The 72,089-nt window shown below is 36.5% G+C and overlaps 4 protein-coding genes across 4 annotated transcripts; all 4 read right to left on the reverse strand.

Moving 5' to 3' along the window:
* Positions 1–11,002: 11,002 nt before the first annotated feature.
* LOC130042459 (olfactory receptor 5D13-like) lies at positions 11,003–27,043 on the reverse strand. The gene is made up of 3 exons (XM_056134641.1): positions 26,977–27,043; positions 15,398–15,488; positions 11,003–11,978 (listed from the first exon to the last, which is right to left on the reverse strand). Exons 1-3 carry the CDS (start codon positions 27,041–27,043, stop codon positions 11,003–11,005), a joined length of 1,134 nt encoding a protein of 377 aa, XP_055990616.1.
* Positions 27,044–27,563: 520 nt separating this feature from the next.
* LOC130042477 (olfactory receptor 5D13-like) lies at positions 27,564–28,635 on the reverse strand. Its single transcript, XM_056134664.1, has 2 exons — positions 28,622–28,635; positions 27,564–28,506 (listed from the first exon to the last, which is right to left on the reverse strand). Exons 1-2 carry the CDS (start codon positions 28,633–28,635, stop codon positions 27,564–27,566), a joined length of 957 nt encoding a protein of 318 aa, XP_055990639.1.
* A 13,311-nt stretch (positions 28,636–41,946) lies between these two features.
* Positions 41,947–43,352, reverse strand: LOC130042478 (olfactory receptor 5D13-like). The gene is made up of 2 exons (XM_056134677.1): positions 43,348–43,352; positions 41,947–42,889 (listed from the first exon to the last, which is right to left on the reverse strand). The coding sequence occupies exons 1-2, from the start codon at positions 43,350–43,352 to the stop codon at positions 41,947–41,949; spliced, it is 948 nt and encodes a 315-aa protein (XP_055990652.1).
* A 19,026-nt stretch (positions 43,353–62,378) lies between these two features.
* Positions 62,379–63,844, reverse strand: LOC130042494 (olfactory receptor 5D18-like). Its single transcript, XM_056134678.1, has 2 exons — positions 63,821–63,844; positions 62,379–63,305 (listed from the first exon to the last, which is right to left on the reverse strand). The coding sequence occupies exons 1-2, from the start codon at positions 63,842–63,844 to the stop codon at positions 62,379–62,381; spliced, it is 951 nt and encodes a 316-aa protein (XP_055990653.1).
* Positions 63,845–72,089: the final 8,245 nt, after the last annotated feature.

Below are 72,089 nucleotides of genomic sequence, written 5' to 3' on the forward strand. Positions count from 1 at the left end.
CCTCAAAGGAATAAATTTAAATGAACTATATTGAATTTAATTAATTGGAGGGTGCCAAGGGCCAGAGTTATAGCACAAGAGGTAGGGTATTAGCCTTGCACATGGTCGACCTGTAGTAGTTCAACAGCATCCTACATGGTCCCCTGAGTCCAAAAGGAGTGAACTCTGAGCAAAGAGGCAGCGATAAGTCCTGAGTACTGCTGTAAGTGGCCCAAAATCTAAAAGAAAAAAAGGGATAGAAAAGAAAATTGCCAAATATCACATTCAAGCAAACAATGAAGAAATGGATACATTAATAAAATTTGGGCACTTTACCTTACCAGCATAGTGAGAAAACCATCACAGTGAGAGTAGTGGATGTTGCGGCAGGGGGAGGTAATTATGAAAATACAGGAAACTACTTTCAAGGACAGATGTATGTGATGTATGTACCAGAATAGTCTTTGGAACTATTAAATTCAGAAGCTGTGACCCTATCATGTGAATGGAAAAATTGTTTTCCATACAGGAAATTTTCTACTCATCTAGAATGGAAGAGTTAACGGACCTAAATTGTTGGCTCTCTGTGAAGCTCTGTATTTGGGAATTCATAGTCACAACGCCAGTTTTCCAAGCATTAAAAGAGTTTCTATAAAGAACAGAGCAAACTTGCAAAGTTGCAACACAGAATAAGGCATCGATGAATAATATATTTGGCAGTCCTTTACTAGATTAAGAAAAGCATGTCTGCTCCTAGTTTGCTAAAGGATTTAATACATTTCCTAATAATGAATTACTGTCACATTTATACTGTGTTCTCTGTCTGACCCTTATTTTACACCAATAGAATTGTATTGCAGTCTCTTGCTTATTAGACCCTTAAACAATATGTATAACATAATATTTTTATGTCAAACCGATATTCCCTTTCTTACATTAAAGCACTTTGTACTTTTATAGGTCTATTTGTATTTTCCATTTAATATCTCTTATTTATTTACTCTTGATACATTCCATATTTGTAGGTTTTGCCTATTTCATAGAAATTTTAAAACAGCAAAGAAAATTTTAGCAAGTGGGTAGGGCATTTGCCTTGCAAGTAGCCAACCCGGCCGACCCAGTTTCGATTCCTCTGCCCATCTCAGAGAGCCCGGAAAGCTACCAAGAGTATCTCACCTGCATGGCAAAGCCTGGCAACCTACCCATGATGTGTTTGATATGCCAAACACAGCAACAAGTGTCACAATGGAGATATTAGTGGACCTGCTAAAGCAAATCGATGAACAACGAATAGGAGGACACTGACAGTGACAGTGAACACAATTACAACAATAAGATCCAAGTCAAAAATAAAAATTAATACAATATATTTTAGATGGCAGAGTTGAACATTTATGCAAATGAGGTAATCAGTGTAGTATTAAAATTGGTGAATTTTTTTACATAGTTTAATTTATAAAGCAGTCATCACAAACTAAATTTATTAATTTGTTTACTAAAATTTACATTTGTCATTCATTTGAATTTTGTTGGAGCAAATAATATGAAGTAAATGTATTAAATGCTCCCAAGAAGCTGAGGGGTTTTGAGGGAACCTGGAGTTATTAGTGAGGGAACTTGGGGTTATTAGTGTACCTTAACTAGATGTGCCTATTGTGTCATTGAACACTAATAGGTGGTTTTATTTCCCAACAGTTTTTCATGTGTAAGGTGCAAAGTCAATAATATGAATAGAAGGCTAGGGTGACTGATATATATTTACAAATAATTTCTTGTACTAGAACACACTTGGTTAATTTCTTTGTGGAACTGTCCACTTGGAGACTCCCATGTCCAACATGTAGATTCGGTCTTCTGGAACTGTGAGTCACCATAGATGGTCTTGGTCGACATGATGAACTCAGATAGTCTCTCACCCTGTTCCTTCCATTCTAAGCCATGGGTCCTTATGTGGAGTTCTTCAGCTGATTTTCTCAGTACTATCTTGGCATTAAAATCACCAATGAAAATCACCAAGATCAAGACAATGATCTTGTAGAAGGTGTGGTCTTCTTTATAGAACTTCTCCAGCTCCATGTAGACTCTCTCAATTTCTTCTTCATTGTAATTGGATGTTGGTGTGTAGACAACAAAGATAGAAACTGCCACCAGTGAGCCACATCTATTCAAGTGTCGATTTGGGTTGTTAGGCATTCGAATAAATCAATGCTCATGGCCCAGTTCTTGTTGATAAGGACACTGACAACACTGATGCCTCTTTTGCTGCATGTTCCGAGGAACAGTTCTTCTCCGGTGTCGAAAATGGCGTGATGTGATCAATTCCTTCTCATCTCAGTCAGACCAATGATTCTTCTGCTCTTGCACCATCATGTCCTCAATGGATGTTTATGATGCCAGCATACATGCATTGAAAGTACAAGACAGTCATTTGTTGAAATTGACCACATCATATTCAATTGACGGTTTTGGCTGACTGATGTCACTGTTGTTCCAAAATTCCAAACGGAATCGGACCATTGTCTCCTTCTTGCAAAATTCTAAGTCATGGAGTAGGGAGAAAGGGCTGCAAAGTTGAAGAAGAGAATTCCCAAAACGACCACCAACTGGGAGCTCTTTAGCACTATTGAGGCAACATGGAGATGCCGTCATTGACGACACTGGCGAAGAATACGATCAACTGGTTCAGCACGTCCATGATTGTGCGAGGAACACTGAGAAAGAAAAAGCCATGAAAAGATTCCTGTCTTCAGAAACTCTCAAGCTCATTCACCAACATGGCTTGATGCAAGCCTCAGGCAACCATAAGCGAATGTCGGAACTCACAAAGCAGTACAGAGAAGCAATAAAGGAAGACCTCAAAGAGAAAAGAGCAACAGTGCTGGCCGATGTGGCAGAATCCAGGAAAAGCATTCACAATGCCTGCCTGTCCTTCACCAACTACAAGACTAAGATGACTGCCCTCTGACATGTTGATTGATCTATCACATCTTCCAGAAGGGCAATGGAGAAGATTATCCATGACTTCTACTCTGATCTCTTCAATAGCTAAACCCATCTGCCCACATATGAAATTCCACAGGATGGATATGTCTTTCCCAACATTTTCCCTTTTGAAATATGACACACCTTTTCATCAGTAAAGAAGCAAACAGCACTTGGTCCGGACAAGGTCAGACCCGAACACCTGAGAATCTGTTGTCAGTTCTCAACAATATTCTGGCTCTACTCTTCACAATCTGCCTGTCTGAATGCAAGGTTCTGTTCCAATGGAAAGCCAGCAGGACTGTTCTACTGTACAAGAAATGAGACATCCAGAACATTGGCAACTATCACACAATCTGCCTGTTGACTGTCATCTACAAGCTGTTCACTCGAGTCATCCTGAATAGGATTGGCAGAAACTAGATAAAGAACAACCATGAGAGCATGTCGGGTTCCACAAAGGATTCAGCACAATCGACCATATCCACATGGTAGCCAAGCTCATTGAGGTTACTTGGGAGTTCAAGATGCCACTCTGTCTACTGTTCATTGATTTAAAGAAGGCCTTTGATTCTGTTGAGACTGAAGTGGTCATCGAAATCCTAGCCAAATAGGATGTTCAAACTCATTACATCAGTATCCTCCATGAGCTGTATTACAGATTCACTACAAGGATCTCACTATTGTACAAGGAAGTGATCATCCATGTTAAGAGAGGGGTTCAGCAGGGACATACTATTTCACTGAAACTCTTCAGTGCCACCCTCGAGAATTTCATGCAACAACTGAAATGGAAAGTAATGAGAGTGAAGACTATACCACCTCCACTTTGATGATGACATCATTCTAATAACACTAAACATTAGCCAAGCGGCACAAATGCTGGCTGACTTTGACTGTGAGTGTGGAAAGGTCAGACTGCAGCTGAATCTCACCAAGACAATGTTCATGAGAAACAGACTCATTCTTGACATTCCATTTGCTCTCAATGGAACAAACATCTCGAATGCAACAGTTACCCATCCCTAGGTCAAGAACTCAACATGACGAATGGCCTGGCACCTGAGTTGTGCAGGAGGAAGAGATCTGTGTATTCGCCTTCAAGAGTGTCAAAGAAATAGCTAAGAGGACAAAGAACCTCTGGCCCTAGGCAATTCTCTTTGACTCCACTGTTATTCCTACATTAACATACGCCTCATAGACTTGGGCCCTATGGAAACAGGATGAGGATGCTATTCAGGTCACCCAAAGTGGAATTAAAAGAGCTATGCTTGCTATTCAGGTCTCCCAAAGAGGAATTGAAAGAGCTATGCTTGGAGTATCACGTTTCACTCAAATGAGAGAAAGAATCCGGAGTTTTGACCTCTGTCGATGATCAAGAATCCTGGATGCTGTCTCATTTGCCAAGGTGTCAAAAATCAGATGGGCTGGTCACGTAATGAGATTTAGAGATGACTGTTGGACTAGAGCCATTACTGACTGGATTCCACAGGATGTCAAAAGACCGCGTGGCCGCCCACCTACCAGATGGTCAGACTTCTTCATCAAGATCAGGAAAGGTCAATTTGAGGCTCTTCGTGTTCCTAGAATGAACAGACACCATTGGGCTACACTAGCACATGACAGGGACAAATGGAGACGTTACTTGTGCCCACTCCAGCAAATCAACCATTAATGAGAAGTTAAGTGATCAAATGATGCTTGCTATGAGACATATCACACTTCACTCAAGTGAGAGAAGGAATCCAGATTTCCAACATCCATCGACGACCAAGAATCAGGGACACTGTCTCGTTTGCCAAGGCATCAAAAATGAGATGGGCTGGGCATGTAATGCAATTTGGAGACAATCACTGTTCTAGGGCCATTACCAACTGGATTTCACAGAATGTGAAAAAACTCATGGCCCCACACCTACAGGATGGTCAGACTTCTTTCTCAAGACTCTGAGCAAATGGTTTGAGGCTCTTCATGTTCCTGCAATGAGCAGACACCATTGAGCTACACTAGCACGTGACAGGGACTAATGGAGACGTTATTGGCGCCTATCAAGCAAATCAATGAGTAATAGGATGTCAAGTGATAAAGTTATCACTAGTACACGGATAAAACATTTAAGTTTAGTTATGCAATCATTTTTAGTTTAACAGATAATGAAAATATAGAAAATTTTTTTTTTATTTTTGTTCACAGGAGAATCTTCCAACAGTAGTTTATGAGTTAAACATAAAGTTTTTATGTTTATAAATTTAGGTAATGGAAGTTGCATGTATTATATTTATCTCAGTTTCAACCATCATAAAAATTCAAATTTCAAAAGACTTTAATTCAATTGAAATAAGACTAGGAATCATAGGTCAAATTCACTAACAAAAATCCTTCATATTCTAATTTCTGAATTATAGTACTTCAGTCATATAAGCTTTATCCTTAACAAAAGTTAAATGTTAAGGAAATTTTTACTACCATTTGAATGAAAAATATTTGTATATTAGTAAAAGAATATATTACTCATGTATGGGTATTCAGTAGCACTGAATAAAACCTACAAATTGAACTAATATCTGTATTTTACCACAGTATAATTTAACATGGAATAATTTCCTACAGTTTCTTTCACATCTTTGTTCCTAAGACTGCACATCAATGGATTGAGTATGGGACTGAACGCTGTAAAACACAGAAGTAAACTTGACTATGAGTTCTTGGTGATGAGAATATAATAGAGGATCTATAGAGATATATCAATCTATAACTGGATATAAACTTCCATAATTAGCCCTTATACCTATGTTGTTTCTCATGTTCTGTCTAATTTAGTACTGTGTGGTGACGTTAATTTTCTTTTTTTCTTTTTTTTAATCTAAAAAAAAGCATGTAGAAGCACTGTGATTTACAAAGTTATTCAGTGTTGCAGCATTCAGTGTTCTAGTGCCAAACCAGCCTCAACTTCTCTTCACCAGTGGCTGTCCCCAGGTACCTTTCCCATCTCCCCATCTGTCTCCTTGGCAGGAATATTTTTAATTTGGTTGTACTAGTTTGAATCCCTTGTCCCAGTGTTACTGGTTTTATGGTTCAGATATATAGCTATACCACTTCTCAACACCATCAATGTAAACAAGAACCCTGAATTCTGCCCCCTTGTTACTTCAGTCTACTTGTTTCCCCGTCAATTTTTCATTTTTCTGTTCTCCTCCCTATATACTCTAGGGTCATGAATGATCTAGGCATTCCCCATGTTATAAATTCCATTCTTTTATTCAGTTTTTCCTATATATAGGTGAAGTGACATCATAGTGTTTTTCCTTTTTGTGGCTGCCTTCACTTCACATGCTATTTTACAGTTTCATTCACAGAAAATGAAACACAGAAATGAAATGTATAATTTCATTATTCCTTAAATCTGTATAATATGTATGTGTATATATTATGTATTCATAAGTTATTCATCTACCATTGGACGTGGTATGTTCATTCCATATTTTAGCTATTCTACTAAGTTCTGCAATGAATAATGATGTGCATATGTGCTTTTGAATGGATATTTTTGCTTCCTGGGGAAGATGCCTAAAAGTGAAATTTCTTGGCAATATGTATGGCAGCTCAATTCTTAGTTCAGTGAGAAATCTCCACACTGTTTTTCATAGGAATCGAAACAGGCAGCATTCCCAGCAACAGAAAGTAAGTGTTCATTTTTACCACATCCCGTCAACCTGTATTTTCACACTATTTTTGAGATGTGCCATTTTCAATGCTGCGAGATGATATCTCATTGTTTTGAGTGGATTTTGCTAATAATAAGTGATGATGAGCACTTTTCATATGCCTGTAGGTAATCCATCAGTCTTACTCGCAGACATATCTGTTCACTTTGAATATCAATTTTCATAGGGTTTTTGGAATTAATATTTTTGAGTACTACTTTCCTTTTTGATGTTTCTTGGAGTGGGGAGCTCCCAAGCAGTAATCCAAAGGATAAAGATGACTAGGGGTTTCATTCACAGCTTTTTTTTTAACTCTAGCAAAGTTTAGTTTCCTAGAAATACTTGCTTTATTGTGACAGTATCTTGAAATGTCAAGAAATTTGAACCATGATGTATATATCAAAATGTAAGTGACCAATAGCTTTTTGGGGAGATGCTACTGAAAAAAAGGAACAAAATACAAAAATATCTGATGAACATTGAACAAAAGATCCACTTTTCAAATTTTTCTGATTATTTATCTATTTTTGTTAAACAATAGTACCAATCCTTTTATGGAATTGCCTTCAACAAGGTAAGAATTGCCTGCAGGATTCCCAGGACTCCTGAATACCCTGTAGGATACTTTCCTCCACCGAATATAAACTTTTCTAAAAGCAATATGTCCAATAGGTTTTGGAGAACTGTTACTGAAAAAGTAGTAAAATAACAAAATCCTCAATGAACACAGAACAAAAGATCCATTTTTAAATTTTTCTGATGATTTATCTATGTTTGTTTAACAAGAGTACTAATCCGTTTATGGAATCACCTTCAGGAAGCTAAGAATATCCTGCAGGGTTCCCAGGTCACCATGTAAGTCATGTTCCTTCACTGACTGTCAACCTTTCTAAAAGCAAAGAAAGACCAAACAAATATCTAAATGTTAAGAAGTTATTTATTTTTATGATACATGAGTATCACATATACATGCACGTATGATGTACGTGGTATAAAATAATGGAAATGAAACAATAAGATTTAAGAGCATTAATTATATTTCTGATTAAATAATGAGTATTGATGAATATTTTTTGATAATGAATGGCTTCACAAAAAATTCTTAAAATACATGAGCCATTTGAAATGATATATTAATATATCCCACAATTATTGAACCATTTCTTTTTATATTTCCAGAGTTTTAAACCTACCAATTTCGGAATTGATTTTTCTAAGTACACAAACCCTTAAATCATTATTAGTACTAAAATGTAATTATTAATAATGGTATAATAATATTATTTTCTTCTCATTGCACTTTAGGTTAAAATAGATTTATCTATACATAACACTATATAAAATTATCTGATGTTGCCTATACTCCACAAAGAAATTTTACCAAAGTTAGGAAATATTTTTAACACCATAACTCATGCACTTGAAATTTTCTTAAAAACAAATTAAATGAGAGAAGACCTAGCTCTTAAATTAAAAATCTATGCTTAAAATATATTTTAAGTGATAGTACAAGTAGTAGGGCTCTTGGCTAGCATGTGGCAGTCAACCTAGTTTCAATCTCCAAATATATATAAAATAGGATTAGAAAGATTCCTGCATTTATCTTTCATTATTCTTTATCATAGCAAATAGATGCTTATTGTAAGCCTAACAATTATTGAAAAATCAATAACAAATAATAGTCATGGATTACCTATTGCTATAAAATATATAAGCATATATATATAGAGAGAGAGAGTGAGAGAGAGATTGGGAGAGAGAGATAGAGAGAGAGGTTGATCTGGGAGGTAGTACAGAAGTGTATGCTGGGGCTGGAGCAATAGTACAGCTGGAAGGGTTTTTATCTTGCACGCGGTAGACCCAGGTTCTATTCCCAGCATACCATATGGTCCCCTGGGGGTAATTCCTGAGTGTAGAGCCAGGAGTAACCCCTGTGCATCCCCGGGTGTGACCCAAAAAGCAAAAAAAAAAAGATGTGCATGCCTTTCATGAAAACCCATCTCAGTTCAATCCTGGCATCAAATGCTCCCAAGCATTTGCATATGGCATTAGAAACCCCAAAGTAAAGTCAGCTTACCTTCTTGAAGGTAAAGAACCACCCTGTATGGTTCCTGGCACTGTAGGTCCTAACTTGAAGTGAAGCACCCTTTGGCCCTAGGATTGAACCACGCACTCAAGTTGGCAAAAATTACTGGGTGTGTCCCACGAGTCTTGTGACCGCAACTGGAGACTCTCCCATAAAAAATGTCAATTATTCTGTGATATGTCTTTAAAAAAATTAAATTATGTTAGTGTTTTAAAGTACATTAAGAACCAAAAAAAGATATTTAAGTAACCAACATGGACATTCAACTCATTGTTGTTTGAAAATTTATTTTAAAAAATTAATCTTTTATTTCATTTATGTACAACTATTAGACTTGCCAATTTATCATATATTCCAAAATAGTAAATTATATACAGTATATTATTTGGTGTAAAAATTTTAGAACTCACTTTTCTAATTTCATAATGGAGAAAATATTGAAATAGTGAAGAAAAACACAGAGCATTTACAAGGCTGATTTAGAACAAGAGTTCATGGATAGCATGCATTAGACTATGTAAATGGAATCAAGTCAAGCAAACAGCTGCTTACTGTAAGCTTAACAATTACTGAAAATTCGATAAAAACAAATCATTGTCATGGATTTCTATAAAATTATTTACCTACTAAAAATAGACTTAAAAGTCCAAGATGAAACTATTATAATCAATTTTTGGGAGACCTTGAGATAAATTCCTCACTTTTATACACACCACAAACAGCTGATTTCAAACTTTAGTATTCTGTAAGAGAAAGAAAACTGTCACACTTAGAATCCAGGTTTAACCACATGATGTAATTTGACTCACAAAATACTAGCATATAAGATCTGCAAATGATAAAAATGATATAAAATATGTTTAGGAATTTGGAAATACCCAAGGGAGGTGGTATGCCAATGAACTTTAAGAAAAAGACTAATTGATATCGCATAATATTGAATCTGAAGTTACAAGTTGGTGTCAGAAGAAAAAATAAAAAATGAACATTGATCAAATGATATTATTATGCATATAATTGGAGATATAGTTGTTGTCAAATAATACCTGTGCTTATAAATTTGTCAACATACTAATTGTTAAAATTACATACAGAGAAGAGCATGACAAAAGGTACTGGAAACCCATATGAAATTTATTTTATTCATTTTAATTTATTAAAACTATAATGGATTTTTCTAGTGAATAGTATAACTTGTTGACAAATGATAAGTACAACTCAGTTTTAAGAAAAGAAAATGCATGCTAATAATGAGTTATTATATGTCTTAACAGAGCACTGTAGCACTGTCCTCCCATTGTTCTTCAATTTGCTCAAGCAGGTACCAGTAACGGCTCACAACAAATTGTGAGACTTGTTGTTACTGTTTTTTTGGCATATTGAATACATCACAGGTAGCTTGCCAGGCTTTGCCTTGCGGGCGAGATACTCTCAGTAGCTTGACAGACTCTCTGAGACGGGCGAAGGAATTGAACTGGGTCAGCCACATGCAAGGCAAACGCCCTACCTGCTGTGCTATCGTTCCTGTCATGTCTTAGCATATACAGTGAAAATATTGATATTGAACTAAGCTAATTATCATAAATTTTCTAGTCAGATTCTGATATTTATAAGAGAATTAGGTCGATTTTCTCTGTGTGGTTATTGACACTGCATGTACCATGTCTTTGAGTCATTCAAAGTAAATTATGCAGGATGGCTTTTTAAAATTTTTTTGGGGGGGCTTTTTAAAATTTAATGTAGATGTATCAAATTATATTTAGGATATTATGTTCAACTTTATATATACAGTCTACTTTTAGATTAATGAGTAAATTTCTTCATCATAAGAACTATTCATATTCTATATGAGATACACATAAATGTATTTCAAATTCTTATATAGAAATTTGGAAGGATATCACATGGTATAGAAGCTAAAGAAGAAATGTTAATGTGAATACTAATTAAGATCTTAATTCTATTCTTAGAAGCTTTATCACTATTAATATGAATAATGTTATTTTTAGTAAATAAAATATTTTAGAAGAAAAAGTTGGAAAAATGGGAAACATATAGAATAAAATTAGAGAATTTATCACCATTGAGATGTGAATGATTAAATTTGAACAAAGCTAAGAAATTTTTAATTTACATTACAGACATTAGACAGATGATAGGATGTCAACCAAAAAGTTATAATATTCAAGATGGACACGATATAGAATAACTATACACAATACTTTCTAGAGAAGTATTCACATATATTTCTTTACATTTTATCACTGTATAATTTGATATGAAATAATTTCCTAACAGTTTCTTTCACAACTTTGTTTCTAAGACTGTAGATCAGTGGGTTGAGCATGGGAATAACCACAGTGTAAAAGACAGAGCCCACCTTAACCATCAGCCATGAACTTTCAGAGTTAGGGACACAGTAGAGAAAGAAGATGGTCCCATGGAAGATGGTAATGGCAGTGAGATGGGAGGCACAAGTGGAGAAGGCTTTCTGAGCACCCCCTGAAGAAGACATCTTCATAACTGTGATAAAAATGAAAGTATAGGAAGAAAGAATGACGATGAGGGTGCTGACTTCATTGAAGGTAGCTATAATATTGAGGAGCAGCTGACTAATGTAAGGGTCAGAATAAGAGACAGAGGCAATGGCAGCGTGTTCACAAACAAAGTTGTTAATGACATTCTTTCCTCTGTATGATGAATCCAGTAGAAAGTAGCTAAGAGTGGCAGAATAAACTATACCCCAAGAGTATGATGCACCCACCAACGTGGCACAAAGCCTATGGGACATAACAGTCGTGTACTGTAGAGGTTTACAAACAGCCACAAATCGGTCATAGGCCATCGCAGCCAACATGAACATTTCTGTCACCACAAGGGAACACAGAAAGAAGAATTGAGTGAGACATTCTGCAAATGTGATGGTTTTGTCTTCCACAATCAAGTTTTCTAGTAGTTTGGGTGTACCAGATGTAGAATAACAGAAATCAACAAAAGATAAGTGGCTGAGGAAATAGTACATTGGGATATGGAGTTTGGGATTGATCTTGATCACCAAGATCATACCCAGGTTTCCTACAACAGCGACAACATAAATTATTAAGAATAACAGGAACAGAGGTATCTGGAGAGCAGGATATTCTGAAAATCCCAGGAGAATGAATGTGGCTTCAGCACTCTGGTTTTCTGCAATACTGTAAAGAACAGAGTCAACTTTATTCAGGAAACTGACAAACAACAACTTCCAGATATGGAAAGATCTGTGAGTAGTGATATACAAGATCTCTGTATTCAGTGAATATCTTCCCTCAAAAACTACAATCTACTACCATCACAATTGAAAATCATCAGGAAAATTTTTATAAAAAGAGCAATTGAAAAGTTATTTGTAAAATGAACAAAGGTAGTATGTATCAACATGCATTTAAACAGATCCACCATATTTGCAGAGACATCTGGTTTACTAGTAGTAAACAATCTAAAATTTTGCTTCTATGTGCCATTAAAAATCTGGACTTGAAGGTAATGTACACACTTTTGAAAATTTTTCTACAGCCTATTATGTTTAACTATGACTTCTTAAAATTGGAAATTAAATAGAGGCACAAAGTCATGATTTATCTAAACTTGTTATTTAGAGTTCATATGTCTATATCCCAATTTTCTTTACCAAAACAGCCATTGTTTATTTTCACTTATGTCTTAATATTTTTTACTTAGGAGAAGAATTCCTGTGTATAACAACTTTTAAATTAATATTAAATTTACAAACGTTTCCATTTATTAGTACATTGCAATACTGTTTAGAGAGCTGCGTGTTATTAATAAGCACAAGTATTATGTGCTTGATGTATAATTTGCTTAAGAATAATGCTGGATCACCATTAAATATTCAACTTGGTCTACTTCTAACTGAGCAGGTGAAGAACATTTTCCTTAGATGTTCAATGTGACTTAATTAACATATCAATGGATTTTTGCTTTGCTCTGCAGAGTAGATTTCAAAGAAACATGTTACTCTGAACTATTATTTCTCCATTCACCTTCTCTCTACTTGACTCGTTTCTCATGCTCATTATTCTTTATTATTTATAACATTTTCAATGGTAAAGGCCCTCCCATTGATCGTCAATTTGCTCGAGCGGGCCCAGTAACGTCTCCATTGGAGACTTTGTTGTTACTGTGTCTGGCATATCAAATACTCTCGGTAGCTTATTCTCACCAATATGACAATTTAATCCATAACAATAATCCCTATTTCACTTATGTGTTCTCATTTACCATAGTATTTTTTTGTTTTCTTCTGCAAAGTCCAAATCACAAGAAAAAAAGTATTCTAGAATATAGTGAATATTCATTGACATAAATACCTGTTCAATATATATGTAAAAATGATTTTCACTACACAATATAAATATCATTAAATTTATTTTGATTAACATTAAACCTGTGAATTCCCGAAATGATAAGGGCAAACAAAAAATGTTTTTTCTTTCTAGAGTGACTATAAAACCCAGCTCCCCGAAGCGCGCGGCCGCATTTGCGGCTGCGCAACATCTTATTATCTCATTCCTACTTTGGACAAACTGGCAGGCTACCAAATGTAACCTGCCACATGGCAGAGTCTGGAAAACTCCCCCTGGCATACCCAATATGCCAAATACCTGTAACAATGATGGGTCTCATTCTCCTAACTCTGAAAGAGCCTTGGATATGGCACTTTTTAAAAAATCTCAGGGCTAGGATGAAGGAGACGTTACTGGGGCCTGCTAAAGGCAATCAACAAATAACAGGATGGTCGTGATCGAGAGAGTGACTGAAAGTAACCAGGAGAACCAGCACTGAGATCAGATGATCAGAATTGTCAGTGGAAACTTGTTCTCCTTTAGAGAGACAAAGAAATGAAGGTTGACTACATACTTCAGGTTTAATAATTAATACTCCCTGTCTACATAACAGGATGGAGCAATAGCACAGCTGGTAAGACGTTTGCCTTGCACAGGCTGACCTGGCTGACCCGAGTTTGATTCCTCTGCCCCTCTCGGAGAGCTCAGCAAGATACCAAGAGTATCTCACCCACACTGTATAGCCTGACAAGCTACTTGTGATGTATTTGATATACCAAATACAGTAACAACAAGTCGATGAACAACAGGAGGATAGTGCAGACAGTGCACTCTACATAAGAAATCTTCATAGATTACAATGATGAGTATCAGGAGAGTATCATCCAGGATAGGCAGAAATAAACCAAAAGACTATTTGGAAGTTCTGAATCTTTTCCCCATACATAACTCCAATCTGACTATTTCCACATAATGTTCATCAATAAAAACTATACTAAAGAAGTCAAAGTGCTTCTTCAGTTTTGAGTACACTCTAGCAAATCAGTATAGACCAAGAGACAGTGCTATAATCTCTTCTCTCTAGCCAGTTCAACAAAAGTATATCTGAAGTGGTCTTGCAAGTGGTATCTGAAGTGGGAATTTAAATGTGTCCAGCGAGAAACCCAATAGACTTGAAAAGTAAATGAGTAAAATACTATAACCTTTCCATGTAAGTGTGTCAGAATAAAGCAGATCTGCAGATTCCTGCTGCAGTCAAAGGACTGTGCTATTATGGGAAGTCTTTTCCTGATACACTGTTATTAAATGCATTCCCCCAATGAATGAGTATTTGAATGAGTGAATTCTAGTTAAACGTGTGAATTAAAGTGACAATAAATTGTCCAGATGATTTTGTTAAATCAGAAATATATTATAAAGACACCTTAGGGATGGATCGATAGCACAGAGGGTAGGGCATTTGTCTTGCACCCTGACCCGTTGACTTGGCAGACCCAGATGACCCAGGTTTAATTCCTCTGCCCCTCTTGGAGAGCCTGGCAAACTACTGAGAGTATCTTGCCCGCAGGGCAAATACTGGCAAGCTACCCCTGACATATTTGATATGCCAAACAGAGTAAGAAGTGTCACAATGGAGACGTTACTGGGCCCGCTCAAGCAAATCGATGAACAATGGGAGGACAGTGACAGTGATATTGACAGGCTCAGAAAAAAACAATAATAATCCTTAAATCTCTTGGGACTTAAGAACCCCAAATTAGCCTCAAATAAGGTCTCTAGAGCAAAAGGGTAGGATAAACTGTTAATGTCCTGTGTTGCAGTCAAAAAGTCTCAAGTGTATTTTTCCACTAGTATGTACAATTATTGTCTCAGCTACTTCCCAATTGCTTTCTGAAACCTTGAATGCACTAAGCAAAAGAGGAAAATCATTGCACATAAAATGCCCTAAAAAGTCTAGGCTACTATGGTTGTAATTATGCACTCTGTGGTTTCCACTCCGCTATGCGTTTTCTTCCCAAACCATGCAAAACTACTATGGATTTGACTCATAAACATAACTGCAACATGAATATATACCTGCCATTAGTTTTATGTTTTCTTCTATCACAAAACTGTATCATTTTAGTAAATTTTTCAATTTTCTCCAAAATTCTACCCAAATTTTACAAAAATTTTATGTAAAAATAAATTTCTTATTGATACTCACAGACCTTATATACTTTTCAAATAATATATTTTATTGTGGCAAATTCTGCTCAGTAATGTACTGAGAGAGAAATTATTGGCATAAGGACAAATACGATTGCCGAAGTCTGTTCAAGTCACTCTGTCCTTCACATTGTTCCCACAGTATCTGTTCTTTCACTCTGCCACTAGCAAACTGATATAACTCTGGTATAAGAACAGAAGATCTGGTCACTGTTCATTGTTTTCTATTCAGTTCCAAGTCTTAATAAATGTGCTCACGTGTATGAGATTATAAATTTCTATGAACACCTCTCTCAAATTTCCAGTGACAACTGCCACATTATTTTCCTTTCATAGTCACCAAGTATGCCTAGAAACATAACTTATTTGAGAAGTCATTACTTATAAAATACATTTTTATGACCAGTGATGTTTTCCTCTAAAAATTTTCTAGAAATACTGTGCATAATTGCAAATAGTATGACATAATTTTTGTTTGTAGACAGTTTAGCAAAACTGATCAAGAAAAACCAGAAAACAGTTATATTCAGAACCCAATGATTTCATGAATAATCCAGACAAATTAAAAGATATTATTTATTTTGTGATGAAAGTCACATTCACATATTTATGTATTGAACAGGTATTTTAATCATTAAATACTCACTAGATTCTAATATACCTTCTCCTTTTAATTCTACAAATTGCAAATTGTAGACGAAAATTTAGGAGCTACATATGTATATATTGTAAGATCAGGAATCAAATATTTCTAACAAACTAAATCAATTAGGAATTAGGGAGTTAGATAATAAATATAATTTGCTTTTTGCAAAGATTGTTGAATATGAGGGGGAACATGATTTCCTTCTTGATTGAATATAATAAAAACTGATTTTACTTACCTAACTACAGAATAATTTGACTTAGTCATTTATGAAATATTTTTGCTAAAATTATCGACATCGGCAATTCCTGTTGATCATTTAGCACCTTTTGAGACAATTACAAACTTTAAAAACATTATTATGAAATTATATGTTAAATATATATTAAATAAAAATGAACTTATCTTTCACTGTTTTAAATATAACCACAGAGATTTTCACAGAAGAAGAAAATCTGAAAGGTAACTCTAACACCACACTGTTCTATATATATGTAAAAACAAGGCCTTGGGGATGTTCACTCTAGAGAATATTATTGAAGTAGTGTTTTTCATGATTACAAAGAGACTATTAGATGAAGCAAGGTCCTCGCTGATCTTTTAATTATCTTGAAAATGCACTAATTAATGAAGAAGAAGAATCTAATCTTAGAAGTTAATTCATTAATCCTTTGTTTTCAAATGGCTGAAAAAGCAGAAACATAAAGAGAAAATTCATCTATGGGGCATGATTAAGTTCTTGAAATTGAACAAATATTCAAATGTTCAGTTCATATATCAATATCTTTCAAATATTTTTATTGAAGCATCTACCATATTATAAATTTCTGAACCTCTTACAGCAGGTGTCAGCAAATTTTCACGTAGTAAAAAAGCAATGGCTTAGTGGTTCCAGTTTAATACAACAATCTCCTTACACTTTGCTCTAACAAAACTTTTTTGCATGCTTTATAGAGGAGTATTCATAACAAGCAATACAAAATAAGTTATTATGTTCTGCTTTGGTGACAGGCTTGGGGGATCAATTGTAAATTGTATAAAAATAGTTTTAAATACAGTTGTGGGAGGTATAATGGTGGTGGTATTGCTGTTGGAATATTGAATGTAATCAATTATTTTGAACGGCTTTATAAACATAAAATGATTTTTAAATGTCCATATATTTCATTATATGGTTAATTATTTTTGCCGTACAATTCAAATGATACTAAGAAATATCATTTTTACAAATAAGAAATTTTAGAGCTAGCAGAGAGAAGATCTATGGAACAGACATATCTGGAAACTTAACTCATAATTATGTTACTTGTTTTATAAACTTCCTGTATTGGGAGACACAGGCCCTATAGATTCCTGATAATTTGTCGTGATGGTTAGAATCAAAATAGAGGACACATCTTCTCCTTCAATTCATATAGTTTTTTCCAAAATAATTAATGTGTATATCTTTGTGACTCTATAGTTAATTTACCATATTGTAGAGACTATGATTCTTGAATTTATGAAAAACTTACAGGTGAATCTATCATGCTGTAATACTCTCCAACCCAGTATATAGCTATATTGCTGCTATATACTTTCATGAACGTCCTGTTGTTTGTCGATTACTTCGAGCAGGCACCAGTAACGTCTCCATTGTCCTAGACCTGAGATTTTAAAAAGTGCTATATTCAAGGCTCTTTTAGGGTTAGGAGAATGAGACCCCCATTGTTACTGGTATTTGGCATATTGAGTACAACATGGGGAGTTTGCCAGACTCTGCCATGCAGGCAGGATACTTTCTGTAGCCTGTCATGTTGTCCATAGTAAGAATGAGATAATAAGATGTCTCCTGCCTCCACGCCTGGCTGTCCTCACTGGGGCCCCTTGGAGGCGGCGGGTTGAGTTTCTCTCCCCACCCAGAGCAGAGCCCCGGCAGCCGAAGACCTCCAGAAGCAGCCACAACCATGCTGAGACCACTCTCAACACGCATGAAGGTACCAGCAGAGGAACAAAGGCATGAGGGTCCCGGGGCTGAGATCTCCAAGCCTGCTTGGATCGGGACGGGGTGAGAATCCTCCACCCAGATCCTCCATCTTCCAGTAGGGAGGGATCACACCCACCAACTGCCCCCCAGCGCCGTGTAATCCCATCAATGGCCTAGATCCAGATACTATAAAACCCAACTCCCAGAAGCACGCTGCCACGAATGCTTTTTATACTTTTTATACTTTTGAATTATTTTATTTTGATCATGTGTTTACTACCATATTTATATAGTAGAAATTATTATGATTATGTACATATTTATTTCATTATGATACTTAATCTTGGGTTCGTGGGAGGAGTATGTAGCTGGGGTGTGTACATCGCATGTAAGAGACCTAGTATGATCTGTCACAGCCACAGAGCTCAATTTACCAATTTACCCCAACATCACAGTCACCATGGCACTATGTGATAATAAAAGAACCTCCTGGAGCAACACCACCTCAGAACAGAACCAGAAATAGCCCCTGAACTATGACAAGTATGACCCCTCCAAAACAATAGAGGAAAAAATGCTATTTAGTATATTGTTTGTTTTTTCCTGAACGTGCATGTCTTCAATTGAGGTGAAAAGAGTGGGAATATATTAAGTAATCCTGTCTTAAGGATGGGACAAATTCTATTATCAGTAGAACAACAATGATTCTTGGTGTTTTAACTACATCTCTGTTCTGTAGTTAAAAGTATGATGCTTTGACTAGAGTGACAATTAGGTACTTGTCTTACACACAGCCAAACAGGCTTTGATCCTTGGTACTGCGTATGATACTCTGAGCACCACCAGGTATGATCCCTTAACACAGAGCCAGGAGTAAGCCCTGAGAACTGCCATATGTGCACACCCCACCACCCAAAATTGTGGCATTTTAACTATTCTATATGTTTTTTTCAATTATACTTTTAGAAATTCCACTAGTAAAGAAAATAATTAAGTGGAATTAAATACTTTACTAGTAAATTGTCTTATCAGATCCTGGTTACAAACTTTGACATAACAATGACATATAAAAGCAAGAATTCAATAAACTATTTAACAGAATGAATTTTCTGGCATAGTTAATATAGGGGGTTCGCCAAATTGGCAGTCAAAAAATTACTAAATAATTTCTAGTTACTTTTTTTAATTTATTTTTGCTTTTTGGGCCACACCTGGCTATGGGGGAGAGAGAGACAGAGAGAGAGAGAGAGAGAGAGAGAGAGAGTGCTAGGGGAGAGAGGGGAGAGGGAGAGAGAGAATCAAAGATTGCAGTTATAAATTCTTAGTCTTGAAAATTTTATATTATATACAAATTTTTCTTACGAAGTTTGAATGTAATACTAGGATATTTTGATCAATAATGTGTGGTTGCATTAAACCAACTTGAAGACTGCTTCACTTAATCTTTAAGACTTGCATAAGTTTTACCCATTTTCTTTTAATAGACAAAGGCATCCGGACCATGACTAAAGCAACAGTCTGTGAGAAATATTAATATGGACAGAAGGTTCTGCCCCTGTGTCAGACTGTCTTCACCAGGCACCCTCAGAGGAGGATGGGTTGAGTTTCCCTCTCCACCACAAGCAGAGTCCCGGCAGCAGAAAACCTCTAGAACACAGCCACATCCATATTCAAAGCCACTCTCCACATGCTCGGACAAGCCTCACCCATTAGGGAACTGACAGAGGAACCCAGGTATTTGGGACACGTGGCTGAGTCTAGTCGGATCAGGACTGGGCCTCCTCCACCCAGATACCCAGTTTCCCAGTAGCTTGGCAGTCACACCCACAAACTGTCTCCAGGACCATGTAATCTCATCAATAGCCAAGATCAAGAGACAATAGAACAAAGCTCCTGGAAGAGAGGGAATCAGTATTTCCTGGATCGTGTGACTTCTTATACTCTAGTCCACTAAAGAAGTACATACCTGTTTGGTTTTAACATACTTGCTTGTATTCTCTCATATATGGGTTTAAAGGACCCCAGAATGAAATCAACAACCTTCACACACTTCCCTCTTATTGTGGTCAGAAGATGCTTGCTGGTTGGCTGGGAGTTTGAATATTATCTGCAAAGAGCTATTGTGAACTATTTTATTAAAATAAAATGTATACAAATTGCAAAAAAAAATGACCAACCTTGATCCCACAAAGATAGTATAGGGGTTTCAAGTGGTGCAAACATTTAAGAATATTGTTAAATGCATACATCATCTGACCAACCAATTCTACATCTGGAGGTCTATCTCTCAGAATGCTTGGTTAAAAGTCTAGATATGAATTCTAAAGATGTAGTACTAACAACTTTTTAAAAATGGAAATAATCCAAATTTCTATCAAAAGAGGATTAGGCATGGAAATACTTATTTTGCTTTGGGGTCACATCAGCAGTGCTCAGGGCTTTCTCCTGGTTTTATGCCCAGAATTTACTCCCAGTGGGCTCGAAGGAGTGGCAAGGATAGAAACCAGGTCATCTATATGCAAAGTAAGTGTATTATCTCTCCAGCCAAAAGAAATAAGTTTATATCAACAGTAAAATGTTATAGAGCTTTTTAAAAAAGGGAATTGTCAATCATTTATTTACACCCATGTATATATCTCATTTAAATAATTTAACAATAGAAAAAGAGGCTGGAGCAATAGTACAGTGGTAGGGCGTTTGCCTTGTGCGCAGCCAGCCCTGCTGAGCTTGATTCCTCCGCCCCTCTTGGAGAGCCCAGCAAGCTACCGAGAGTATCCACAAGGAAAAGCCTGCCAATATGACAAACACAGTAACAACAAGTCTCAAAATGGAAACATTACTGGGCCTGCTCGAGCAAATCGATGAACAACGAGAGGACAGTGACAGTGATAGAAATAAAATTATAGAATAGTTTATAGAATATAATTCCTTGTTCTAGAAATGACATGGGTAGGCATAGGAAAAGGAAAAAAAATACACTGAGATTTTTAAAGGGTAGAAGTGGAAGATACTTTTTCACATCTTTGTGTTTTTCTGTATTTTAAAAAATTTTAAATTCTGTGTGTTTTTCTGTATTTTAAAACAAAAGGTTTTGTAAGAACCAGAGAGATGGTATAGAAAATATGGCATTTACTTGCATATTGCTAACTCCACTTTGATCCCCAGAACCTTATGGTCTCCAAGAATCACAGGAAATAGTCCCTAACTTCCCATATCCAGGGTGAGATACAACAATACTCACACACTTTTCTCTAAGGAAATTTTTTTTTGGATAATTTGTAGCAAATATTCAGAACAAACAATACAAAATAAATTATTTAGGTCATGCTTTAGGGGTAGGGTTTAGGGTTGGGATAGAAACATTAGAAATACGGTGGTGGGTAGGAGTAATGGTGTTGGGATTGGTGTTTGAATAGTAAATGTAACAAATTATTGTGAACAACTTTATAAAAATAAAATAAAGTTTATTAAAAATTAATATGCACAAATATGAGAGTATCCTGCCTGCATGGCCAGAGCTTGGCACGCTCCCCATGGTATATTTGATATGCCAAAACCAGTAACAATAACAGGTCTCATTCCCCTGACCCTGAAAGAAACTCCAGTTGTTGGGAAAGATGAGTAAGTAGAGGCTGCTAAAATGTCAGGGCTGGGACAAATAGAGACGTTACTGGCACCCGCTCAAGTAAATTTATGAATAATGGATGATAGTGATACAGTGATACAGTGATGCACAAATTTGTGCATACAGAAAATACATGGGCCTATGAATCTTATAAAATATATAAAATCATACTTTGGGATCAGTAAAATAGCTGAGGGCTTGAAGTGCCTACCTTGTGCCCATCTTATCACAGTTGAACTCCTACCCAGAGCTGCGTTAGGATCCTCGGGGCCCTAGGAGTGATTACTGAATACATAGCAGGAGTAAGCCCCAAGAACTGCCAGGTGTGGCCCTCAAAGCAATAAACTTAAATTAACTAGATTGAATTTAATTAATGAAGGGTGCCAAGGGTCAGAACTATAATATTCCTGTGGGTAGGGCATTAGCCTTGCACAGAGTTGACCTGGATTAGTTCAACAGCATCCTATATGGTCCCTTGAGTCCACCAGGAGTGGACTCTGAGAAAAGAGGAAGGGCCAAGTCCTGAGCGCTATTGTAAGTGGCCCAATATCCATAAGGAAAAAAAGGATAGAAAAGGAAGCTGCCAAATATCTCATTCAAGAATCAATGAAGAAATGGATGGATTAATAGAATTTGTGTCTTTCACCTTACTAGTATAGTGAGAGAACTAGCACAGTGAGAGTAATGGAGGTGAGGACAGGGGGGAGAAATTATAAAATACAGGAAACTACTTTCAAGGACAGATATATGTATTGGAATAGGCTTTGGAGTTATTAAATTATCAAATTAAGAAGATATAACCCTATCATATGGTCCTGGGAAATTACACTGGTGGAGGGATGGGTGTTGGAACACTGTATGACTGAAACACAATCATGGACAATTTTGTAATGCTCTATCTCACGGTGATGCATTAAAAAAAAGATTCAGCCTTTAATAGGAAGCACAGAACTATAAGGGGGAAGAGGGGAAAATGGGAGGGACAGTAACAATGGTGGAGGAAAGTTGACATTGACATGAGGAGGGTGAGGTAATGGGATATTTTTTTGCATGAAATCCTGCCAGTATCAATACTATAAGTCATGGTGCCTGAAGTTTTTTAAATATTTTTAAAGAAAACCTAGAGAATGTTTTCACCTATAACCAAACAACAACTGTAACAAGTGGAAAAATCTGTCACTTCAGTCACAATGAACTCACTTCCTACATAGATAAGTAACCCCTATATGTGAGTGAGGTCATTTTTAAGGGATGCTCATTTATGCTAAATGAGGAACATGACAATGAGGAACTCTGACCAAAGTTTGTTCACACGGTGGGATGATGAAGTAGCACCCTTGTTTAGGGCAGTGGGGGAGTGGGGCAGGATGAGAGGGCTGGAACTCTCAAAACAGCAAATGTATGTAAGTCCTCAACACAACAATGCCACTTCCACAGTCACTGAATTACTTAATGCAACTTCATCTGTCACACAGGAAGATGCACACCCTGTTCCTCCAAGGGGAAATTGGCAACATCATTTAGGATGAATATGCAGGACAGAGACTAAGAAGCATACCAAGGGGCAGCTTTCTGTTTCAACAGGTATCTGATCTCTAAAATACATTTAATAAGTTGAAACAAAAGAAACACGATGCCCCATGTGGTTCTTGACACTGCAAGTTCCAATTTGCATTGAAACATTCTTTGACCCTAGCACTGAACTATGTAGTGAAATGACGAAAATTAGTAGGTGTTTCCCACAGGTCTTCTGCCCACTACTGGAGACCCTCCCATCAAAAGTGCCAATAATTCTGTCATATACCTAAAAAAATTAAATTATGTTAGTGTTTAAAGTAAACAGTAACCATTTCCTGTTTACTTTAGACCCCTCCCTGGCAGCTGACCTCAACCATCCAATCACCACCACACTCCAGGCCGCTTTCCACACGCTCGGGCCAAGCCTTACATATGAGTGAACATATTACTGGACACATCATAAGACACTTTCTACCCATTTTTTATAATTATCACACCATATTTAATGGGGTTCAAACAGTAGGCAACAAATAATAGAGGGATATATCTATATATAAATAAAATAAATAAATAAAGGCCCTCCCGTTGATCGTCGATTTGCTCGAGCGGGCCCAGTAACGTCTCCATTGGAGACTTTGTTGTTACTGTGTCTGGCATATCGAATACTCTCGGTAGCTTGCCGGGCTCTCCGAGAGGGGCGGAGGAATCGAACTCGGGTCGGCCATGTTGGCCACTTGTAAGGCCAACGCCCTACCCGCTGTGCTATCTATATATCTATATATATCTATATATAGATATATAGATAGCACAGCGGGTATATATATATATATATATATATAGATACATATAGATATATATATATGAGCCCGGCCAGACCCCACCCACACAGCAAATCCTGGAAAGCTATCTGTGGTGTATATCAGTGGTGTATTCAACATGCCAAAAACAATAACAATAATGGGTCTCATTTCTCTGATACTGAAAGAGTCTCCAATACTGCAGCGTTGGGAAAGATGGGTAAGGAGAGGTTGCTAAAATCTCAGGACTGGGATGAATGGAGATGTTACTGGCACCTGCTAGAGTAAATCTATGAACAATGGGATGACAGGGATACTGTGATACAGTGTTTTAAAATACATTAAGTTAACAAAAATAAAAAACATTTAAATACCCAGCATGGACATTTACTTCATCACTGTTTGAAAATTTATTTTAAACAATTCATCTATTATTTGTTTTATGTTAAACTATTAGAATTGCTCATTTATCTTATATTCCCAAATAGTAAGTTATATACAGTATATGATTTGGTGTAAAAAATTTGCAACAGACTGTTATAATTTCATAATGGATAAAATATTGAAATAGTGACAAAAACACAGCATTTACAAAACTGATTTAGAGCATGAGTTCATAGATAGCATGCATCAGACCATGTAGTTGGTATCATGATTACAAAGACTCCTCTCTTCATCTTGTATTATACTTTTGTATAGCAAATAGCTGCTTCCCATAAGACTAACAATTACTGAAATTTTGATAAACAAATAATAGTCATAGGTTACCTATTTCTATAATTTTTTCTCACATAAAAATATGGGCTGGAGCAATAGCCCAGTGGGTAGGGCGATTACCTTGCACTCGGCCAACCTGACTGACCTGAGTTCGATTCCTCCACCCTTCTCGAAGAGCCTGGCAAGCTACCGAGAGTATCTCGCCTGCACAGTATAGGCTGGCAAGCTACCCATGACATATTAGATATGCCAAACACAATAACAAAAAGTCTCACAATGAAGAATTTACTCGGCCTGGTAGAGCAAATTGATGAAAAACGGAAGCACAGTGCTACTCTAGTGCTGCTACTACCACATTAAAAAGATGAAAAGGGGCTGGAACAATAGCACAAGGTTCTGGAATAACAGTACATGGCTGACCTGGATTCCATTCACAGAATCCCATATGGTCCCCTCAGCACTACAAGGGGTAATTCCTGAGTGCAGAGTCAGGAATAAGCCCTGTCCATTTCCAGATTTGAGCCAAAAACAAAAGATGAAAAAATTCTTGATGAAGCTATTATAATCAATATTTTGGAGATTTTGAGTTAATATCCTCACTTCTACATACTCCAAAAACAGCTGATTTCAAACTCTAGTATTCTGTAAGAGAGAAAAATCTATCACACTTAGAATCCAGGCTTTAACCACATGATATAATTTGACTCACAAAATACTATCATATAAGATGTGAAAGTGATATAAAATATGTTTAGGATTTTGGATATATCCAAGAGAGATGATATGCACATGAACTTGAAGAAAAAGATTAATTGACATAGAACTATCTTGAATCTGAAGTTACAAGTTAATGTCAGAAGAAATAATAAAAAAAGAACATGAATCAAATGGATATTATTATGTGTATCATTGAAGATATATTTGATGCGAAATAATATTTGTGCTTAAATCTTTGTCAATATACTTGTTATTAAAATTATAGCATACAGAACGAGCCTGGCAAAAGGTACTGGGGACTCATATTAAAATTAAAACGAATTCATAATCTCATTATTTCTAATGAATAGCACAACTTGTTGACAAGAGATAAGTACAATTCAGTGTTAAAATAAGTAAATGACATGCTAATAATGCATTATAATAAGTCCTGGCATGTATAACGAAAATATTTATATTGAACTAAGCAAATGATTATAAATTTTCTATGTCATATTCTGATATTTATAAGAGAATTAGGTCAGATTTCTTTGCATGGTTCTTGACACTGTAGGTACCAAGTCTTTTTATCTTTCAATGTAAACTATGCAGGATGGCATTTTAGAATTTAATGTACATTTATGAAATTATATTTAGAATATTATGTTCAATCTTTATATCACTATCACTATCATCCCATTGGTCATCAAATTACTTGAGTGGGTGCCAGTAACGTCTCTATTCCACCCAGCCCTGAAATTTTAGCAGCCTCTTCTTTTTTTTTTTTTCCCTTTATTTTATTTTTTTTTTAAAGTTGTAGATTTACAATTTTTTGTGCTTTGGTTTCAATTATACAATGATCAGATACCCATCCCTCCACCAGTGCCCATTTTCCACCACCATGGATAATATCCCTCCCACCCCCATCCCCCCATCCCCCCTGTCTCTGTGGCAGGGCAATCCCCTGTGTTCTCTCTCTCCTTTTGGGTGTTGTGGTCTGCAAAAGAGGCATTGAGTGGCAAACATGTTCAGTCCATAGTCTACTTTCGACATGCATCTCCCCTCCTGGGAGGATCCTCCAAACATCCTTTATTTGGTGCTCCCTTCTCTATCTGAACAGCCCTTTCCTCTAGTATACCCGGCTGGCCTCTAAGTTATGGATTAATCCTCCTGGTGCTGATCTCAGCTATTCTTGGGTATTAATCTCATACTTTGTTACTAGCAGCCTCTTCTTAATCGTCTTTTCCCAGCAATTGGAGGCTCTTTCAGAGTCAGGGAAATGAGACCTATTTTTGCTATTGTTTTTGACATATCGAATACACTATGGGAAGCTTGCCAGGCTCTGCCCTTGTGGGCAGAATACTCTTGGTAGTTTGCTGGGCTTTCCAAGAGGCATAAATCGGCAGGAAGTATCTTATAATGTGTATTGTGGTCTGGAACGTGTCCTGGACTGTGGCGGTGGTTGGGCAGTGGAGGTCGGCTGCCAGGCCTGGGTCCTTTGGGGTGAGGAGGGCTCACACCCACCATGCACTCTGGAGCAGAGTCCATTGGCATTTTTCTGGGAACCTCCTTTTATACTCCCATCTGGGAGGAGCATCTGTGAGTTCTGGTGGGTAGCTGATGAGGAGATTATCTGGTGCCAGCAGGGTGTGGCTTATGGGTCTGATTCCCAAGACTGGAGGAAGCAGGCAATGGATATCTGTTACGGGTCCTGTTGAGTCCAGGGTCCAAAGTTCCAAAGTTCCGTATTATCTGGGTTCCGTGGGACTTCATTCTTGCGTGAGGCTTGGCCTGAGCATCCTTTATATAGAGTCTACTTTTATATTATTGAGTAAATGTCTTCATTATAAGAACTGTTCATTTTCTATATGAGATGCAAATAAATTAATTTCAAATTCTTAAATAGAAATCTGAAAGGATATCACATGGCATAGATGCTAAAGGAAAAATTTTATCATTGTAAATTTTAATTGCTATTTTAGTTTTACAACTAGGACCTTTATCACTATTAATATGAATAATGTTATTTATGGTAAATCAAATTTTTGTATTAGGATAATTTTAGAAAAAAAGAAGGAGAAATGAGAAACTTCTAGAGCAAAATAAAAGAATTTTACACCCTTGAATTGAGATTGGATGATTTCAGAATCAGAACGACACCAAAACATTTTCAATTTTCATAACAAGACATTAGACATGTGATAGAATGTCACCTAAAATATAATATTCAAGATGGACATGATATAAAATAACTATAACAATAGTTTCTAGAGAAGTAATGACATATTTTGCTTTACATTTTATCATTGTTTAATTTGATATGAAATAATTTCCTAACAGTTTCTTTCACAACTTTGTTCCTAAGACTGTAGATCAGTGGGTTGAGCATAGGGATAACCACTATGTAAAAGACACAGCCCACCTTGACTATCAGCCATGAATTTTTGGAGTTAGGAACACAGTAGAGAAGGAAGATGGTCCCATGGAAGATGGTAATAGCAGTGAGATGGGAGGCACAAGTGGAGAAGGCTTTCTTCCTCCCCCCTGTAGAAGGCATCTTCATGATTGTGATAAAAATGTAAGCATAAGAAGTAAGAATAATGATCAGGGTGCCTACTTCATTGATAATACTAAAGGCAAATGTGACCTTTTGGGGAACGTGGAGATCAGAATAGGAGACAGAGGCTATGGCACTATATTCACACACAAAATTATTAATGATATTTCTTCCTCTGAAAGATAATCTCATTAGGAAGCTGGTCAGGGTAACAGAGCAAAATGTAGCATAAGAGTATGATGCACCCACCAACATGGCGCAAAGCTTCTGGGACATTGCAGTTGTGTAGTTCAAAGGATTACAAACAGCCACAAATCGGTCATAGGCCATCACAGCTAATAAGTACAGTTCTGCTCCCACAAATATACATATAAAGATGAATTGAATAATGCATTCAGGGAAAGTGATAGATTTGTCTTCCACAACTAAGTTTTCTAAAAGCTTGGGTGTAACAATTGTAGAGTTACAAAAATCAATAAAGGACAAATGACGGAGAAAATAGTACATGGGGGTGTGGAGTTTGGGATTAATCTTGATAACCAAGATCATGCCTAGATTTCCTACCACACTGACTGTATAGATGGTTAAGAATAGTAGGAACAGAGGCACCTGGAGTTTTGGGTATTCTGAAAAGCCCAAGAGAATGAATGTGGCTTCAGCACTCTGGTTTTCCAGGTACCTGTGAACAAAATAGAAAAGTTTTTAAGAGAACTAAGAAACTAAATTTGGAATAGTGATGTTAAATGTGAAAATAGTGATGGGCTCTTAATCCTTGAATAGTCAATGGAAAATACTTGGTTTCACCCATTATTGCCCATAAAGCAAAATTAATTACTTTCTTAATTGACTATAAATGTAAAGTTTGTGTACATTGAATTAGCTATAAATTAGAACAGGTTAGTGAGAAACAACTGCAATACAACTGGTCTTTGTATATTTCAAGTAACAATGCTCAATATTTACAAACACGTTATTTCACAAAAATAACTGATATCTTGTTACAGGAGTACAGCGATGACATCTCCTGCCTAGCAAGCCTCAAGTTTTCAGTGAATATATAGATATTCCTCTAAAAATTTTCTGGGTTTTTCTAGACATTCTCTGGGTTTCTTTCCTCTCTGTCAATCTTATTTACCTTTGACTTGTTCTTCATGTTCAGAAAAATAATCTTAATTATGTCACTACCAAGTCATCAAATGTGCCAATTTCACTCACTAGTAACTATATATATTCATACATATATAATTAAATTGTCATGTCATATTTGTCATTTCCTTATTAATATATTTTTCTTGGCATCAAAATATGATACAACACAACACAAAGAATACATGCTAAGATAGAACACACTAAGATAGAATATATGCTCAATAACATTTTGTGAATAAATGAATATGTGAACATTATATTTTGATGACATACATAATTTGATTTCTCCTTTTTGGGGGGGAACTTACACTTAAATTTTCAAAATTTTCTAAAGAATAATAAAAATAAAACAATATTTTCACATATATATGATATGATTTTGGAAACCACATGTAAATTGGGACTCTATTTGAGGATACTGATCCTATGATATGATTGCTGGAACTTTCTATCACACCAGGAATTACTGAGAGTGAGAGAGGAGCTGGAGGTTGAATAAACTGACAAGAGTCAACAATTTTATTCTGCAAACTTGGAATGAAGTCTTCATAAAATTTCAAGTGATGTGATTTGGAGACTTCTCTGTTGGTAAATAAGAGGAAATGCAAGGAAAATATTGTCATCTGTTTAAGGTGAAAAAACTGAACATTTTCTCTCTTATACTTTTACCATCTGAGAATTCTTTGGCGGTATATTCCTTAAAAATAAGCAAGAGAATTACATTACGCAAAGCTGGAGTTCTCATATATACCAAAAGAACTTAATTAGCACCAAAATTGTGTCCTAAAAATCCTCTCTCCCCTGTGTTCAGTGTTTGCAAAGTTTGAGTAACAGTATGAATTTGTAACTGGCTGGTGAAGTGGTGATGATGATGCTGTGTCCTAGAGGGCTGAGATGTAAACCTATGGACTCTGATTAGAGTAGAGTAGCTCCAAGTAGAGAGTATCAAGATTTAGTTAAGTATTAGCTGGTTAATTGTATCTATGAATCCTGAGGTTAAAGAAACCTCCCCAGCACATTGGAATGAGTTCATGACCCACAAGTCATCATTAATGAATGCATGAATAGGAGGGAAGTCTTATGCTAAAATGAACAAATTTAAGGAAGTAAGTCTATCGGTTAACTCTGAATTTTGTTGTAAATTGCAATGTGTTGAATCATGCTTCACAACAAATCTATCTAAAACCTTATGGGACAAATGATTCCTGAATTACAAAAAGTTGTTATATATTGGGTTAAAAATATATTGGAAATTTTTATCAATGCCCTGGTTCTCGTGTGGTTGGAAAATGGGTTACAAGATGCAGAAGTGATTTCTACAACTTCTCAGAACCTGAACATAGAAGATGTGGGTTAGACCACTCTCAAAAATTTCCAATAAGGCAAGTGCCACCCTCCCTTCAAGATTCTTTCTGTTGGTTCCCAGATTGTTTGCTGATTACATTTTCTTTGCCCTCAGTTTGTTGATTGTTTGCTCCCTTTGATCCTGTTCTTTACTTTGTGAACTCATCAAAGAAAAAGTTGGCTTGCTTGTCCTGGAGGCTCAGAGTTTGAAGAGTAAATCTTTTAAGCCTCCCATTATGGCCCTGCAGGACCCAGGTGTCTTCCCAGAGGCCTGGACAAAAGCAGCTCTGAGCGCCTGCCTTCCTGATCTCTTCCCAAACCCAGGTCAGTTCACACACGGGTACTTGAACCTGGGACTTGGATCTCTCCCTGCGGGACCCCAGGAATCTTCCCAGACACCTGGAGAAAAGAAGCTCTGAGCACCCGCCTTCCTCTCTTCACTCCTCATGCAGTGCTGATCTAATCCCAAACCCAGGTTCTCTTGGGGGCGTGGCCTCTTCACCAGTGGGCGTGTTTTCTGTAGAGGTGGGTATGGTCTTTTTTCAGGGGCTGAACGCTCAAGAGGTCTCAGGTAGTTTAGCCTAATAAGAAACCTAGTCCCTAAGGAACCTAGTCCCCAACCTACACAGCAATATGAAAAAACAACGCAAATCCCCACCACATCGGGAGGACAACAAAAAGAATGCAGAATTCTCTGTTGATACCGCACACCTATGGGACCTCTCTGACATAGAATTCAGATACAAATTCATGAAGATGTTCAATCACCTCAATGAACCAGTCAGACAGATATCCAGTAACATGACAGAAAAAATTGACAAATTATGCAAAGAAATGAGAGCAGGAATGTCGCGATTAAAAGATTCCATAGATGAAATGAAAAACTCACTCTCTTCTCTCAACAATAGAATGACCACAGCAGAAGCAGCAGAAGAGAGAATCAGTGAGCTGGAAGATCAGCTGCACCAAGCCAACAGGCAACAACAAACAGTGGCAAGGGCCCTCAAAATAGCTCAAGAACGAATCAGAGTCCTAGGAAATGATTCCAAGAGGAACAACATTAGAATCATTGGACTACCGGAAGCTCAGACAAACAATCCCAACAGAAAAAAACACGGTCAAACAAATTATTGCTGAAAAATTCCCAGAGCTCCACAATGCAGCCTTTCAGGTTCAAGGAGACCGAAGGGTACCAGCTAAAAGAGACCCTAACAAAAACACTTTAAAACATATCATAGGTTGAATGATTGATGCTGCCGATAGAGATACAATACTGCAAGCAGCAAGGGCAAAGAAGGAAATCACATACAAAGGAGCACCCCTTAGATTCACAGCAGATTTATCAGAGGAAACCTTCCAAGCCCAAAGGCAGTGGCGAGGTATAGTGAAAAAACTCACTGAAATAAATGCTTCACCAAGAATACTCTATCCATCTAAATTCTCACTCAAAAGAAAAGGAACGGTACACTAATTTCTAGACAAACATCAGCTCAGGAACTTCATTGATTCAAAACCAAACCTAAAACAAAGGCTAGGGCTCTACTATACGACAAGACAAACCCTACAACCACAACAGACCCTCAAAGAAGGATGACACAAAACCCCATAACAATAATCTCTCTCAATGTCAACCGTCTAAATTCATCAATTAAGAGACACAGAGTGGCACAGAATCCAACATTCTGCTGCCTACAAGAAACCCATTTCAACAGCCAGAGCAAACACAGACTCAAAGTCAAAGGATGGAAAACAATTCTGCAAGGAGACAGCTCCCTCAAAAAAGCTGAGGTGGCCATACTAGTATCCGACAGCATTAATTTCGCATTGAAAAATATAAGAAGGGACAGTGAAGGCTATTTTCTCTTCATCAAGGGATGCATATAACAGGAAGAAATCACACTCTTAAATATATACACACCTAATGAGGGAACAGCTAAATATTTAAAACATCTGCTAACAGATTTTAAGGAGGACATTGCTAGCAACACAATAGTAGCTGGAGATTTCAACATCGCCTTATCTCCTCTGGATAGATCAACAATAATAAAACTCATCAAGGAAACATTGGCGTTGAAAGAAGAAATAGAAGAGAAAGGGCTTATAGACCTATACAGGGCTTTACACCCCAAAAAGAAAGAATACACATTCTTCTCCAGTGCACACGGAACATTTTCCAAAATAGACCATGTGCTAGGCCACAAAACATACCTAAATAGAATCAGGAAGATAGAAATAGTATCAAACATCTTTTCAGACCATAATGCACTGAGAATAGGAGTGAATCATACACAGACATGGAGAACCAAATCAAACACCTGAAAATTAAACAAATCAATGCTGAACAAAGAGTGTATCAGGAAGGAAGTCAAGGATGAAATCAAAAGATACTTGGAAACAAGTCAGAATGAAGACACGAGCTACCAGAACATTTGGGATGCAGCGAAAGCAGTTTTAAGGGCAAAATTTATAGCTCTGCAAAAATATCTCAGGACAGAAGAAAGGATGCACACAAACAACTTGACTTCACAGCTCAAGATCTTAGAAGAGAAACAACAGAAAGAGCCCAAATTGGGCAGAAGGAATGAGATCTTAAAACTTAGAGCAGAAATCAACGACATGGAAACCAAAGAAACAATCCAAAAGATCAATAAAACCAAGAGCTGGTTCTTCAAGAAAATGGATAAGATAGATAAACCACTAGCAATACTCACAAAGAAACAGAGAGAGAACCCTAATAAATCAAATCAGAAATAAGAATGGGTATATCACAACAGAAACCAAAGAAATTCAAACGATCATCAGAGACTACTTTGAAAGTCTGTATGCCACGAAACAAGAGAACCTAGAAGTAATGGATAAATTCCTGGATTCCTATCATCTCCCAAAGCTGAATCAAGAAGATACAGGGTACCTGAATAGACCTATTCACATCAAGGCAATTGAAACTGTAATCAAAAGTCTTCCCAAAAACAAAAGCCCAGGTCCAGATGGATTCACTAGCGAATTTTTCCAAACATTTAAAGAGAACCTACTGCCAGTTCTTCTCAAGCTTTTCCAGAAAATTGAAAAAAAACAGAAACTCTCCCAAATAGTTTCTATGAAGCCCATATTTCTCTAATACCTAAAGGAAACAAAGACACCACGAGAAAAGAAAACTACAGGCCGATATCCCTGATGAACACGGATGCGAAGATTCTCAACAAAATACTAGCAAATAGAATTCAGCAACTCATCAAAAAGGTCATACACCATGACCAAATGAGATTCATCCCGGGGATGCAAGGATGGTTTAACATTCAGAAATCAATCAACATAATCCACCATATCAACAAAAGAAAAGATAAAAATCATATGATCATATCAATAGATGCAGAGAAAGCATTTGACAAGATCCAGCACCCATTTATGATAAAAACCCTCTCCAAAATGGGGATAGAGGGGACTTTCCTCAATATATTTAAAGCCATCTACCACAAGCCTACAGCAAACATCATCCTCAATGGGGAAAAACTGAGAGCCTTCACCCTAAGATCAGGGGATCAGGGATGAGACAAGGATGCCCACTCTCTCCATTACTGTTCAACATATTACTGGAAGTACTTGCAATAGCTATTAGGTAAGAAAAAGATATTAAGGGCATCCAGGTAGGGATGGAAGAAACCAAGGTCTCACTATTCACAGATGATATGATACTATACCTAGAGAACCCTAAAACCTCTACCAAGAAACTCCTAGAAACAATAGGCTTGTAGGGTAAAGTGGCAGGCTATAAAATGAATACCCCAAAATCCATGGCTTTCCTATACGCAAATTGTGAAAGAGAAGAAAGTGACATGAAGAAAACAATCCCATTCACAATTGTGCCCCAGAAAATCATATACCTAGGAATCAGCTTAACTAAGAAAGTAAAGGACCTGTACAAAGAAAGCTACAAAACACTACTTCAGGAAAAAATGAGGACACGAGGAAATAGAAAAATATCTCCTGCTCATGCATGGGGAGAATTAACATTGTCAAAATGGCAATAGTTCCCAAAGCACTGTACAAATTCAATGTGATTCCTATAAGAATACCCATGATATTCTTCAAAGAAATGGAGCAAACACTCCTGAAATTTATATGGAACAATAAGGCCTCACGAATAGCTAAAGCAATTCTTGGGAAAAAGAAAATGGGAGGAATCAACATCCCTAACTTCAAGCTCTACTACAAAGCAGTAATGATTAAAACAGCATGGTACTGTAACAAAGGCAGAACTGTAGATCAATGGAACAAAGTTGAATATACTGACATCTCCTCCCAAGCATATGATCATCTAATCTTCGATAAAGGGACAAGAAAAGTGAAGTGGAGCAGGGAGAGCCTCTTTAATAAATTATTCTGGCCAAACTGGAGGGCTGCATGCAAAAGAATAGGCTCAGATCTCTGCTCAACCCCCAATGCACAAAAGTAAGATCAAAATGGATTTATGACCTCAACATCAGACCAGAATCCATAAAGTTCATTGAAGACAAAGTTGGCAAAACCCTCCATGATATTGAAGCTAATGGTGTCTTCAAAGATGGCATGCCATTGGCCAAGCAAGTGAAAACAGAAATAGACAAATGGGACTATCTTAAACTAAGAAGCTTCCCTATCTCAAAAGAAACAGTGACCGAAATACAAAGACAGTCTACAGAATGGGAAAGGATATTCGCCAAATACACATCCGTCAAGGGGTTGATAACAAGGATATATAAGTTACTAGTTGAACTCCACCAGAAGAAAACACCCAGCCCCATCAAAAAAATGGGACTAGGAAATGAACAGAAACTTTCTCAAAGAAGAAATCTGAATGGGAAAAAGGCACATGAGAAAATGCTCTACATCACCAATCATCAGGGAGATGCAGAACAAAACAACAATGAGATATCATTTCCCACCACAGAGACTGGCCCACATCCAAAAGAACAAAAGCAACCGATGCTGGCACGAATGTGGCAAGAAAGGGACCCTCCTTCACTGCTGGTGGGAAGGCCGACTGGTCCAACCCTTTTGGAAACTAGTATGGACAATTCTCAAAAAATTAGACTTTGATCTCCCATTTGACCCAGCAATACCACTCCTGGGAATATATCCCAGTGAGGCAAAAAAGTATAGTCGATGTGAAATCTGCACTTGTTTGTTCATTGTAGCACTCTTTACAATAGCCAGAGTCTGAAAAAAACCTGAGTGCCCAAGAACAGATGTCAGTTTAAAGAAACTCTGGTACATTTACATAATGGAGTATTATGTATCTGTTAGAAAAGATGAAGTCACGAATTTTACATACAACTGGTACTACATGGAAAGTATCATGTTAAGTGAAATGAGTCAGAAAGAACGGGATAGACGCAGAAAGATTGCATTCATCTGGGGAACATAAAGAAACAAAATGGGAGACTAACACCCAGGAGTGGCCGAGATTAGTACCAGGAATTTTGTTCCATGATTTGGAGGCCGGCCACTTATGCTAGGGGAAAAGAAAGCTCAGATAGAGAATGGAGCACCAAATAAAGGGTGTTGGGAGGATCGTCCCAGGATGGGAGAAGCATGCTGAAAGTAGACTATAGACCAAACATGATTGCCACTCAATGCGTCTCTTGCAGACCAGAGGACCCAAAAGGAGAGAGAGAACAAAAGGGAATGCCCTGACACAGAGGCAGGGTGGGATGGGGACATGGGAGTTAGGAGGGAAGCTGGGACCCGTGGTGGTGGAGGATGGGCACTCGTGGATGGATGGGTACTTGATCTTGTATAACTAAAACCCAAGGAAAAAAATTTGTAAGTCTTTAACTGTACCTCATGGTGTTTCACTAATAAAAAATATCCTGCAATTATGAAAATAAATCATCTGCTCCTCTAATTGATTGTCATTTGGATATTTGAGATTAGTCAGATCAAATTCTACAAATTTTGCATGATGTCTCATCACTGTCTTTTTTTCTAGTATTTTTCTCTTTATTACAATCATTTTTTTTTTCGGAAAGCCAGGTTTCATATATTTACTGAGATTTAATACTGCTCTAAGCAGAAGAAAAGTTATTCTAACCTAGAGTTCTATAAAAATTATATAGTCCTGATTATTAATTGAAATTAAACCCTGTGTAATTTCAAATCAGTTGCCATACAAATATTTTAAATTTCATACACAAACATGAGTATTTATATACATATAATAAAAGTATAATTAAAGTATCTCTGACCAATTTACTTATCAATTATTATTTTGCTAACTCATTTGATTCTGCAACAGTTACACCATATGTAATTTTATTTTCCAAAATTACTTTAAAAATATTTTTTGGGTCAGACCCGGCAATGCACAGGGGTTACTCCTGGTTCATGCACTCAGGAATTACTCCTGGAGGTGCTCAGGGGACCATATTGGATGCTTGGAATTGAAATTGGCTCCACCATGTGCAAGGCAAACACCCTCCCTACCTACTGTGCTATCGCTCCAGTCCCAGCACTTTAAAAAATTTATGGAACAATATTGTGTGCAAATTCTATCAATAAGAAAAAAATGTATTTTTATTGAATCAATAATGCATTTTTCCAGGTTTTGCTATTTGTTCTCTAGGGTTAGTGCAAAACCATCATAAGGGTCAGGATTGAGAGTGAAAGCATAGCCTTGCAGGATAAACATTACAAATAATATACCACAGAGAAAAATAAATATGAATATATATAACTCCTTTTTTATTAGAATTACTTGTGTGTATAAACGTAAGGATAAGTGTATTGAGATCAAGAAAACTAAAATTACTTTCTATTTAAAAAGATCAGCATATAATAATACTAAATGAGATAAAAGAGAAAGAAAAATGGAAGAAATCTAGGTAGGTGACAAGGTAGTTAGATACCAGTTTATATTTTTATATGCAAGGATTATTCAAACTTGATGGTGCTTGAAAAATGGAGCACGACAAGAAATGAATTGGCTCACCTGAATGTAGAAAAATTTGACTCCATCATATGGAAGCTTCTTTGTTAAATTGAAAGAACACAAGAAAAATTCTTGCTGAGATCTATTTCTGTAAGTATAGTAAATCTAAAAATATAATACGAATAATAAGTGTATTCCAGTACAAGTGGTAGAAATAAGATCTTCCCTTTAAGGATATAAGAAGTTGCTATGATGGCAGAACAATGGGAGACAAAAGAGCTGACAGAATAACCATAATTGGTGTTACATATTTATACCACCAGGACCTTAATGATGCAAACCCAAGAGAATACCACTCAAGTATGTCTCTAGATACCACAGAGAGCAATTATCTAACATAATAGTTGATTTATTTTTTGGAGTATTAACTTCTTCTTAATCCTAGTAAACATTTCCATCTTGAAATGATATTCATTAATCTTTTTGTCAAATGTTGAATTAAATGTCAATTATTTCATATGTAGATATCTGTGAAGCACAGAACTTTCCAGGAAAAAGCATCTGGAAGCTAAAATAGAAATAAAAATTATCTGAAATTATATTGTGTGTTCTTACATAGAGATATATCAATCTATAACTGGATATGAAGTTACATAATTAGTTCTCGTACCTGTATTACTTTTCATGTTATCTCTCATTTAGTATTTGAGGTGAGCAAACTTTCTTTTTTTTTATAAAAAAATTGTGTTGAAGCACTGTGATTTATAAAGTCATGCAGTGTTGACTTTTAGGCATTCACTGTTCCAGCACCAATCTCACTGCCAGCCTCAACTTCCCTTTAGCAGTGTCTGTCCCTAGGTACCCTTCCCATCTCCCCATTTGTCTCCTTGGCAGGAGTATTTTTAATTTGGTTGTACTAGTTTGAATCTCTTGCTTCCAGTGTTATTCATTTTGTGGTTCAAATATATAGCTATACCCCTTTTCTACAGCACCAATGTAAACAAGACGCTTGAATCCTACCCCTTTACTTTCAGTCTGCTTCTGATATGATATTTTTTTACTTTAATGAGTCACAGTGAAAAACAGTTATGTTAAAACTGTTGAAAAACAGTTACAAATTTTCATGATTTCATTTCAATTGAACAATGTTTGAATACCCATCCCTCCACCAGTGCCTATTTTCTACCACAAATATTCCTAGTGTCCCTCAGGCCACTGCCACTCCTTCCCATCTCCTGCTTCTGTGAGACACATTTCCTCTTACTCTCTCCCTCCTTTTGGGTGTTATGGTTGCAATATAGGCACTATGCAACCATTATATTTTTCCCACAGTCTACTTTCAGCATGCAACTTAACATCCCAATTGATCCTTCCAACCATCATTTATTTAGTGGTTTTTTCTCCTTCCTGTCTGCTTTTCCCCCAGCACATGAGATGGGCTTCCAAGCAATTGGCAGTTCCTCCTGTCCTTATATCTTCTATCCTTAGTTGTTATTCTCCAATTTGCTACTTTATATTTCACCATGGGTGCGGTCTTTCTGTCTATATTATTTTTGTTTCGATTGTATTTTTCTAATAATATGTAATGATGAGTAATTTTAATATGCCTGTTGAGCATTCATCAGTCTTTCTCAGAGAAATGTTTGCTAATTTTGTATTTTAATTTTTATAGGGTTTTTGTGTGTATTTTTCTTTTTGTTTTTTGAGTACCACTTTTCCCTTTAGAAGTTTCTTGGGGTGGGGAGTTCTCAAATAGAGCTCTAACAGGAATAGAAGACTAAGAGTTTCATTTGACAGGTTTTTACATGTAGTTCCTGTTGTACAAGAAGGGAGACATTCAGGACATCAGCAATCCTATCTGCCTGTTGTCCATCGTCTACAAGTTATTCACTCGAGTCATACTGAATAGAATTGTCAGAAAAGTAGACAAAGTACAGTCTTGCAAGCAAGCAGGGTTTCAAAAGGATTCAGCATGATCGACCCACAATATACAAACAGTGACCAAGCTTATTGAGGTTTCTTGAGACTTGAAGATGTTGATCTGTCTAACGTTCATTGATTTAAAGAAGGCCTTTGATTCTGTTGAGACTGAAGCATTTCTTGAAGCCCTAGCCAAACACGGTGGTCAAACTCAGTACATCAGGATCCTCCATCAGCTGTATTATGGATATGGATACACCACCAGGATCTCGCCATTTTACAAGAAAGTGATCATCTACATAAAGAGAGGGGTTCAACAGGATGATACCATTCCACCGAAACTCTTCAATGACACCCTCGAGAACATCATGCTATGACTGAGATGGGAAGAAATGGTAGTGAAAGTAGACAGTTGATAACACCACCTCTGCTTCACTGCTGACATCATTCTAATAACACCGAGCATTAACCAAGCAGCACAAATGCTGGATGACATCAACCGTGAGTGTGGAAAGGTCAGACTGCAACTGAATCTCACCAAGACAATGTTCATGAAAAACAAACTATCCTTTGTTTGTTTGACAAAACAAATTTGCCCTCAATCAAACAAATGTCTCTGAATGCAGTAGTTATGTGTACTTAGGTGGAGAACACATGACAAATGACCTGCCACCTGAACTGTGCAGGAGGAAGAGACCATCATGAAATGCCTTCAACGCTGCCTCACTTGGCCCACCTGGTAAAGCCTGGCAAGCTACCTGTAACATATTTAATATGCCAACGTTACTGGGCCTGCTTGAGCAAATTGATGAACAACGGGAGGACAGTGTGACAGTGTGACTCCCAGATAATTAAATCTGCAAATTTGAAAGATATATTTATTTAAGTACACAGACCCTTATATGATTATTAGTACTAAAATGTAATTAGTAATTATGGTATAATAGTAATATTCTTTCTTCTTATTGTACTTTAGTTAAAATAGATGTATCTATACATAACCCTATTTAAAAATATCTGATGTGACCTATACTCCACAACGGGTAGGGCGTCTGCCTTGCACGCAGCCAACATGGCCGACCCGAGTTCGATTCCTCCGCCCCTCTCGGAGAGCCCGGCAAGCTACCGAGAGTATTCGATATGCCAGACACAGTAACAACAAAGTCTCCAATGGAGACGTTACTGGGCCCGCTCGAGCAAATCGAAATTTTAACAAAGATATACAATATTTTTAACACCATAACTCAAATACTTGAAATTTTCTTTTAAAATAATTAAATCAGAGAAGTGATAGCTTTTAAGTTAAAAAATTAAGTTAAAAATTTTAAAAATATTCTATGCTTAAAATATAGTTCAAGTGATACTACAAGTAGTAGTGCTCTTGGCTGGCATGTGGTGGCCAACCCAGTTTCAATCCCCCAAATATATATATATATAAAATAGGGTTAGAAAGACTCCTGTATTCCTCTTTCATTATACCTTTCCATAGTAAATAGCTTCTTAATGTAAGGTAAGGTAAAGGTAAAGGCCCTCCCGTTGTCCGTCAATTTGTTCAAGCGGGCCCAGTAACGTCTCCATTGGAGATTTTGTTGTTACTGTGTCTGGCATATCGAATACATCACGGGTAGCTTGCCAGGCTCTGCCGTGTGGGCGAGATACTCTCGGTAGCTTGCCAGGCTCTCCAAGAGGGGCAGAGGAATCGAACCCAGCTCAGCCCAGGCTGGCTGAGCGCAAGGCAAACGCCCTACCTGCTGTGCTATCACTTCAGCCCAAGCCTAACAATTACTAAAAAGATGATAACAAATAATAGCCATGGGTCACCTATTTCTATAGAATATTATATATGTATATCACTTTCCTTCCGTTGTTCATCGATTTGCTCAGCGGGCCCATTAACATTGTGAGACTTGTTACTGTGTTTGGCATATTGAATACACCATGGGTAGCTTGTCAGGCTTTGCCGTGTGGGTGAGATACTCTCAGTAGCTTGCTGGGCTCTCAGAGAGGGGCGGAGGAATCAAACTAGGGTCGGTCATGTTGGCTGCATGAAAGGCAAATGCCCTACCCGCTGTGCTATGGCTCCAGCCTATATTTAGGATATTATTTTCACTCTGTATATATGGTCTATTTTTATATTAATGAGAAAATGTCTTCATCATAAAGACACTTCATGTTATATATGAGATCCACATAAATTTATTTCAAATTCGCGGCTGCCTTGCATGCAGCCAACATGGCCGACCCGAGTTCGATTCCTCCGCCCCTCTCGGAGAGCCCGGCAAGCTACCGAGAGTATTCGATATGCCAGACACAGTAACAACAAAGTCTCCAATGGAGACGTTACTGGGCCCGCTCGAGCAAATCGATGATCAACGGGAGGGGGACATACAAATACAAATTTGAAAATATATCACATGGTACAAAGGCTAAAGGAGAAATGTTACTGTTGTGAATTTTAAGTAAGATCTTAATTTTACAACTAGGATATTTATCACTATTAATATGAATAATAAAATTTTTAGTAAATAAAGTATTTGTATTAAGATTGGTTTAGAAAAAAGAGGGATAAATGGAAAATACATAGCACAAAATAAAAGAATTTTACACCCTTGAATTCAGATGTAGATGATTTCAGAATTTGAACGAAGCTAAGAAATATTCAATTTTCATAAAAAGACATTAAACAGGTGATAGAATGTCACCTAAAATTTTATAATATTCAAGATGGACTACATATAGAATAACTATAGAATTATAACTAGAGAATTATTTTCTAGAGAAGTAATCACATATTTTGCTTTACATTTTGTCACTGCATAATTTGATATGAAATAGTTTCCTAACTGTTTCTTTCACTTCTTTGTTTCTAAGACTGTAGATCAGTGGATTGAGCATTGGAATAACCACTATGTAAAAGACACAGCCCACCTTGACAATGAGCCATGAATTTTTGGAGTTAGGGACACAGTAGAGAAAGAGGATGGTCCCATGTAAGATGGTAATGGCAGTGAGATGGGAGGCACAAGTCGAGAAGGCTTTCTTCCTCCCCCCTGTAGAAGGCATCTTCATGACTGTGATAAAAATGTAAGCATAGGATGTAAGAATGATCATCAGGCTGCTTACTTCATTGATAATAGTAAAGGCAAATGTGACCTTTTGGGTAACATGGAGATCAGAATAGGAGACAGAGACGATGGCATTATATTCACAAAGAAAGTTGTTAATGATAATTCTTCCCCTGAAAGATAATCTCATTAGGAAGCTGCCCAGGGTGACACAACAAAATATACCACAGAAGTATGATGCACCCACCAACATGGCACAAAGCTTCTGGGACATTGCAGTTGTGTAGATCAAAGGATTACAAATGGCCACAAACCGGTCATAGGCCATCACAGCCAACACATATGTTTCTGTCACCACAAATATACACAAAAAGATGAATTGAGCAATGCATTCTGGGAATGTGATGGATCTGTCTTCCACAACTAAGTTTTCTAAAAGCTTGGGTGTAACAACTGTAGAATTACAAAAATCAATAAAGGATAAATGACTGAGGAAATAGTACATGGGTGTGTGGAGTTTGGGATTGATCTTGATAACCAAGATCATGCCTAGATTTCCCACCACACTGACTGTATAGATGGTTAAGAATAGTAGGAACAGAGGCACCTGGAGTTTTGGGTATTCTGAAAAGCCCAAGAGAATGAATGTGGCTTCAGCACTCTGGTTTGCCGGGTACCTGTGAATAAAATAGAAAATTTTATTAAGAGAACTAAGAAACTAAATTTGGAATAGGGATGTTAAATGTGGAAATAATGATTGATTCTTAATCCTTGAATAGTCATTGGAAAATACTTGGTTTCAACCATTATTTTCCATAAAGCTAAAATTAATTACTTTATTAATTGACCAGAAATACAAAGTTTGTTTACATTGATTAAGCTATAAATTAGAACAGGTTGCTGAGAAACAACTACAATACAACTGGTCATTGCATATTTCACATGACCAGACTCAATATTCACAAACACTTTATTTCACATAAATAACCAATAACTTGTCAAATGAGTACAGCAATTAGGTCTCCTGCCTTGAAGGCCACCAGTGTTTCGGTAATATATAGACATTCCTCTGAACATTTACTGGGTTCTTCTAGATATTCTTTGGGTTGCTTACCTCTCTGTTAATCTTATTTACCTCATGATCAGAAAAATACTCTTAGTTATTTCAATATCAAGTCATCAAGTACCAATTTCACTCACTGGTAACTATATATATTTATTTAAATTATCATGTTATATTTATCATTTCCTTATCAGAATATTATTCTTGAGATCAAAATACAATGGGATAAAACACAAAAAATACATGCTAAGATAGAATACACTTTAATAGAATAGAATACATAATAACATTTTGTAAATAAATGAATCACTGTCACTGTCACTGTCCTTCCATTGTTCATCAATTTGCTCAAGCGGGCCCAGTAACATCTCCATTGTGACAATTGTTACTGTGTTTGGCATATCAAATACATCATGAGTACTTTGCCAGGCTTTGCTGTGTGGGAGAGATACTCTCGATAGCTTGCTGGGCTCTCCGAGAGGAACGGAGGAATGGTACTCAGTTTGGCCGTGTTGGCCACCTCTGTGCTATCACTCCAGCCCAAATAAATGAATATGTGAGCATTATATTTTGATGACTGTCACTGTCCTCCTGTTGTTCATCGATTTGCTCAAGCGAGCAACAGTAACGTCTCCATTGTGACAATTGTTACTGTGTTTGGCATATCGAATATGCCACGGGTAGCTTGCCAGGCTTTGCAATGCGGACGAGATACTCTTGGTAGCTTGCCGTGCTCTCATTTTGATTACATGGCAAATATATTTTGATATCTCTTTATTTGAGCACTTACCCCAAAATCTTTAAAATTTTCTAAAGAACAAGGAAAATAAAATAATATTTTCACATACATTATGATATGATTTTGGAAACTATATGTGAATGGGGACTTTTCCAGGGAACTGACCCTATAATCTGCTGAAACTTTCTGTCACACCGCACTGAGGCTGCAGGTCAAATAAACCTACTAGAGTCAAAATTTTTATTCTGTATTCTTGGAATAAATCCTCCATAAAATCCCAAGCGATATGATTTGGAGACTTCTCTGTTGGTAAATAAGAGGAGATACAAGGAAAACTTGTCATCTGTTTAAGTTGTAGGAACTCTTAACATTTTCTCTCTTATACTTTTACCATCTGTGAATTCGTTGGCGGTATATTCCTTAAAAATGAACAAGAGTACATTAAGTAAAGCCTGACTTCTAATATATATCACTGTCACTGTCCTCCCATTGTTCATCGATTTGCTCGAACGGGCCCAGTAACGTCTCCATTGGAGACTTTGTTGTTACTGTGTTTGGTGTATTGAGTACGTCACAGGGAGCTTGCCAGGCTCTGCCATGAGGGCGAGATACTCTCGGTAGCTTGCCAGGCTCTCCAAGAGGGGCGGAGGAATCGAACTCGGGTCGGCCATGTTGGCTGCGTGCAAGGCAAATGCCCTACCGCTGTGCTATCGCTCCAGCCCTAATATATATAACTTAAGAATTTAATTAGCACCAAAATTGGGTTTTAAGAATCTCTCTTAAATGTGATCAGTATTTGCAAAGTTTGAGTAACAGTAAAAATTTGGAACTGACTGGTGAAGTAGTGATGGAGGATGCAGAATTCTAGAGGGCTGAGATGTAAACCTATGGACTCTGATTATAGCTCCAAGTAGAGAGTATCAAGATTTAGTTAAGAAATAGCTGGTTAATTGTATCTAAGCATTATGATATTATAGAAACCTCTCCAGCAGATTGGAATGAGTTCATGTCCCACAAATCATCAATTAGTGGATACATGAATTAGAGGGAAGTCTTATGCTAAAGAATAGAACAAAACTAAGGAAATAAGTCTATCAGTTAACTCTGAATTTTGTTGTAAATTGCAATGCATTCCAATAATCTTGAATCATGCTTTACAAGTAGTTCTAAAACCTTATGGAACAAATGCTTCCTGAGTTACATAAAATAAGTATAAATTGGGTCAAAAAATACATTGGATTATTTTATCAATGCCCTAGTTCTTGTGTGGCAGGACAATGGGTTCCAAGAGGCAGAAATGATTTATACAACTTCTCAGAACCTAGATATAGAAGAGGTGAGTTAGTCCACTCAGAAATTTCCACTAGGGCAACTGCCACCCTCCCTTTTGGATAATGTGTGTTGGTTCCCTGATTGTTTGCTGATTACATTTTCTATATCCTCTTTTTGTTGATTGTTGGCTAATTACATTTCCTTTGACCCTGCTCTTAACTTTGTGATCTCATCAAAGAAAAAGCCTGCTTTACCTGTGCTAGAGGTTCAGACTTTGGAGAATAAGCCTTCTAAGCATGCCAGCATAAAAATAAATTTTCTGCTCCTCTAAGAGTTTGCCATTTGGATATTTGAGATTAGTCAGTTCAAATTCTGCAACATTTTCATGATACCTCAACACTGTATTTTTTCTAGTATTTTTCCCCCATTTTTAAATTCATTTTTTTGAAAGCCGGATTCAAATACACACTGAACTTTAATATTATACTAGTTAGAAGGAAAATTATTCAACCATAGATTTATATAAACATTACAGTCCTGCATATTAATTGAAATTAAACCCTGTGTAGTTTCAATTCAGTTACCATACAAACATTTTTATTTTCATAAACACATATGTATATATATACATATATATAATATCATTAAATTATCTCTGACCATTTTATTCATCAATTATCATTTTGCTAAATCTCATTTGATTCTGTGATAGTACACCATCATGTAATTTTATTTTCCAATAGTACTTTAAAAAGCTTTTTTTGGAAATAGTGTGCACAAATTCTATCAATAAGCGTATTTTATTTCATGCACTTTCCAAGCTTTGCTATTTGTTCTCTAGAGTTAGTGCGAAATCATCACACAGTTTAGGATTGAAAGTGAAAGCATACCCTTGCAGGATAAACAAAATTGAGTTGATTCTGATCCATCTCTTTCCCACAAGCATAGTTTCAGCACTCTGTTAATACTAGCTGTAAAGTGGAGACTGAAAGGAAGCAAATAAACTTTTTAGAAGTTTATTTTTTTTTAGCTGATTTAACTGTGTGATTCCATAAGTGCACTGAACTTCCTTAAACAGCCTGAAATCCAGTGATGGATTGCAAATGGGACCTGGGATGTCAGCGTCCCTACAACCAGAGGAAGTTCAAATTCATCTGTGAATAAAGGCAAGGATTAGCATATTGAGATCAAGAAAACTAAAATTAATTTCTATTGAAAAAGATAAGTGTATAATAATACTAAATTAAATGAAAGAGAAGGAAAAACTGAAGAAAACTAGGTAGGTGACAAGGTAGTTAGATACCAGTTTATATATATATACAAACAAACACACACACATATATATATGTATATATATTTTTTAACAATGAAACATCATGAGGTACAGTTGTAGACTTAGAAACTTTCGTGCCTGAGTTTCGGTTCTACAACGATTGAGTACCCATCCCTCCACCAGTGCCCATTCTCCACCATCAATGATCCCAGTATCCCTCCCCACACCTTCCCAATCCACCCCACCCCACCTCTGTGCCAAGGCATTCTTTCTTGCTCTCTCTCTCTGTCTCTCATTTTGGGTGTTGTAATTTGCAAGAGAGGTATTAAGTGGCCATCATGTTCAGTCTATCATCTACCTTCAGCCCTCATCTCCCATCCCAGGCCGCCCTCCTAGCATCCTTTACTTGATGGTCCCTTTTTTTATCTGAGCTGCTTTTCCCCCCAGCAGTCGAGCTGCCTTCTAAGCTGTAGAGTAATCCTCCTGGACACCAGTTTATGTTTTTATTTGAAGGATTATTTTAACTTGATAGTCCTTGGAAACAATGGAGCACAACAAGAAATGAATTGGCTCACCCGAATGTAGAAAAATTTGACTCAGCCATATGGAAGCTTCTTTGTTAAAATGAAAGGACAGAAGAACAATTCTTGCTGAGATATATTTCTAAAAGTACAATAAATATAAAAATATAAAATGATAACTAAGCATATTGCAGTACAAGTGGAAGAAATAAGATCTTCCCTTTAAGAATTTAAAATATGCTATGATGGCAGAGCAATGGGAGACAAAAGAGCTGACAGAATAACCATAATTGTTGTTGCATATTTATACCACCAGGACCTTAATGACGCAAACCCAAGAGAATATCACTCAAGTATGGCTCTAGAGACCACACAGAACAATTATATAAGATGATAGTTCATTTAATTTTTGGAGTATGAAACTTCTTCTAAATAATAGCAAACATTTTAATCTTGAAATGTTATTCATTGACGATAACTTAAAATGATATTCATTAATTTTTTTGTCAAATATTGAATTAAATGTCAATGATTTCATATGCAGATACCTGTGAAGCACAGAACTTTCAAAGGAAAAAGCATCTGGAAGCTAAAATAGTAATTAGCATTTATCTTAAAATATGGTGTGTGTTTTTACATAGAGATATGTCAATCTATAATTAGATATAAAGTTACAAAATTAGTTCTCATATCTGCATTATTTTTCATGTTATCTTTCAGTATTTGAGGTGAGGTTAATTTTCTTTTTTTAAAAAAAATTATTGAAGCATTGTGATTTACAAAGTTATTCAGTGTTGACTTTTAGGTATTCAATGTTCCAGCATCAATCCCACAACGAGCCTCAATTTCCCTTCACCAGCAGTGTCTGTCCCCAGGTACCCTTCCCATCTCCCCATCTGTCTCCTTGGCAGAATTATTTTTAATTTGGTTGTACTACTTTGAATCTCCTGTTCTTAGTGTTATTGATTTTGTGGTTCAGATATATAGCTATATCACTTCTCTAAACCACCAATGTAAACAAGATCCTTGAATTCTGCCCCCTGTTACTTCCAGTCTGCTTCTGAGATGCTTTTTTAAAAAAAATTTAATAAGTCACCTTGAGATACAGTTACAGACTTACAAATTTTCATGATTACATTTCAATCATTTGAATTTTCATGATTACATTTCAATCAAACATGATTACGTTTCAATCAAACATCCCTCCAACCAGTGCCCATTCTCCACCACCAATGTTCTTACCGTGCCTCCTGCCACCACCACTCCTTCCCAACCCCTGCCTCTGTGGCAGACACATTCACTCTTACTCTCCTTTCTCCTTTTGGGTGTTATAGTTTACAACATAGGCACTAAGCAGCCATCATGTTTGGCCCATAGTCTACTTTCAGCATGCATCTACCATCCCCAGAGATCCCTTCAACCATCATTTATGCAGTGGTCTCCTCTCCATCCTGCCTGCCCTTTCCCCCAGCACATGAGATGGGCTTCCAAGCCTTTGGGCAATCTTCCTGGCCCTTTTCTCTACTATCCTTAGGTGTTATTATCCTATTATGTTCTTTGTGTCTATCTTGTTGTAGTTTTGATTATCACTGTATCACAGTCATCCTATTGGTCATTGATTGCCTCGAGCAGGCCCCAGTAATGTCTCCATTGTCCTAGCCCTGAGATTTTTAAAAGTGCCACATTCAAGGCTCTTTCAGGGTCAGGAGAATGAGACCCATCATTGTTACTGGTGTTTGGCATATTGAATACGCTACAGGGAGTTTGCCAGACTCTGCTGTAATCAGCTTCAATTATATTTTGCTAATAATATGTGATGATGAGCATTTTTCATATGCCTGTTGGGCATCCATCAGTCTTTCTCAGAGAAATATCTGTTCATTTTTATGTTAATTTTTATAGGGTTTTTCAATTTTTTTTTATTTTCCTTTTTTAAAAAAATTGCTTTTTGGGTCACACCCAGCAATGTGCAGGGGTTACTCCTGGCTCTGCACACAGGAATTATCCCTGGCTGTGCTCAGAGGACCATATAGGATACTGGGAATTGAACCCTGGTCCAATTGCATGCAAGGCAAATACCCTACCAACTGTGCTATTGCTCCAGCCCCCTATTTTTCTCTTTTGATTACCACTTTTCCCTTTAGAAGTTTCTTAGGGTGGGATGCTCCCAAGTAGAGCTCTAAAGGCAATATAAGACTAGGAGTTTCAATTGACAGGTTTTGAAATGTAGCTACGTTTAGTTGTCACAGTCATGGTTACTTTAATGTGCCAGCATCTTGAAAGATCAGGAAAATAGAACCAAGATGTATATATCAAGCTGGAAACAGCTAATAAACCAATCAATAAACCAATCAAGGATTTGGAGAGATGCTCCTAAAACAGTAGAAAATTTAGACCAAATTGCCTGATATAAAAAGATTAAAGAATCCACTTTTAAATTTTTCTGATGATTTATCATTTTTTTAAACAATAGTACCAATCCTTTTATGGAATAACCTTCAACAAGCTAAGAATCACCTGCATGCTCCCCAGGTCAACTGACCAGTCTGTGGGACACTTTACACCAACAAATGTAAACCTTTCTAAATGTGAAGCGCAATCAAATGGAAAAATATATATGATAATATTTATTTTTATGATACATAAATATCACATTTACATGTACTTATGTGTATGTATATGGTATAAAATGATGAAAATAAAACAATAAACTTTAAGTTAAGAAACATTAATTTTGTTTATGTTTCAGTAATAAGTATTGATTAATATTTATTAATAATAAATGCTTTCATAGACAATTCTTAAAATACATGAGAAAACTGTAATTGTGTGTTAAATATCCCAAATTATTGATATATTTCTTCTTATACTTCCAGATTTTCAAATATGCCAATTTGGAAGATTGGGATTTTTAATTAGACAGACCCTCAAACCAGTATTAGTAATAAAAATGGAATTAGTAATAATGCTATAATGTAATATCCTTTCTTCTCATTATACTTTACTTAAAATAGATTAATAGATACATAAACCAATATAACAAACATTTGATATACCTATACTCCACAAAGAAATTTTATGAAGTATCATGATAACATTATCAATTAGCTACATTAATAATATAGTCATGATAAAAAGTCATAGATCACATAATTTAAATTTTCTTAAAAAGTAAATTAAATTAGAGCAGAAGAAATAGCTATTAAGTTAAAAAATAATGTTTAAAATACATTTTAAGTGGTAGTATATAACTAGTAGGCTCTTGGGTGGCAAACAGTCAACTCAGTTACAATCTCCCAAATATAAATAAATAAATAAATAAATACAGACAGACCAATAGACACACAAATGGGCGGCAGGGGGGGTTGTTGATCTGAGAATGTCATACAGAAGTGTATGACTTCATGCACCAATCCCAGTTCAATCATGGAAGTAAACACACCCCAAGCATTGTGGCATGTGGCATTGCAAACCCAAAGTAAAGTCAGTATTCCCTGTGTGGTTCTTTACACTGCAGATCTCAATTTTCAATGAACCATTCTTTGGCCCTAGTGGTGAACCACTCAGACAAGTTGGCCAGAATCAGTGGGTGTGTCCCATGGGCCCAGTGACCACCACTGATGGAGACCTCCCCCATCAAAAGTGCCAAATATTATGTAATGTGTATTAAAAATTCTGAATTATATTAGTGTTTTCAAGTACATAAAGTATCATTTAAATACCTAACATCAACACTTAACTCATCACTAATTTAAAAGTTATTTAAAATTAAGCAAATCTTTTGTTGCTTTTGAGTAAAACTATTAGAGTTGTCAACTTATTATGTATCCCCAAAGATTAAGTTATATACAATACAAGATTTTTGTAAAAAAAAGATAATTCTAATTATGTTAATGGAGAAAATACTGAAATACTGAAGAAAAACACATACCATTTATTAGACTGATTTAAACAAACAAGAGTACATGGATAACATGCAACAGAGCACAGAAAGGAATGAGGTTTAGGAAGACTCCAGTGTTCATCTTCCATTATACATATTCATAGCAAATAGATGCTTATAGTAAGCCTAAAAATTACTGAAAAATCTATACAAACAAGTAACAGTCATGGAATATCTATTTGTATAGGTAATCATTTTACTTACAATAAAAGTGAAAAAATACCATCTTGAAACTATTATAATCAATCTTTGGTAGATTTTGAGTTGATTTCCTCACTTTTACATAGACAACAGACAATTGTTTTCAAACTTTAATATTCTATAAGAGGGAGAAAACTGTCAAACTTGTATTCCAGGCTTCAGCATATGATGTGATTTGACTCACAAAGCATTAGCAAATGAGACCTGAAGATGATATAAAATATGAAGATGATATAAAATATGAGCGGAGCCGTAGCACAGCGGGTAGCGCATCTGCCTTGCACGCAGCCAACATGGCCGACCCGAGTTCGATTCCTCCGCCCCTCTCGGAGAGCCCGGCAAGCTACCGAGAGTATTCGATATGCCAGACACAGTAACAACAAAGTCTCCAATGGAGATGTTACTGGGCCCGCTCGAGCAAATGATTGCTTTTCAGACATATTTTTCTGTGGCTAAACATTCAACACAAATTATTAGACAAATGATCCGAGGAAGATGACATGCGGATGAACTTGCATATAGAGATTAAGTGACATAGCATGATCTTGAATCTGAACTTACTAGTTGGTGTAAAATAAATAAAGCAAAAGAACATTGGTCAAAAGTATATTGTTATGTATATTATTGGAATTAATATTTGGTACCAAATAATACCTGTGTTTATATATTTGTCAATATACTTGTTGACACATTCTAGTGTACTGAGAAAAGCTGGGAAAAAGGGATTAGAAACTCATAATTAAAATAAAATAAATATAAAAATCTCATTACTCATAGTGAATAGCACCATTTGGTAACAAATATTAAGTCCAAGTCAATTTTAAACTTAGAAACTGTGGTGGTATGGTGCCACCAGCAGGTTAACCTGTACCTGTGGGGTGAGTGCATCAGTAGCCTGATGGTGCCTTCAGACTTCCAGATACCCCAAAATTGCTGCTGTGCCTTTGACCAGAACCCAACAACTTGGGGCCAACTTTACCAAGAAACTAAAGGGCCAAAATTTAGGTATGTGAGGGCCATACTCACAAACCACCTCCCGACTCAGTTACATAAGCTCAATTATTGGCCTTGAAGAGACCCATAAATCTCAAGAGACCAAAAGATGCAGTAGGGCTGGTGGCACAGAGAAATTCGGGCGAGCAGGCACACCCTGCAGGGCACATGGCAATAGTTTATTTCTCTAAAAAAAAAAGGCACATGATTCAAAGAAACAAAAGAATCTCCGACCAAGCAGCTTGCTGCAGATATGCCTCTGGGATTTAAACCAGGCCGACTTCACTGGGTTGCCTTAGATGGAGTCAGGAGTCATCCCACCACATGTCCCCTAAAAAATTCCGGAGGCTGCCAACTTCAAGAACCCACTGAGAATTTTTAGGCTTACTATAAGCATGTGTTCAGTGATGACAAAGTCCAAGCCTCAAGGGATAGGGGATGGACTGGTCACTCTCACCCTCCCCCTCCCCAGACCCTAAAGTCATGCCCACAAACTGCCTCTGGGTGACACCTCCTTAAAGACCATGATCCACAAACACAGAAGAATCACTAAATTGAGCTCACTGAAGAGATGCCTCTGGACTTGAAGCCAGCTCAACTTCACTAGGGTGCCTCAGATAGGGGCAGGCATATTCCCTCTATCTTCCCCTTAAAAACCCTAGAGGCCACCAGCTTCCAGAACCCAGTAAGAAGTGCAGGCTCTCTTCATCAGGGCATCTCAGAGGGGGTGCTGATTGAGTGTCCCTCCCTGCCCCAAGCAGAACCCCAGCAGCTAAGAACCTCCAGAACCAAACCACCACAATGCCCAAGGGCACTGTCCACATGATTAAATGAGCCTCACCCAAGAGTGGACGAGGCTCATCCAAGAGAGGTGAACGTCACCAGAGAGCAGACCAGCAGGAAAAGCCAGGTATGTGACTTGATTTTCTCCCTAACATACTCGTTGTTCAACATTGAGTTGTTTAATTTCCAGGTGTTTGATTTGGTTGTCCACATCCATGTTTGATTAACTTTTACTTTCAGTGCATCATGGTCTGAAAAGATAGTTGATACAATTTCTATCTTCCTGATTCTATTGTGGTATGTTTTTTGGCCCAGCACTTGGTTTTGTATTTTGGAAAATATTCCGTGTGCACTGGAAAAGAATGTGTATTCTTTTTGGGGGAATGTAAAGTCCAGTATAGATCTATTAGCCCTCTCTCTTCTATTTCTTCCTTCACAGCCAGTGTTTCCTTGTTGAGTTTTAATCTCACAGGTGATAAGACGGTGTTGAAGTCTCCAACTACTATTGTATTGCTAGCAATGTTTTCCTTAAAATCTGTTAGCAGTTGTTCTAAGTATTTAGCTGGTTCCTCATTGAGTGCATATATATTTAGGAGAGTGATTTATTCCTGCTTTACATATGCCTTGATTAATAAAAAAAATGGCCTTCACTATCCCTCTAATAGTTTTGAACCTGAAATCTATGTTGTCAGATATTAGTATAGCCACCCTAGCTTTTTTGAGGGAGTTGTTTGCTTATAGTATTGTTTTACATCCTTTTATGGAAGGGGAGGGGGAGTCTGTGTTTGCTCTGACTGTTCAGATGTGTTTCTTGTAGGCAACAGAATGTCGGGTTCACTTTCTGGATGCATTTTGCGACTCTGTGTCTCTTAATTGATGCATTTAGACCACTGACATTGAGAGAGATTATTGTTATGGGGTTTTGTGCCATCTTTCTGTAAAGATTTGTTGTACTTATGGGGGTCTTTCTTATCTGACAGTAATTCCTTGAGTTCTTCTTTTAAGTTTGGTCATGAGTCTACGAAGGTCCTGAGCTGTTGTTTATTCACGAAATTGTGTACCGTTCCTTCGAATTTGAGTGAAAGTTTAGCTGGATACTGTATTCTTGGTGAAGTGTTCACTTCATTGAGTTTTTTCACTTTATCCCACCATTGTCTTTGGGCTTGGAGGGTTTCTTCTGATAGGTCTGCTGTAAATCTAAGCAGTGCTCCTTTGTATGTGATTTCCTTCTTTGACCTTGCTGGTTGCAGTTGTGTCTCTATCCATGGTATCCATCATTTTGATTATAATATGTCTTGGGATATTTTTATTAGGGTTTCTTTTAGCTGGCACCCTTTGGGGTCCTTATATCTGGGTGCCTGCATTCTCTAGCTCTGGGAACTTTTCAGCAATAATTTCTTTAATTGTGTCTTTTTCATGGGGTTGCTTCCCTGTCCTTGTGGTACTCAAATGATTATAGTGCTGTTCCTCTTGGAATCATCCCCAAGGTCTCTAGTTGGTCCTACAGTTATTTTGAGATCTTTTCCCATTGTTTGTTGTTGCCTGTAAGCATTTTGAAGCTCATTTTCAAACTCACTGATTCTGTCGTTGGCTGTAGCTATTCTACGGTTGAGGGCATACACTGAGATTTTTATTTCATCTACTGAGTTCTTTATTAGTGACACTTCTGATTGTAGTTTCTTAATTTCTGCTCTCATTTTTTCTGTATTTTCTTGGCTTGACTACATACTTCAGGTTTAATAATTAATCCTCTATATAAACATAAGTAATCTTCACAGAATACAAGGATGAGCATTAAGAGAGTATCATCCAGGATAGGCAGGGATGCACCATAAAGCTGTCTGGAAGTTCTGAATCCTTTCCCCATACATAACTCCTATATGACTTTTTCTACATTATGTTCATTGATAAAAACTATACTAAAGAAGTCAAAGTGCTTCTTTAGTTTTGAACAAACTGTAACAAATCAATATTAAGCAAAAAAGTAGTACTATGACCTCTTCTCTGTAGCCAGTTTAACCAAAGTACAGATAAAACTGATCTTGTAAGTGGTATCTGAAGTGGATATATATATATATATATATATATATATATATATATATATATCTTGAATAGATATCTATTGAACTCCTCTCTGGACTATATATATATAGTCCAGAGAGGAGTTCAATAGATCTGAAAAGTTAATGAGTAAAATCCTATAACATTTCCATGTAAGTGTGTCAGAATTAAGTAGATCTGTAGATTCCTCCTGTCATCAAAGCACTGTGCTATTATGGAAAGCCTCACCCCCAACCCCAATATACTGGGAGTACATGTATTCCTTAATTAAAGAGTATATGAATGAGTGAAACCTAGTTGTATGTGTGAGTGAAAATGACAATAAAGTGTCCAGATGAACTTGGTAAATCAGAAATTCATTATAAACACATCTTTAGACCTAGAAAACCAATAATAATCCTGAAATCTCTTGGGACTGAAGAACTCCAAATTAATCTCAAATAAGTTCTCCAGGGACAGTGAAGAGTAGTCTAAATTGTAAATATCCTGTGTTGTAGTAAAAAACTCTCAAGTGTATTTTTCCACTAGTATGTACAATTATTGTCTAAACTACTTCTTGATTGCTTACTGAAACCTTGGATGCACTAAGCAAAAGAGGAAGATCACTGCATATAAAAAGCCATAAAAAAATTCTAGGCTATTATGGTTGTGATTAAGCACTCTTAACTTCCACTCAATTATGCATTTTCTTCCAAAAACCATGCAAAATTACTATGGATTCCACTCATAAACAGTACTGCATCATCAATATATACCTGCCCTTTGTTTCAACTGCTGTTTTATATATCGTTGGTTAGTTTCATGCTTTATTCTATCATAAATACTCTATCAATTTAGTATGTTTTCCAATTTTAGCCAAACTTTTTACTTAAATTTTACAAAAATTTCATGTAAGAATAAAATGTTTATTGATACTCATATGCTTTCTATACTTTTAAATTAATCTATTTTATTTTCTAGGATTAAGGTAAGATAAGGCCCTCCCGTTGATCGTCGATTTGCTCGAGCGGGTCCAGTAATGTCTCCATTGGAGACTTTGTTGTTACTGTGTTTGGCATATCGGATACTCTCGGTAGCTTGCCGGGCTCTCGGAGAGGGGCAGAGGAATCGAACTCGGGTCGTCCATGTTGGCCGCTTGTAAGGTGAAAGCCCTACTGCTGTGCTATCACTCCAGCCCTATTTTCTAGGATTATTGTGGCAAAATCTGAGCAGTAATGTACTGAGAGGAAAATTATTGACTTAAGGATAAACACAGTTTCTGAAATCTGTTAAAATTCTTCTGACCTTTATATTTTTCCCACAGGTACAACTATTCTTTCACTCCATCACTAGAAAACTGATATAACTCTGGTATAAGAAGAGAATATGGTCAATGTTCATAGATTTCTGATTAGTTCCAAGAGTTCATAATTGTGTTCATGTGTCTGAGATTATACATTTCTATGAACTCCTTTTATAAATTTCCAGTGACACCTGTGACATTATTTTCCTTTCATATGTCCAGAAACATAGGTTATTTGAGAAGCCATTATTTGGAAAATACCTTTTTATAACCAAAGATGTTTTCCTTTAAAATATTTCTAGGAATACTGTGGATAATTGCAAATGCTATGACACAATTTTTGTCTGTAGACAGTTTACCAAGACTGATCAAGAAAAACCTGAATATATTCAGTTACATTCTGAACCCGATGTCTTTATGAATAAAGACATTTGTGTGGAGAGTGGCCTTAAAAATGGTTGTGACAGGGTTCTGGAGGTTTTGGGCTGCTGGGGTTCTGCTTGGGGTGGAGAGGGAAACTCAACCCACATCTCTCTGAGAGACGCTGGTAAAGACAGCCTAGTCCAGGGGGAGGAGATTCTGCTGTCATACCTGTATTGTTTCTCATGTTCTCTCTCATTTAGTATTGTGTGGTGAGGCTAATTTTCTTTTTTAAAAACAGTATATTGAAGTACTGTGACTTACACAGTGAAGTTGTTTTTTTAGGCATTCAATGTTCCAGCACCACTGCCAGCCTCAACTTCCTTTCACCAGTGTCTGTCTCCAAGTACCTTTCCCATCTCTCCATCTGGCTCCTTGGCAGGAATATTTTTAATTTGGTTGTATTAATTTGAATCTCTTGGTCCCAGTGTTACTGATTGTAAGGCTCAGGTATATATCTATACCACTTCTTTACACCATCAATGTAAACAAGACCCTTGAATTTTGCTCCCTGTTACAACCAGTCTACTTGTTTCCCCCCTCAATTTTTTCTCTTCTCTGTTCTCCTCCCTGTACTGTAGGGTCATGAATGATCTAGGCATCCCCCATGTTATAAATTCCATTCTCTCATAGAGTTGTTCCTACATACTATAGTTAAATGAGATCATAGTGTGTTTTTCCTTTTTTGAGGCTTACTTCACTTAACATAATATCTGTCAATTTTATTCATGTTACAGAAAATGGTATGATTTTTATCATTCCTTACAGCCACATAATGTGTATATCTATGCCATGTGTTCATCAGTCACTCCTCTAATATTGAACGTGTATCTTGATTACATATTTAACCATTTTACTAAGTTCTGCAATGAGTAATGATGTGCATAAGTCCTTTTGAAGGGATGTTTTTATTTCTTGGGGAGGATGCCTATAACTGAAACTTCTAGGAAATATGGCAGCTTAATTCTTAATTCAGTGGGAAATCTTCATACAGTTTTTCACAGGAATTGAAACAGGCAGCATTCCCACCAACAGAAAGCTAGTGTTCTTTTTTACCACATCCCCGCCAACCTATATTATTCACTCTATTTTTCAGATGTGCCATTTTCAATACTGTGAGATGATATCTCATGGTTTTGATTGGTTTTGCTAATAAGGGATGATGAGAACTTTTCATATGCCAGTAGGTAATCCATCAGTCTTTCTTATAGACATATCTCCTCACTTTGTATCTCAAATTTTATAGGATTTTTGTGCTTATTTTTGTTTCCCTTTTTGGGTACTACTTTTACTTTTAGATGTTTCTTGGGGTGGTGCACTCACTAGCAGTGCTATAAAGGATAAAGATGTCTACAGGTTTCATTCACAGTTTTTATTTTTTAATTCTAACTGTTTGTTTCCCAGAAATGCTTTCATTTTTGTGCCAGTATCTTGAAAGATCAAGAAATTTGAACCACAATGTATACATCTAAAAGGAACCAACCAATAGGTTTGGAGAGATGCCACTGAAAAAGTAGGAAAATACCAAAATATCTGATGAACATAGAGCAAAAGATCCACTTTTTCTGATGACTTATCTATTTTTGTTTAATAAGAATATCAGTTGTTTTATGGAATCACCTTCAAGAAAATAAGGATCTCCTGTAGGGGTCAACTGACCACCTTGTAGGACAATTTCCTTCACTGAATGTCAACATTTCTAAAGGCAAAGAGCAAACAATTATGTAAATGTCAAGAAGTTATTTATTTTTATGATACATTAGCATAACATATACATACACTTACGATGAATATGGTATAAAATGATGGAATGAAGCAATAAGATTTAATTTAAGAGCATTAGTCATATTTCTGATTAAATAATAAGTATTGATGTATATTTATTAATAATAAATGCTTTCAAAAACAATTCTTAAAATAGATAAGACACTTGAAAAGTTATGTTAATGCATTGCACAATTTTTGAACCATTTCTTTTTATACTTCCAGATTTTGAAACCTACCAATTTGGGATATAGATTTTTTTAAGTATACAGACCCTTAGACCATTATTAACATTAAATATGTAATTAGTTATGATGGTAGAATAATAATATACATTTCTTTTCATCATACTTAGTTAAAATTATACATAACCCTATAATAATAATATCTGATATGATCTATACTCCACAAATAAATTGTACCAAAGCTGGGCAATATTTTTAACACCATAACTCATGTACTTAAAATTTTCTTTAAAAAACAATGAGAGAAAAAGGAATAGCTTTTAAGTTAAAAATCCATGCTTAAAATATATTTTAAGTGATAGTGCAAGTAGTAGGGATCTTTGCTGGAATGTGGTGGCCAACCCACTTTCAATACCACAAATATATATATATAATAGGATTAGAAAGACTTCTGTATTCATCTTTCATTATACGTTTTCATAGGAAATATCTGCTTACTGTAAGCCTAACAATTACTAGAAAATTGATACAAATAATAATTAATTATGGGTTACCTATTTCTATAGAATATAAATCTCTCTATGTATATGAACATATATATATACTTATATAGAGAGAGAGAAAGAGAGAGAAGAGAGAGAGAGGTTGATCTGGAAAGGTAGTGCAGGTTCCAATTTACATTGAAGCATCCGTTGGCCCTAGGATTGAACTACCCAGTCAAGTTGGCAAAAATTACTAGGTATGTTCCATGGGTCTTGTAACCACAACTGGAGACCCTCCCATGAAAAGTGCCAATTTTTCTGTGAAATGTCTTAAAAAATTAAATTATGTTAGTATTTTAAAGTACATTAAGCAGCAAAAAAGATAAACATTTAAATACCCAACATGGACATTTAATTCATCGTTGTTTGAAAATTTATTCTAAAAAATCAATCTTTATTTATTTTATGTTCAACTACTAAAGTTGTTAATTTATCATTTATTCCCAAATAGTAAGTTATATACAGTATATGATTTGGTGTAAAAACTTGGAACAGACCTTTGTAATTTCATAATGAAGAAAATATTGAAATAGTGAAGAAAAACAAAGAGCATGTACAAGGCTGATTTAGAACAAGAGTACATGGATGGCACGCATCAGAGCATGGAAATGAAATCAAGATCAGAAAGACTCCTATCTTCATCATGCATTATACGTTTTATAGCATATTGCTCCTTACTGTAACCCTAACAATAGGGCTGGAGTGATAGCACAGCGGTAGGGCGTTTGCCTTACACGCAGCCAACATGGCCGACCCGAGTTCGATTCCTCCGCCCCTCTCGCAGAGCCCGGCAAGCTACCGAGAGTATCTCGCCCGCACGGCAGAGCCCGGCAAGCTCCCCATGACGTATTCGATATGCCAAACACAGTAACAACAAAATCTCCAATGGAGACATTACTGGGCCCGCTCGAGCAAATCAATGATCAACGGGAGGGACTTTATTTTTACTTTGATAAAAAACATGATAGTCATGGGTTATCTATTTCTATAAAATTATTTACCTACATAAAAAGATGGAAAAAATCCATGATGAAGTTATTATAATCAATCTTTGGGAGATTTTGAGTTAATTTTATCACTTCTACATATACCACAAACAATTGATTTCAAACTTTAGTATAAGAGAGAGAAGTCTGTCACACTTAGAATCCAGGCTTAAGCACATGACGTAATTTGACTCACAAAATACTAGCATATAAGACCAAAAATGATATAAAATATGCTTAGAATTTTGTAAATATGCAAGGTAGATGATATTGAAGATGAACTTGAGGAAAAAAGATTAATTGACATAGCAAGATATTGAATCTGAAGTTACAAGTTGGTCAGAAGAAATAATAAAAATAGAACATTGGACAAAAGGATATTATCTATATCTTTGGAGATATATTTGCTGCCAAATAATACCTGGTCTTATATTTTTGTGGAGCGATAGCACAGCGGGTAGGGCATTCGCCTTACAAGCGGCCAACATGGCCAACCCGAGTTCGATTCCTCGGCCCCTCTCGGAGAGCCCGGCAAGCTACCGAGAGTATTCGATATGCCAGACACAGTAACAACAAAGTCTCCAATGGAGACGTTACTGGGCCCGCTCGAGCAAATCGACGATCAACGGGAGGGCCTTTACCTTTACCTTTACCTTATATTTTTGTTATACTTACACTTGTTCTTAAAATTGTAGCATACAGAGAAGAGCTTGGCAAAAGGAACAGGAAGCTTATGTTATAATTAAAACAAATTAAAAATCTCAATATTTTTAGTGAATAGTATGACATGGTAATAAATGATGAGAAAGCGTTGAAGAAATAGCTAAGAGGATGAAGAACCTCTGGCTCTGGACACATCTCTTTGATTCAACTGTTCTTTCTGCATTAACAGATGCCTCAGAGACCTGGGCCCTACAAAAACAGGATGAGAACTCTATTTGGGTCTCCCAAAGAGGAATCCAAAGAGCTATGCTTGGAGTATCATGTTTCATTCAAATGAGAGAAAGTATTTGGAGTTTCGACCTCCATCCACACTCAAGAATCAGGGATGCTGTTCTGTTTGCCAGGGCGTTGAAAATCAGATGGGCTGGACACATAATGAGATTTGGAGATAACCGCTGGACTAGAGCCGTTACTGACTGGATTTCATGTGACGTCAAAAGACCGTGTGGCTGCCCACCTACAGGATGGTCAGACTTCTGCTTCAAGACCCTGAATGATCGGCTTGGGGCTCTTCATGTTCCTAGAAGGAACAGACGCCATTGGGCTATACTAGAACATGACAGAGATGAATGGATATGTTACTGATGCCCGCTTGAGCAAATCGATGATTAATGGGAAGTCAAGTGATCAAGTGATCAAGTGGAAACAAATGATGATACAATTCCATTTTAAAATAAGAAAATGACATGGTATAATGAGATATAATATGTCCTAGAATGTATAATGAAAATATTTATATTGAACTAAGCTAATAATAATAAATTTTCTATATCATATTCTTATATTTATAAGAAAATTAGGTCAGATTTCCTTGTGTGGTTCTTGACAAGCAGCTACCAAGTCTTTGAATAATTCAATATAAACTATGCAGGATGGCGTTTTATAATTTAGTGTAGATTTATGACATTATAGTTAGTATGTTATGTTAAATCTTTATATATAGTCTACTTTTATATTAATCAGTGTCTTAATCAAAAAAACTGTTCATATTATATGAGTTGTGCATAAATTTATTTTAAATTGTGAAATAGACATTTGAAAGAATATCACATGATGTACATGCTAAAGGAGAAATGTTCATGTTATGAATTTTAATTAAGATCTTAGTTTTATAATTATAAGCATTATCACTATTAATATGAATGTTATTTTTAGTAAATAAAATATTGGTTTTAATATCATTTTAGTAGAAAAAGAGAGAGAAATGGGAAATATATAGAGCAAAATAAAAGAATTTTATACTCTTAAATTGAGATGTGAATGATTTCAGAATTTGAATGAAGCTAAGAAATTATCACATTACAAAACATTAGACAGGTGACAGAAAGTCACCTAAACTGTAGTAGTATTCAGGATGGAATCGATACAAAATAACCATAACAATAGTTTCCAGAAAAGTAATCACATATTTTTCTTTATATTTTATCGCTGTATAATTGGATACGAAATAATTTCCTAAATGTTTCTTTCACAACTTTGTTTCTAAGACTGTATATCAGTGGGTTGAGCATGGGGATAACCACTATGTAAAAGACACAGACCACCTTGACCATGAGCCATGAATTTTTGGAGTTAGGAACACAGTAGAGAAAGAAGATGGACCCATGGAAGATGGTAATGGCAGTGAGATGGGAGGCACAAGTGGAGAAGGCTTTCTTCCTCCCCCCTGCAGAAGGCATCTTCATGACTGTGATAAAAATGTAAGTATAGGATATAAGAATGATCATCAGGCTGCTTACTTCATTGATGGTAGCAAAGGCAAACGTGATCTCTTGGGTAACGTGGATATCAGAACAAGAGACAGAGACGATGGCATCAAATTCACAAAGAAAGTTGTTAATGATATTTCTTCCTCTGAAAGATAATCTCATTAGGAAGCTGCACAGGGTGATGCAACAGAATATACCACAAAAGTATGTTGCACCCACCAACATGGCACAAAGCTTCTGGGACATTGCAGTTGTGTAGTTCAAAGGATTACAAACGGCCACAAACCTGTCATAGGCCATCACAGCCAACAAGTAGAATTCTGTCACCACAAATATACAAATAAAGATGAATTGAGTAATGCATTCTGGGAATGTGATGGATCTGTCTTCCACAACTAAGTTTTCTAAAAGCTTGGGTATAACAACTGTAGAGTGGCAAAAATCAATAAAGGATAAATGACTGAGGAAAAAGTACATGGGTGTATGGAGTTTGGGATTAATCTTGATAACCAAGATCATGCCTAGATTTCCTACCACACTGACTGTATAGATGGTTAAGAATAGTAGGAACAGAGGCACCTGGAGTTTGGGGTATTCTGAAAAGCCCAAGAGTATGAATGTGGCTTCAGCACTCTGGTTTTCCAAACACCTGTGAATAAAATAGAAAAGTTTATTAAAAGAACTAAGAAACTAAATTTGGAATAGGGATGTTAAATGTGGAAATAGTGATTGATTCTTAGTCCTTGAATAGTCATTGGAAAATATTTGGCTTCAACCATTATTGTCCATAAAGCTAATTTTAATTACTTTCTTAATTGTCAATAACTATAAAGTTTGTGTACATTGAATTAGCTATAAACTAAAACATGTTAGTGAGACATATCGAATACTCTCGGTAGCTTGCCGGGCTCTCCGAGAGGGGCGGAGGAATCGAACTCGGGTCAGCCATGTTGGCCGCTTGTAAGGCGAACGCCCTACCGCTGTGCTATCGCTCCAGCCCTCGCCGGCATGGCAGAGCTTGGCAAGCTACCCATGATGTATTCGATATGCCAAACACAGTAACAACAAAGTCTCCAATGGAGACGTTACTGGGCCCGCTCGAGCAAATCAACGATCAACGGGAGGGCCTTTACTTTACTTTACTTTACTTTACTTATGTTAGTGAGAAACATAAACAATACAACAGGCCATTGCATATTTCACATGATGATACTCAACATATACAAACATTGTATTCTACAAAAATAACCAATATCTTGTTACAGGAATAGAGCAACTTTGTTTCTAAGACTGTAGATAAGTTAGGTCTTCTGCCTAACAAGTTGCCAAGCTTTCAGTGAATATATAGATATTCCTCTAAAAATTTTTGTGTTCTTCTAGACATTCTCTGGGTTTCTTACCTCTCTGTTAATCTTATTTACCTTTGACATGTTCCTCATGGTCAGAAAAGTACGCTTTATTATGTCACTATCAAGTCACCAAAAGTGCCAATTTCATTCATTAGTAACTATAAAAAATATATAATTAAATTGTCTTGTTATATTTGTAATTTCCTTATTAATATATTATTCTTGAGATGAAAATATGATAGAATACAGCACAAAGAATACATAAGAAGTTAGAACACACTAAGAATAAGTAATAACATTTTGTGAATAAATGAATATGTGAACATTATATTTTAATGACATGGCTAACATATTTTGATTTCTCTTTTGTTTGGGCACTTAGCTCCAAATATTTAAAACTTGCTAAAGATTAAGGAAAATAAAACAGTATTTTCATATGTATATGACATGATTTGGGAAACCTTATGTGAATGGCAACTCTTTTCCAGGGAACGGATCCTGTGAGATGATTACTGGTACTTTCTGTCATACCAGGAACTACTGAGAGTGAGAGAGGAGCTGGAGGTTAAATCAACCAACCAGAGTTAAAACAATTTTAGTCTGTAATCTTGGAATAAAGCCTCCATAAATTTCCAAATGATGTGATTTGGTGACTTCTCTGTTGGTAAATAAGAGGAGATGTACTGGAAAAGTTGTCATATGTTTAAGGCGTCGAAACTCTGAACATTTTCTCTATTATACTTTTACCATCTGTGAATTCTCTGGTGATATATTCCTTAACAATAAACAAGAATTCAATAAGTAAAGCCTAAATTCTCTTATATACTTTAAGAATTTAATTAGCAACAAAATTGGGTCTAAAGAACCTCTCTTATGGGTGATCACATTTTGCAAAGTTTGAGCAACAGTATGAATTTGCAACTGGCTGGTGAAGTAGTGATGGAGAATGCAGAGTCCTAGAGGGCTGAGATGTAAACCTATGGACTCTATTATAGCTCCAAGTAGAGAGTATCAAGATTTAGTTAAGAATTAGCTGGTTAATTGTGTCTAAGAATTCTGACGTTATAGAAACCTCCCCAGCACATTGGAATGAATTCATGACCAAAATTTCTTCAACTAGTGGATGCATATATCGGAGGAAAGTCTTTTGTTAAAACATAGAACAAAATTCATGAAGTAAATCTATCAGTTATCTACGAATTTTGTTGCAAATTGCAATATTTTCCAATACTCTTGAATCATGCTTCACAACAAGTAATCCTAAAATCTTATGGAACAAAGGCTGCCTGAATTACATAAAATACATATATATTGGGTTAAAGAATATATTGGATAATTTTATCAAACGGGAGGGCCCTTACTTTACTGTGTGCAAATTCTATCAATAAGCATATTTTATTTCATGCAACTTTCCAAGCTTTGCTATTTGTTCTCTAGAGTTAGTGTGAAATCATCACAGTTTAGGATTGAAAGTGAAAGCATAGCCTTGAAGAATAAATACAATTCAGTTGATTATGACCTATCTCTTCCCCACAAGCGTAGTTTCAGAACTGTTTATACGAGCGGTAAAGCAGAGATTGCAAGGGAGCAAACAAGAATTTTTGTGTTTTTAGAAGTTTATTTTTTATGTGGCTTAACTCTGTAATTTCATAAGTACACTGAACTTCCTTAAAGGGTCTGAAAGATAATAATAGATTGCAAATGGGACCTCAGATGTTGGTGTCCCTACAACACTCAAAATTCATTGGAGAGCCTCCAAATGTTGTGGGGTCGCTATCAAAGGACCACCAGAGAGAATACAATTAGAATTTAGAGAAGTTGTTATTATCACCAGCTAGCAGGCTTTCCTGCTAGTAGCAAAAACAGCAGCCTCACAGCAGACGCTCAGGTCTATTATTAGGAAAACAGCATCCTAGTGCCCCAGGCCCTCCCCTGTGAACCTAAAAAATTAGTTTAGCTCACTTGGGCCATGTACTAGCACCTGGTAAATTCATGCAAGTGTTGATACAGAAGAATGGAAACGTGGTTATCGCAGGAGCACATGAAGTATACAGTCGTATTTGGGCACGGCCCTTAGGACCCCAACTCATTGTTCGTTACCTTTTGCAATATATGATGGGCTTTCAGACCCTTGTGGGAAGTTCAGGGACTCAGGGAATGACACAGTTAAATCAGCTAAGAAATAAAATTCTAATAAAACAAAACTTCTTATTGCTGCCTTCCAGTCTCTCCTATTTTCAATAACTGCCATCACAGCCTCTCATTCTACTCCTACCATGCTCTCAGAAATATTATTGACATTTTTTAAATGATAAGCTTGAAACTATGAGCCCAGTTTAATTTTTATTCCTATTGGAACTACTCTGAGGAACATTCAAAACATTACAAATAATATACAACAGCATACATACAAATATGAATATATATCTTTTCTTATTAGAATTACTTTTGTGTATAAAGACAAGGATAAACATATTGAGATCAAGAAAACTAAAATTACTTTCTATTGAAAAAGATCAGTGTATAATAATAGGAAATGAGATGAAGAGAAGGAACAACTGAAAAAACTAGGTAGGTGACAAGTTAGTTAGAAACCAGTTTATATTTTTATTTGAAAGGATTATTCGAAGTTGATGGTCCTTGAAAAAGTAGAGCGCAACAAGAAATGAATCGGCTCACCTGAATGTAGAAAAATTTGACTCAGTCATAGGGAAGCTTCTAGGTTAAAATGAAAGGAGACAAGAAAAATTCTTGCTGAGATAAATTTTATAAGTATAATAAATAAATCTAAAACTATAATATGAATACTATGTGAATTCCAGTATAAGTGGAAGAAATAAGATCTTCCCTTTAAGAATTTAAAAATAAGCTAGGATGGCAGAGCAATGGGAGACAAGAGAGTTGACAGAATAACCATAATTGGTGTTACACATTTATACCGCCAGGACCTTAATGATACAAACCCAAGAGAATATCATTCAAGTATGGCTCTAGAGACCACACAGAACAATTATATAAGATAATAGTTCACTTAATTTTGGAGTTTGTACCTTATTCTAAATCCTAGTAAACATTTCCATCTTGAAATGATATTCATTAATCTTTTTGTCAAATGTTGAATTAAATGTCAATTATTTCATATGTAGATACCTGTGGAGCAAGGAATTTTCAAAGGAAAAGCATCTGGAAGCTAAAATAGAAATAAAAATTATCTTAAATTATATTGTGTGTTCTTACATAGAGATATATCAATCTATGGTTGGATATGAAGTTACATAATTAGTTCTCGGACCTGTATTGCTTTTCATGTTCTCTCATTTAGTATTGTGTGTTGAGGTTAACTTTCTTTTTAAAAAAAAGTGTATTGAAGCACTGTGATTTACAACCTTATTCATTGTTGATTTTTAGACATTCAATGGTCCAGCACCAATCCCACCACCAGACTCAACTTCCCTTCAGCAGTGTCTGTCCCCAGGTACCCTTCACATCTCCCCATCTGTCTCCTTGACAGGAGTATTTTTAATTTGGTTGTACTAGTTTGAATCTCTTGTACCCAGTGTTACTGGTTTTATGATTCAGATATTTAGCTATACCACTTCTCTACACCACCAATGTAAAAAAGACCTTTGAATTCTTCACCCTGTTCCTTACAGTCTGCTTCTGAGGTAATATCTTTTTTGTTTGTTTGTTTTAATGGGTCACCATGAGATAGTTACAGACTTACAAATTTTCGTGATTACAATTCATCAAACAATGTTTGAATACCCATCCCTCCACCAGTGCCCATTCTCCACTACCAATGTTCCCAGTGTCCCTCCCACCATCTGCACCCCTTCCCACCCCCTGCCTCTGTGGCAGACAATTTCCGTCTTACTCTCTTCTTTTGGGTGTTTTGGTTTGCAATATAGGCACTAAGCAACCATCATGTTTGGCCCATAATCTACTTTCAGCATGCATCTACCGTCCCAATTGATCCCTCCAACCATCATTTACTTAGTGATCTCATATCCATCCCACCTGCTTTTTCCCCAAACACATGAGTTCTGCTTCCAAGCCATTGGAGATCCTCCTGGCCATAATCTCTTCTACCCTTAGGTGTTATTCTCCTGTTATGTTACTTTATATTCCAAAGATGGTCTCAGTCATTCTGTGCCTATATTATTGTTATTTCAGTTAGATTTTGCTAGTAGTATGTGATGATGAGCATTTTTATATGCCTGTTGGACATCCATCAGTCTTTCTCAGAGAAATGTTTGTTAATTTTGTATTTTTATGGGGTTTTTGAATTTCTTTTTCTTTTTTTCTTTTTGAATTTTTGTTTTTTTTTTTAGGTTACACCTGGCAGTGCAGAGGGATTACTCCTGACTCTGCATTCAGGAATTACCCATGACAGTGCTCATGGTACCATATGTGATGCTGGGAACCAAACTCAGTTTGGCCGCTTGAGAGGAAAACACCCTACCAGTTGTGCTATTGCTCCAGCTCCCTATTTTTTTTTGTTTGAGTAGTACTTTTCTCTTTAGAATTTTCTTGGGCTAGGGAGCTCCCAAGTTGAGCTCTAAAGGGACTAGAAGACTAAAAATTTTATATGACAGTTTTTTTTAAATGAAGCTACGTTTAGTTATTACAGTTATGGTTACATTATTGTGACAGTATCTTGAAATGTCAAGAAATTAAAGCATAATATACATATCAAGCTGGAAACAGCTAATAAACCAATCATGGATTTGGAGAGATACTGCTAAAACCAGTAGTAAAATATAGACCAAAATGCCTGATGAACAAAGATGAAAGAATCCACTTTTAAATTTTTTTAATGATTTATCTCTCTCTTTTTGTTAAACAATAGTACAAATCCTTTTAAGGAATAGCCTTCAACAAGCTGTGAATCACTTGTAGGGTTCCCAAGTCAACTGACCACTCCGTGGGACACATTTTAGCACCAAATGTAAAACCTTTCTAAAGCAAAAAGCAAGAAAATAGAAAAATGTAAATTATAAAAAGTTATAGGGCGTTTGCCTAGCACGCAGCCAACATGGCCGACCCGAGTTCAATTCCTCCGCCCCTCTCGGAGAGCCCGGCAAGCTACAGAGAGTATCTCGCCCACACGGGAGAGCCTGGCAAGCTCCCCATGACGTATCCGATATGCCAGACACAGTAACAACAAAGTCTCCAATGGAGACGTTACTGGACCCGCTCGAGCAAATCGATGATCAACGGGAGGGCCTTTACCTTTACCTTTATGATACACAAATAACACACTTACATTTACTTCTGTGCATCTATATGGTATAAATGATGAAAATAAAACAATAAACTTTAACTAAGAAGCATTTATTTCATTTATATTTAAGTAATAAATTTTGATGAATATCAATAATAAATGCTTTCACAGACAATTCTTAAAATAAATGAGAAACCTGAAATGGTATATTAGGTATCCTCAAAATATTGATCCATTTCTTCTTATATTTCCAGATTTTCAAATCTACCAGTTTGGAAGATTGATTTTTTTAAAAATTAGACAGACCCTAAAACCATTAGTACTAATAAAAATGGAATTAGTAACAATGTTATAATAGTAATATCCTTTACTTTCATTATACTTTATTTAAATTAGATTAATATACACAATAACCCAATATAAAAAACCTTTTATGTACCTATACTCCACAATGAAATTTTATCAAATATTATGGTAATATTATTAATTAGCTATATTAATAATATAGTCATGATAAAAAGTCATAGATCACATACTTGAAATTTTCTTAAAAATTAAATTAAAATAGAGCAGAAGAGATAGTTATTAAGTTAAAATTAATGTTTCAAATACTTTTTTTTCCCCTCTTTTATTAGTGAAAAACCATGAGGTACAGTTATAGGCTTACAAATTTTGTGCTTGGGTTTCAGTTATACAATGATCAAGTGCCCATCCCTCCATCCACCAGTGCCTGTCATCCATCCCCACGGGTCCCAGCCTCCCCCCCCCCAACCCTCATCCCCCCCCCCGTCCCATCCTGCCTCTGTGGCAGGGTATTCCCCCTTGTTCTCTCTCTCTTCTTTTGGGTACTGTGTTTTGCAAGAGAGGCTTTGAGTGGCAATCATGTTTGGTCTATCGACTACTTTTAGCATGCTTCTCCCACCCTGGGAGGGCCCTCACAACACCCTTCATTTGGTACTCTCTTCTCTATCTGAGCTTCCTTTTCACCTAGAGCCTGTGGCTGGCCTTCAAGTCATGGAGCAAAATTCCTGGTACTAATCTCAGCCATTCCTGGGTGTTACTCTCCCTTTTTGTTGCTTTATGTTCCCCAGATGAATGCAATCTTTCTGTGTCTATCCCGCTCTTTCTGACTCATTTCGCTTAAAATGATACTTTCCATGTAGTACCACTTGTATGTAAATTTCATAACTTCATCTTTTCTAACAGCTACATAGTACTCCATTGTGTAAATGTACCAAAGTTTCTTTAACCAGTCATCTGTTCTTGGGCACTCAGGTTTTTTCCAGATTCTGGCTATTGTAAAGAGTGCTGCAATGAACAAACAATTGCAGATGTCACTTCGACTATACCTTTTTGCCTCTCTGGGATATATTCCCAGGAGTGCTATAGCTGGATCAAATGGCAGATCAAATTCTAATTTTTTGAGAGTCATCCATACTGTTTTCCAAAAGGGTTGGACCAGCCGGCATTCCCACCAGCAGTGAAGGAGGGTCCCTTTCTCGCCACATCCACGCCAGCTCTGGTTGCTTTTGTTCTTGTGGATGTGGGCCAGTCTCTGTGGTGTGAAATGATATCTCATTGTGGTTTTGATCTGCATCTCTCTGATGATTAGTGATGTAGAGCATTTTCTCATGTGCCTTTTTGCCATTCGAATTTCTTCTTTGCGAAAGTTTCTGTTCATTTCCTCACCCCATTTTTTGATGGGGTTGGGTGATTTCTTCTTGTGGAGTTTAATCAGTACCTTGTATATCCTTGATATCAACCCCTTGTCGGATGTGTACTTGGTGAATATCCTTTCCCATTCTGTAGGCTGTCTTTGTATTTTGGTCAATGTTTCTTTTGAGGTGCAGAAGCTTCTTAGTTTAAGATAGTCCCATTTTTCTATCTCTGTTTTCACTTGCTCAGCCAGTGGCGTGACATCTTTGAAGATACCATTAGCTTCAATATCATGGAGAGTTTTGCCGACTTTTTCTTCAATAAACATTATGGATTCTGGTCTGATGTTGAGGTCATAAATCCATTTTGATCTTACTTTTGTGCATGGTGTTAGGCAGAGATCTGAGCCCACTTTTTTGCATGTAGCCATCCAATTTTGCCAGCACAGTTTATTGAAGAGGCTTTCCCTGCTCCATTTCACTTTTCTTGCCCCCTTATCAAAAATTAGATGATTATATGTTTGGGAAGAAATGTCAGTATATTCAACTCTGTTCCATTGGTCTGCAGCTCTGCTTTTGTTCCAGTACCATGCTGTTTTAATTATTACTGCCTTGTAGTAGAGTTTGAAGTTAGGAAGGTTGATTCCTCCCATTTTCTTTTTCCCAAGAATTGCTTTAGCTATTCGTGGGGGCTTATTGTTCCATATAAATTTCAGGAGTTTTTGCTCCATTTCTTTGAAGAATGTCATGGGTATCCTTATAGGGATTGCATTGAATTTGTACAGTGCTTTGGGAAGTATTGCCATTTTGATGATGTTGATTCTCCCCATCCATGAACAGGGGATATTTTTCCATTTCCTCGTGTCCTCTTTTATTTCCTGAAGTAGCGTTTTGTAGGTTTCTTTGTACAGGTCCTTTCATTCCTTAGTTAAGCTGATTCCTAGATACTTGATTTTCTGGGGCACAACTGTGAATGGGATTGTTTTCTTGATGTCACTTGCTTCTCTTTCACTATTTGCGTATAGGAATGCCATGGATTTTTGGGTATTGATTTTATAGCCTGCCACTTTACTATACAAGCCTATTGTTTCTAGGAGTTTCTTGGTAGAGGTTTTAGGGTTCTCTAAGTATAGTATCATGTCATCTGCGAATAGTGAGAGCTTAATTTCTTCTTTCCCTATCTGGATGC

This window comes from Sorex fumeus, unplaced genomic scaffold (genome assembly GCF_029834395.1).
Source record: "Sorex fumeus unplaced genomic scaffold, SorFum_2.1 ptg000007l, whole genome shotgun sequence".
Taxonomy (NCBI): Eukaryota; Metazoa; Chordata; class Mammalia; order Eulipotyphla; family Soricidae; genus Sorex; species Sorex fumeus.

Excerpts from the sequence above, each read along its gene's own strand:
- LOC130042459 (XM_056134641.1), bottom strand. The coding sequence starts at position 27,043 with ATGAAGTCCCACGGAACCCAGATAATACGGAACTTTGGAACTTTGGAC. Across the intron at positions 15,489-26,976 it reads CCCTGGACTCAACAGGACCC|AGTTATATCAGTTTGCTAGT; the intron begins GTAACAGATATC and ends TTCTTATACCAG. Across the intron at positions 11,979-15,397 it reads TTGAACAGACTTCGGCAATC|TTTCCTGAATAAAGTTGACT; the intron begins GTATTTGTCCTT and ends GTTGTTTGTCAG.
- LOC130042494 (XM_056134678.1), bottom strand. The coding sequence starts at position 63,844 with ATGTTTCTCACTAACATAAGTAAA. Across the intron at positions 63,306-63,820 it reads TTCTCACTAACATAAGTAAA|AGTGCTGAAGCCACATTCAT; the intron begins GTAAAGTAAAGT and ends TTGGAAAACCAG.